General features: G+C 44.7%; 1 protein-coding gene across 1 annotated transcript; it reads right to left on the reverse strand.

The window, feature by feature from the left end:
* Nucleotides 1-249: 249 nt before the first annotated feature.
* On the reverse strand, nt 250-30,086 carry LOC143973513 (high affinity immunoglobulin gamma Fc receptor I-like). The gene is made up of 4 exons (XM_077474431.1): nt 29,984-30,086; nt 20,904-21,161; nt 11,388-11,669; nt 250-5,498 (listed from the first exon to the last, which is right to left on the reverse strand). The coding sequence occupies exons 1-4, from the start codon at nt 30,084-30,086 to the stop codon at nt 5,365-5,367; spliced, it is 777 nt and encodes a 258-aa protein (XP_077330557.1). The 3' UTR covers nt 250-5,364.
* Between the last annotated feature and the right edge of the window lie 42,003 nt (nt 30,087-72,089).

Here is a 72,089-nt window from a genome sequence, read left to right on the forward strand (position 1 = left end):
AGACCACTTCTTGCCAGACTTCTCCAGACAGTAGATGGTTGTACCTGGATTCCATTGGTTTCCACCAGTTCTGTGTGGAAGATGTCCATCAGTACCATCCACACAGAACTGGTGGAAACCAATGGGACCCAGGTACACCCATCTACTGTCTGGAGAAGTCTGGCAAGAAGTGGTCTTCATGGAAGAATTGTGGCTTAAAACCTATACCTCGGATATGGAAAAGAGGCTATGTGACTTAACTTTATCCACTTCGGTTCTCACTCCTGTTCACCCCTTATGGACCAGAGCAATTTTGCTATGAGTCTGTTTATTCAGCAATAATTCTGTCTTTATTTAAGATAACAATATAATACATAAATTGTTTTTTTAAGGACAAACAAGGCTTTCTTTCTGTGAATATTGTCCTGCAACAATTCTTTTTTCTAGCAATCCTTAGACAATTAAACATAATAAAAGTAAAATAAAAGGCACTTTTTTTTTATTTTATTTTTTTGAGCATTGTTAGTTTAAAAATAAATGGTGTTACTGCACATAAAAAGTTTACATTTTACTCTGCAATTTGTCATTTTTAAAACAAGACTAAAATTATGATTTTGGTAAAAAGCATTGCAAGGTTATTTACAAATGAAGTAAAGTTTTTTTTTTTTTTCAATTTTTGTGATACGTGTAAATATATGTAAAAATATTAATGAACAAAGCAAACAAAAACAGAAAGAAAGTTTAAATGTAAGTTAATAAAATAGAAAACATACATTAAAAAATCACCAGAAAAATTATAATATAACAGAGAAGGAGAATAGGGAGTTAATTAGGGCTGATTAGCTTAAACTAAGGGTTAATAAGGGGTTTAATAGAGGAACATTTAATAAAAAAAACCAAAAAACTTTTTTTTAGGCCTCATGTACACTGCTGCTGGTAAATGGATATTTAGGAGCAGTTGAGCATTTTTTTCAGCTGACCCGGCCTGAACTCTCCTCAGTTATCTCATCAGTACATGAACACAGGGTCGTTTATAGTCGTTTCTAGGCAGTTGAGTTTAGAAGCATTTATTGGAAAGCCAAAAAAATGCGACCAGGACAGATGCTCAGAGGCATTTGAAACGCCAAACGCATGTAGCAGCTTGTAAACGCGGTAACTCACGCTTAGCCGTTTTTTGTTTACAGGCGCTTTTAATTTTTGACTATTTGAAAAAAAAGCTTCTAAACACAAACGCGCCAAAACGGGCGTTTTTAAACGTCAGTTATTATCTGCCAAGTTAAATTGTTCAGGAGAGGTTTATAACATCCCGTGTAAATTTATGCCGCGTACACACGATCGCACTATCAGGCAGACTTGGCTACACACGATCACTCCAAAAGTCCGGCGGATTCAAACGTGATGACGTAGAATAAGGAAGTTCATAGCCAGTAGCCAATAGCTGCCCTAGCGTCAGTTTTAGTCTGCTGGACTAGCATATAGATGAACGGATTGTCCGCTAAAAGCCGAGTCCAGCGGACAATTTTGAAGCCTTTGAAGTCTAATTTCTAAGTCCGTCAGACCTATGGGAAGAAAAAGTCCGCTGGAGACCACACACGATCGAATTGTCCGCCGGATAGTCCGATCGTGTGCACGCAGCATAAGCCTTACCTGTTAGGTTGCTTTAACTGACTTCATCTGCAGATTGAAGTTCGTCCCTTTGATCTGTAAATGAATAAACAGAAAAATACAAAATGAAACAATGTTTCATTGTAGCTTTCTGTATTCACTGCTTAAAGTGGAATTTCAGTCATGTTTTCATCTTTCCATCTATTAAATCTTCTGCCCTTGTTGCTTTAACTTTGGATAGTAAAACATTTTTTTCTGTCTGTAAATGCCTTATGCAGCCCACTTCCTGTTTCTTGTCTGGAAAAAAAGCCTAGGCTTATGACATCATACACAGCTCACGCTCTCACTCTCCTGAGAGTTTGCCAGGAAGGAAGGGGGGATGAATCATAAGAGGGCCAATGAGAGCTGCAGAGCTGGAGGTGTGTCTGTGTAAATCCATGAAGTGAACAGGCAGCAGCTTCAGCTGCCCACAGTTAAAATGGTTGCAGCCAGACTCGGTGGAGGGAGATTTCTGCAGCATATTTGGCAAGTACAGAATCACAGTATATATAAAATAATATGCAAAGTGGTCGGAGGGAAGCTTTATAACGACAAATATGTTTTTATTACAAATTATGTGAGCAGACCGCCGTTCCTTTTTAAGCAATGTTGTTGCTAAACATTGCCAGACTTACCTGCTGAGGTTTCCCGATTCTTCACCATCCCCAGTTGGTGAGAATACTGCTCCAGTACTTGCTCCAGTTACTCACTGTGGTCGCTGATAATAAGGTGGATGGTCCCTTAGTGGCGACAGCTTCCCCTCTACCTCCGACCATGACAGGTTCTCCAGCCGGCAAAACCGTCACTTCTGGTTGAACTGCAAGCCGCAATCCCAACCCTGCACTGCTCTCTTGCTTCTGGATAGGCCCTCAGATAGCCTTGCAGTCAGATGAGCCAGGGATAGGTCCAAACAACAGCCTAGCAGCCTGGGCAGCACAACACACGTCCACCCCGACAGCCGTCCAGGTGGCACAGGACACTGATCACCTGACTCCACCCAAAGATATAGGTTCTCCCAGCAGGCCAAGGGATTTAAGAAAACATCTGCCCATTGGCTGAGATATGCCATATACTCTTAATCTGACCTTGCAGTGCCCTTGTCTTATTTAATGCCACCAAGTGCCCGGCCATCTAGTGACAACAGAGAAAAGTGCAGCAATCACAGACTTATGCCCTATACACACGGTCAGATTTTCCGACGGGAAATATTCAATGGGAGCTTGTTGTCAGAAATTTCGACCATGTGTAGGTTCCATCGGACATTTTCTGGATCTGGATCTCAAATTTTCTGACAACAAATTCCGTTAAATTCCAATCGTGTGTACACGATTCCGATGCACAAAGTTCCACGCATGCTCGGAATCAAGCAGAAAAGCCGCACTGGCTATTGAACTTCATTTTTCTCGGCTCGTTGTATGTGTTGTATGTCACCGCGTTCTTGGCGAACGGAATTTCCGTCAAGATTTGTGTGACCATGTGTATGTAAGACAAGTTTGAGCCAACGTCCGTCAGAAATTTGTTGTCGGAATGTGCAATCGTGTGTACGCGGCAATAGAGTGAAATCAATTGATCCTCAACAATTAGGTAGCTATAGGTGGCAGGTGTAAAAATATACTAAAGCGATAATGTGAATAATATTATATATATGTGAACTGATGCGCAAAAATAAATTGTTTTGAATGAATAATTGCGCTAATATTAACCTACTAATATTGCACAGTGTACCACCAAATTAAGTGAATAATATTGAACACATAGTGAACCATACAAAATATAAGAAATATATAAAATATATAAAATTCCTTCTGTGTAATGGTAACAATAGTGCAAACTTTTTCCACAGGTAAAAGAATATCACATTCCACTGTGTACAAACCAAAGTCTCTGCCAATAAATTCACATACGTGGGACTAGATAATCAAGCCTTAATGAGTCTTCTGAGTAACAGATGGTTCATTAGAGATTTCACTGCTAATTCCCATGGATGAACTTGCAGCTTTCAGCAGGACTTCCCCGCAGGATAGATCGCATATGAAATGATCAGTTGCATACAGCATAACGCTGGGAACTCCTCATATGCTGACAGTGCACACAAAACACTGCTGGTAACGTCACAGGCTCCTCCTCCCGACTAGTTGCGTCACTGGACATGTGACTTTTTCCTTTTTCCTGACTTTCCTTCAAGACTTTTTGAGATTTGTTTACAAGTTATAAACATTTTTTTTGCTAGAAAATTACTTAAAACCCCCAAATATTCCACTTTTTTTTCTAGCAGCTTAGAAAATAAAATGGCGGTCGTTGCAATACTTTCTTTCACACCGTATTTGCACAGCGGTCTTACAAGTGCACTTTTTTTTTTTTAAATACACTTTTTTGAATAAAAAAATAAGACAACAGTAAAGTTAGCCCAATTTTTTTTTAGATGTGAAAGATAATGTTATGCCGAGTAAATTGATACCCAACACATCACGCTTCAAAATTGCGCCCACTCGTGGAATGGCGACAAACTTTTACCCTTAAAAATATCTATACTCAACGTTTAAAATTTTTTACAGGTTGCGAGTTACAGAGGAAGTCTAGGGTTAGAATTATTGCATGTGATATATGTGATACCTCACATGTGTGGTTTGAACATCGTTTTCATATGCGGGCGCTACTCACGTATGCGTTCGCTTCTGCACGCGAGATCGGTGGGATGGGGCGCGTTTCAAAAAAATGTTTTTTTTATTATTTATTTTACATTTTATTTTTACACTGTTCTTTTTAAAAAAAAAATTGTGTCACTTTTATTCCTATTACAAGGAATGTAAACCCCTTTTAATAAGAAAAAAAGCATGGTATGACCTCTTAAATATGAGATCTGGGGTCAAAAAGAATATTTACACTATAATGCAATAAAAAAATTAAAAAAATAAAAAATATGACCCTTTAAGAGCCTATGGGTGGATGTGACATTTTGACGTTGCTTCCACCCAGCAATGGTATGGAGACAGGTGGGGGCCATCTTCCCCTCACTCGTCTCCATACCCAGCAAGGGAGAATATCAGATCGCCTCTGCCGCTGGTGACGGCTGCAGTAAGTGGCGGAGGGCAACAGAGAGTGAGGGGGGCCCTCTCCCGCCGCCGATTAAAGTGATCTCTCGGCGAATCTACCACAGAGACCACTATTATTGGAAACTGGACTGCAGGCTGAAGAAGAGGATACCAGGGTTATGTCACCTAGCTGCTGCCATAACAACAATATTCCACTTCAAATTTAGGATGTATATCAGCGCGCGGCGGTCCGGAAGTGTTTAATGTCTGTACCAACTTCCGTTAAAAAATCTACTAATTTATGGCCAGATTTAGATGGCCAGTATTTATTCATTGACCCCCAAGGTCTTGGTTGGTCCTAAGATGTGCCAAAACAAAATCTCAATAATGAGTATTGAGTAGAATAGACAGCCATGCATGAGCGCCTAGAAACAGGGCCAAAGTGATTAACAGCTGAATTGCAATTTTGTGCAAACATTACCCTCCTGTGTGGTTCATGCTTAGGTAAGTACACATTATTTTCAATGCAACCAAAACTGCCTTTCGTAGATCAAAACCAGAAGGTAGGTCTAAATATAAGGTAGGTCTAAGTCAAAACTCCAGTTTTTGGTGTTTCTGCCGAAGAATTCCAGATGTCACTTGGGGGCTTAACACGGGACGGGTCTTAACAGGCAGGTATTAGCCCCGACCCACAACATAGAGTCTCCATTCATGTATTAGACGGTGTAATCACTTCTGTCTTGATGTGATGGATGAGGAAAACACATCCGAGGAACAACACACAACCTGATAGTGCCAGACGTATTATGTTCACTGTTGTATAATCCGTTCTGCGGTTTCCTCCTAAAATTAGAACATGGTACATTAGTATAGTAGGGGAATTACTAAAAACTTTGAAATGTACAACACTTTCAACAGTTTGTATTCACTATATTATAGGTGCGCTCATGTTATTCCTATTCACATACAGTATATGGGATGTGCCACTCTATTACAATTTACTTTAGTAAGGTCTCGGTTCTGGTATTGCCATTACAATATATATCTACGAGAGCTCTGGCTACTTGAAATCTGGGTAAAGGGAAAGATCAATATACTAATTGATTGCATTATTTTATGCTTTATCATAGATCTAGTTTGAACTGGACAGAGTGTTGGTTTTGTGTATATTATTTTACAACAGTGAGCTTATGTGTCGGGTAAAAAAGAAGTAGAACTGGGAGAGAAGTTGGGTCCATTGTGGTCTGCTTCATAACTATTCTACTATTTTTGTACATTTGCATAAACAGTAAAGGTCCTCTATTTCTCAATTGTGGTATGTTATGTGTTTAGCTAGTGAGGGGCATTTTTTGGCACAAATGAGTCAAGGATAATTGAAATGTAGCGCTAAAGAAATTTATAGCCCTTTGCCAAATGTAGGCTGCATAAGGCTTATAATAATATATTTATGTATGCTATATTTCATAATTACTCAACTAAAAGGAAAACAATTTGTTTGGTTTTACAGGTACTATGGGATTTTAGTGAATCCTGCATGTCTGAGGCTCAGGGGCCAGGCAAACCAATGCAGGAGTTCATCAGACAGGATTCATTATAACCATTATGCACTTTCTGATCTTTAAACTTAGGTCAGCTGGTTTCGAAGAACCTCCTCAACATTAGCAATTCAACCCTCGTCTTCGTATTCTGATGTACTCAGGACTGTAGCCCAGGAGAATCAAAGACAGAGGATCACAGTTCAGAGGATCAGAGACATGTTTTTTATTAGAGGGGATCCTACCACCATCAGAAACTGCGATGAAGAGCTTCTTTTCCTAGCATCTCCTCAAAGTTTCAGATTTTGAGCACCCTTTGGGATGATGGCAGTAAATCTGCCATCTCACCCTTGTATTGGGGATCTAATAGAGTGACCACCCAATAGCGGCCTCCTCCTTAGATTACCCAAATCCTGGGGTACTTGTGCAGGCTTTTGAACTTAAAGACCCCATTCACCAAAATGTGCCTGCAGTAGAGGACCTAGTATCCCTCCCAACCTCATCCCACCCACATACAACTTCTGGGATTGGGAAAGGATGAAACCTCTCACTTGAAGTCTGCCCCATTTCCTACTCCACCTCACTGGCAGCACCTCTTCCCTCCTCCCAGTATTCTTCCTCTGCCCCCTGCTGCCTCATTGCATTCCACATGATGATAGAGGGCAGGAATGGCCTTCTGGGCAAAATAATGGCAGCTGGGAAAGTCTTCTGGTAAGAATAATGACAGTTTGGTAGCGGCCACTGTGGTGTAGCACAGGCTAAAAGAGGTAAGTCCTTAATCTGGAATCAAATAAACTGCAGATCCAATAGTTTTGCCCAGCTGGCATTAAGATGCAGGGCATGGGGTTGATTTGGAGAATTTGTTTTCCATATACCTCTAACTTTAGGTCTGCTTTATTTTTTTAAAAATACATTTAATGACAATTATGGCAATAGAGGGATAAATATGTGGCGCTTTGGATCACACTCCTGATTGTCTCTCAGAAAATAAACTCAAATTTTTATTGCAAGATAAGTGCTTACATACTTTTCTGACACTAGCCAATTTCTATCATAAACATACCGTATATACTCGAGTATAAGCCGAGATTTTCAGCCTCTTTTTTGAGGCTGAAAGTGCCCCCTCGGCTTATACTCGAGTCACCGCTGTCTGACTGCTCGATCAGCGTATCGAGCAGACAGACAGCGGCCATTCTAAAATTCAAAAGCCGCGCCTCCGTCTCCGCCTTCGCCTGTGATAGGCGGAACACTGAATTTCCCAGCAGTCAGTGTTCCGCCTATCACGGACATCGTCTCATCCTCGTACTACGGACGAGGATGAGACGATGTCCGTGATAGGCGGAACACAGGCTGCTGGGAAATTCAGTGTTCCGCCTATCACAGGCGAAGGCGGAGGCGGAGGCGCGGCTTTTGAATATTAGAATGGCCGCCGAGAAGAGCGGCGATCCTGGAAGGACGGAGGAGGCTCGGGACGACGGCTCAGGACGGCGGCTCGGGACGGCGGCTCGGGACGGCGGCTCGGGACGGAGGCTCGGGACGGAGGCTCGGGACACAGGCTCGGGACACAGGTAGGCTGGACACACACACAAGGCTGCACGGACACACACACACAGGGATGGATGGATGGACACACACACACACACACACACAGGGATGGATGGACACACACACAGGGATGGATGGATGGACGGACACACACACAGGGATGGATGGATGGACGGACACACACACAGGGATGGATGGATGGACGGACACACACACAGGGATGGACGGACACACACACAGGGATGGACGGACACACAGGGATGGACAGCCATGTCTCACCCTCGGCTTATACACGAGTCAATAAGTTTTCCAGTTTTTTGGGGGTAAATTGGGGGCCTCGGCTTATATTCGGGTCGGCCTATACTCGAGTATATACGGTACTTAAAAGTGTTACTAAACCCAAAACAGTAAAATGAGTCTGTATATGCAGTAAAGCATGCTTGTCATACCTACTGTGGAACCTAAGGGGTTAATCCTCCGGATTGTGTAAAAAGGCTGTTTGGTCCTGTCCGCTCTGATCCTCCCCTTCTTTTACTGTCCCCAATCCATCTGCTGATAGAACAGAGTCTAGGAGGTACTCTGCACATGCTCAGCTTGGTGTGCATTGCTAGAGAGTTTTTTTTCCTGGGAAGCGGCATGTGATCAGCACAGGGCCAATCAGCACTGTCGAGACAGAGGGTCAGGAGTCATGCAGCCTCTTGGGACTGTCAGAGCAGAATAAAAACCTACTCCTACAAGCTTTAACCAGTGCTCAGCCAGACACTGATAGAAGTGACAAGACTGCTATATACTGCTGATGAGAAAAGGTATTTATCAATTTATATTTACTAAAATAATTGCATTTCCATGTTCTGTGTGTAGTGGATGACATTTTGGATAAAATGTAATACGCATGTAAATTTTCTTTTTGCCTCAGAACAATAGGGGTTCTGAGGGTTAATTATGTAGGTTAGGCCTTAACACCAGTCTGGCCAGGCTGTGTTTGGAAGTTCTGCCTGGTCATGTGAGTGGTGAGGTACACATGACAGGCCAGAACCAGGTCTGGTTGGATGTTTAAGTATCAGCCTTCTCGGAACCAATCAGTTGGAGTGCCCGCTGAGGACTCTGAGAAGGGGTACTTAAGCTGTGTGGGTCACGTGTTTAGAGGAGAGAGGAGTTTGTGAGACCCGTGGGGTCTGGTCTGGTTCCAGGACCGGGGTAGGCCCCTGATAGACCCATCTGGTCTGGCGTAGGGATCCGTCTGTTCCCGAGTCTCGGACACGGCTGGTCCGAGGCGCAGTAACTGTGGGAGGATTCAAGGTGACCGGGTGTGCTCTTGGCTTGGAGAGGCACCACAGCTCGTGGAAGTGACTGGGGGAGGACTCTTCGGAGGAGGGTCGGCAAGTGGCCTCCTGGGAAGTGCCTGGTTACTGAGTTGGGAAGGACATTGACAAATTCACGTTTTTCTAGTACCATTGAGGAGATGGGAAACGTTCCAGGTACTGAAGAAAAGGTTCCCGTTCACCCTTAGTTACATTTTGTACACGTTCACGGGACTGTTTCAAGTTTTGAGTCAACGTGCTGACTGCCATGATCTCTGGCTAGAGATTTAGAGGAATTAGGTGGAATTAGAGACTTTGCTAGACCTGCAGTTCAAGGTGCCTGAGTTCTTCACCCATGCCCTCTGTTCCCTAAGAGACTGTGTTGTCTGAAAATTATCGCAAAATAAAACCTTTTAAAGAGGACTTCATCTGTGTCAGTGTGCAAGTCATTGGGTATCAACACTGGGAACCCCTAGACGCGGAAGAGCAGGCCGAGAGAAGGTAACTGGTAAGCCTAACAAGTCAAGGCCGCACAGCAAAGGTTGTGGCCGCTACATGTGTACTTTGGAAGACCAGATATAGTGAGTGCAGGGTCCTGGGTTTACTAACACTTTAAAGTCTACAGTTTTAATATTTTGGGAATAATTGGGATTACAGAGACGTGGTTCAGGGAATATGAGGTTGTAGTTTTTGTGCACTAAGTTTTCACATTTTAATAAAATTAAGACAATGAAGTGTCGTACACTGAAAAAAAAAAATTACCGTATTTATCGGTGTATAACACGCACTTTTTTCCCCTTAAAATCAGGGGGAAATCGTGGGTGCGTGTTATACGCCAATACTCCCCGATTTCCGCACAATTTTTTGGGCTCTGAGCCCTTTTCGCGGCTTTTGGCCGCTCTCGGACCTTCTCTGCGGCTTTCGGCCGCTCTCGGATCTTCTCGGCGGCTTTCAGACGCTCTCGGACCTTCTGAGAGTGGCCGAAAGCTGCCGAGGTCCGAGAGCGGCTGAAAGTCGTCGAGAAGGTCCGAGAGCGCCCAAAAGCCACCGAGAAAGTCCGAGAGCGGCCGAAAACCGCCGAGAAGGTCCGAGAGCGAACGAAAGCTGCAGAGAAGGTCCGAGAGCGGCCGAAAGCCGCCAAGAACTTCCAGGTGGCGCCGAGATACACGGGACATCTCAGCAGCGCCATTTTTAAAAACATAAGCAGACAATGCACTAAGACTGACAAGCTGCATGTCAAGGCTGCAATGACTACAGGCTGCAATGACTACAGGCTGCAATGACGAGGCTGCAATTAGGACAGGCTTCATGACGAGGCTGCAATGAGGACAGGCTGCATGACAAGGCTGCAATGAGGACAGGCTGCATGACAAGGCTGCAATGAGGACAGGCTGCATGACAAGGCTGCAATGCGGACAGGCTGCATGACAAGGTTGCAATGCGGACAGGCTGCATGACAAGGCTGCAAATGACGCTGACGAGGCTTCAGATAGACACTGATAAGGCTGCATTGATGGACATTTAAATGTAAGTTTTTTTTCCTTAAATTTCCCTCCTAAAAGTTTTTTCCACAAAATTCCCTCCTAAACTTGGGGTGCGTGTTATACGCCGGCGCGTGTTATACGCCGATAAATACAGTACATACACAAAATATGTGATGCCAGAATACGTTTTTACTGATGCTGTCGATGAGAATTGTTTTGTTCTGTAACACCACATACAGCTTAAAGGCATCTCCAAAGAATGTAATTGAAAGGATTGGGGTTTTTAACTTGTCCTCCTTAAAATTGCATTAAATTAACACCCCCACACACACACACACACACACACACACACACACACACACACACACACACACACACACACACACACACTATATTATGTGTCTTTTTTCAGCCTATGTATCTATGGTATTTGCAAAATAAAAAATGCCAGATATTAGTATCAAGATTTATAGACTTCACTGGGGATAGCGTCAAGTTTGGGGTTAATGGATTACAAGCAGGAGTCAACCAACCCCTTGCGATTTGAATCCGGGCAGATTCACTTATTTTTGTCTAGCGAGGTATTTGGTGTATTTGTATTATAGTTAAAACATTATGGATTCAGTGTGCGTTTATGCAGAACCTCCAGACTAGAGCTCGTTCTTAAAGATTTCAGCAGTTGTACCATCGGGGCCTTTGCACTTTATCTACAGAATATTGGTGTGTGCAGATCTTTAATAGGGTTTGACCCGGAGACTCGGTTTTATCCCATGGTTCAGCCATGTAATATAACTTTATATCAACATTGTGTATAAGCTCTCTCTTTCATACTGCGACCCCAGTGCCCTAACTATTACACATTATTACCTTGTATCTGGAAATATAATTCTTCACTTCTTTTGATGACACTGTTGGTCGGAGTTCTCACTTCACAGGAATAATTCCCAGAATCCTTTGGCTGAGCAGACTGGACTTCATATCGATGAGATGAACTAAATTTCTGAACCTCTAGTCCATCTCGGTAGAAAGCAAACTGCAGTTCTGTCCCCTGTCTGGGTGGACTGAGACTTGTGTCACATATCAGGGCCATGTTGTCACTTTCTGTCTTTGGATACAGAATGGTGGTAATATTTGGCTTTGAGAACAGGTCTAGGAAAAAAAAAAAAAAAACAATTGTTAGATTTAATAATAACATGGAACACAAACTAAAAGATAAATATGTCCACCTAAACTACTAGCAAGCATGGTTGACTCCTGACATTGGGTCACTTGTGAAGAAAAAGTCATATTTTGCTCTGCTTTGTAAAATAAGTTATTTCACAGGAATAATTCCCCAAATCCTCCAGCTCAATGGATTGGACGCCATTTTAATTGGATGAATTGAATCTTTTAAAATTCTCTGCATTAAGCAAACTGTGGTGTCACTTGAGTCTGCGGGTTCTACTGACATCATATCCAAGATGTAATAGGTCAAATAGAGCGCCAAACAAAAATCCTTGGAAGTCCAGAGTATTTAAATATTTAACTGATTACAACTGGAAGAGCAAAAGGACAGCCAATTTGTTTTAAGGGCCATATACCACTATCTTCATTAGGGGAGAGCTGGACACAAAATACTTCTAAAAAAAACTGATTTGCTGAAGAGGATATTATAAATCACAGTCAGTGTTGATGTTACCAGCAGAAATGGCAAGAACCATATGAGCAATTAAAGATTTTGAACTCTCAAGGATTTTTGTTGGGCACTCTCATTGACTTATTAAATTTGCGGTAAGCTACCAAACACAAGCCATTAGGCTCAAATAATGATTTAGTCTGCCTTTTGATGATCTGTGAAAACTCATGTCCAGAGGCCTACCACCACATCTTCTTCATTACATCCAAGATGGAGGTACCCAACAGCAGTCTCACGGCTTTTGGATGTCACAGGGGAGGCTTTTACAACAAAATCATACCGTATCTCACAAAAGTGAGTACACCCCTCAGATTTTTGTAAATATTTTCTTCTATCTTTTCATGTGACAACACTGAAGAAATGGCACTTTGCTACAATGTAAAGTAGTGAGTGTACAGCTTGTATAACAGTGTAAATTTGCTGTCCCCTCAAAATAACTCAACACACAGCCATTAATGTCTAAACCGCTGGCAACAAAAGTGAGCACCCTTAAGTGAAAATGTTCAAATTAGGCCCAAATTAGCCATTTTTTTCTCCCTGGTGTTATGAGACTCATTAGTGTTACAAGGTCTCAGGTGTGAATGGGGAGCAGGTGTGTTAAATTTGGTGTTATCGCTCTCACTCTCTTATACTGGTCACTGGAATTTCAACGAGGCCCCATTTGTCAAAGAACTCTGAGGAACTACAAAAAAAGAATTGTTGCTCTACATAAAGATGGCCTAGGCTATAAGAAGATTGCCAATACCCTGAAAATTAGCTGCAGCATGGTGGCCAAGACCATACAGAGGTTTAACAAGACAGGTTCCACTCAAAACAGGCCTCACCAAGGTCAACCAAAGAAGTTGAGGTCACGTGCTCAGCATTATATCCAGAGATTGTCTTTGGCAAATAGACGTATGAGTGCTGCCAGCATTGCTGCAGAGGTTGAAGGGGTGGAGGGTCAGCGTTGTCAGTGCTTAGTCTATACGCCCCACACTGCAAATTGGCTGTCATCCCAGAAGGAAGCCTCTTCTGAAGATGATGCACAAGAAAGACTGCAAACAGTTTTCTGAAGACAAGCAGACTAATGCCGCGTACACACGATCAAATTGTATGACGTACTTAGTCCGTTGAAACGCATTTCAACGGACAGTCCGATCGTGTGTGGGCTTCAGTGGACTTTTTCAGCGTGCAATCCGGAGTACTAAGAAGGCCGGTTTGCACACCAATCTTCCCGTCATACTTTGGTTTCAGCGGACAATACGTTCGTCAGTATGCTAGTCCGACGGACTAAGAATGGCGCATGCCCAGAAATGATTTACAGGGCGGAAGCGCGCTGTCTTGTAAAACTAGTGTTCGTATTGAAGCTAGCATATTCGTCATGCTGCTAATTTTGTGATTTTTTAATATAGCACATTCTTTTCTTCTTCATAATGCGAGAAAAGTGAAGTTGCTTTGCTGCTTATATTCACACAGAGTTATCACAAATGTCTTTATTCATCCTCATCTTATGATTAATATTCCAATTCGAGAATAAATAAAAAAAAAAATAACGGACGAATTAAGCTGAAGTCTGAAAAGCGCGAATCGTCTCTAACCAAACTTCCACTAACGCAAAGTCAACAGAAGGAGCCCAAAGGGTGCTTTGCTGTGTCTTGGACTTCCTATTTCTAGTCCCGTCGTACGTGCTGTACGTCATCGCGCAAGCTTTCGTCGGACTGTTTGTGTATCCGTGTGTGGCCAAGTCCGTTCAGTACAAAGTACGCCGGATTGTCCGTAGGATTGTATGATGGACTAAGTACGTCATACAATTCAATCGTGTGTACGCGGCATTAGGACATGGATTACTGGAACCATGTCCTGTGGTCTGATAAGACCAAGATAAACGTATTTGGTTCAGATGGTGACAAGCGTGTGTGGGGGCAACCAGGTGAGGAGGTCAAAGACAAGTGTTTCTTGCCTACAGTCAGGCATGGTGGTGGGAGTGTCATGGTCTGGGGCTGCATGAGTGCTCCAGGCACTGGGGAGCTACAGTTCATTAAGGGAACCATGAATGCCAACATGTACTATGACATACTGAAACAGAGCATGATCCCCTCCATTTGGAGACTGCAGGGCAGTATTCCAACATGATAACAACCCCAAACACACCTCCAAGATGACCACTGCCTTGCTAAAGAAGCTGAGGGTAAAGGTGATGGACTGGCCAAGCATGTCTCCAGACCTAAACCCTATTGAGCATTTGTGGAGCATCCTCAAACAGAACATAGAGGAGCGCAAGGTCTCTAACATCAACCAGCTCCATGATGTCATCATGGAGGAGTGGAAGAGGACTCTAGAGGCAACCTGTGAAGCTCTGGTGAACTCCATGCCCAAGAGAGTTAAGGCAGTGCTGGAAAATAATGGTGGCCACACAAAATATTGACACTTTGGGCCCAATTTGGACATTTTCACTTAGGGATGTACTCACTTTTGTTGCTAGCGGTTTAGACATTAATGGCTGTGTGTTGAGTTATTTTGAGGGGACAGCAAATTCACACTTTTATACAAGCTGTACACTCACTACTTTACATTGTAGACAAGTGTCATTTCTTCAGTGTTGTCACATGAAAAGATAGAATAAAATATTTACAAAAATGTGAGGGGTATATTCACTTTTGTGAGATACAGTATGTCTAAAATATGTTAAATGTACATATAATCTTATGAAAAGATTGTTGTTGACGTAGCCTGGGTCTACCCACCACCTCATGATTCAGCTGACCGTAAAGTTAAAATAGTGAAAGATGGTAAGAGCTGGCTTCAGCTTGGTTCTCCACTGGTATAAGAACCCCAATGCATTTCACCAATGTAGGGCTTAATCATAGTGGTAACCATGACTGCAAACATTCATTATATATAGCATCCTGAGCCACAGAGAAGAAAATTGCTGCCCAAATGGTTTATATTCCAGCCTGGTTGACTTATGTGGTGTGAATCTGTGTAACTCCCTTTTTTAGGTTAGTCAGTGTTTAGTGACGTCTGCATTAGGAACAACTGACAAATAAGTGGCGCTTTGAGCACAGGCATATCTTTTCTCTGTTGTAACACAGGTCACATTACTATAAAGATAAAAACCGCGCTGGTCAACACTGGGTGTAGGATAGATAAAAAAACAATAACAATAAATTCAGGGCAAGTGCTATATGTATATATAATTCTAGGTTGCTGCCCCCCACAAAAAGAAAAACCCCACTAGGGGTTTCTCCCAACAATAAAAAGAATCTTACGACCGGGGTAACTGGCGCTACCTATTTAGCATGAATAAATATTAACTCTCATTAATGAAACAGATGTGTTTTTAGAAAAAGAAAATTAAAAAATGCCAAGAATACAAATAAGAATAATCTATCTCACCATTAGTATTTTGCATATATCCAATCGCACCTCAATGAAGATAAAAACTCCCTTACGGAAGACAGTATGTCCTTTAGGACCCACTTATTTCAGTCCAGAACAGAAAAAAGGAACAGAAAAAAGGAACACACAAGCGGCTTCTCCCAGAAGTTACAAATAATCGCACAGATTCCCTACTGCGACTCCAATGTGACAATAACCAGTGTAATGATTTAGGACCTTGTTCTAAAAAACTCCATATAATCCCAAACAAATCAAAAATAGATCCTGTGAAGAGGAAAATAAAAGAATAGAAAAACTCGTACTGAGTGCGATTTTTCTTTAAAATCGCATTAGTGCTAAAATGTGGTTAGCCCAACGATCTGTCAACTGAATGACAACTATGGAAACTCCAATTGCTAAATGTGAGAAATAAATATAAAAATACAAACTCTAGTAAATATAAACATAAGTGAAAGTGCAATCAAAGTGCAGGAAAAAACTATATGGAAACCCCAAAATATGTGACACAATTCATATCCAAAATCAAAAAGTTTTCCAAACATATGTGTTAACAGAGCATCAGTGAAAAAACATATAATAAAAAATGTGTTATAATGATCCTCAAACAATATAAATTAAAAATATATTAAATAAAGATGAAAATGAGCACACACATACAAAAAAGAGAACAAAAAAAATATATATATGTAAACATACAAAATAAAAAAAATAAATAAAATAAAAAAAATTAAAAAAAAAAATTAAAAAATTAATGTCCAACTGTCCAAAAAGTCTTCAATAGTGCAATCCACCAGTAAATGTTCATATAGTGACTTTTGTGCTCCTTGTGTAATCCTCAAAGTGACTTCCGTGCTCCCCCGCAAGGTACCCCACTCACCAAAAGAATTCACTCCTGCAGGGGTAATTCGCCTTTAGATCCAATCTGCCGATATCCAGCTCCTTGACCCGTTTTTTTAAGATCATTCGTATCCAAAAGAAGATTACATTTGTGCCCTCATAGGAAAAAAATTATAGTCTCCATAGTGTAATCCGTATCAAAACCAATTTATTTCCACGAAAATGGTAAAAAACAACAATAAAAGCAATTTTCATATAAAATAAAAATAAAAATAAAAATCAAAAAATATCAAAAATTATAAATAAAAAACGTTTTTTTGTATGTGTGTGCTCATTTTCATCTTTATTTAATATATTTTTAATTTATATTGTTTGAAGATCATTATAACACATTTTTTATTATATGTTTTTTCACTGATGCTCTGTTAACACATATGTTTGGAAAACTTTTTGATTTTGGATATGAATTGTGTCACATATTTTGGGGTTTCCATATAGTTTTTTCCTGCACTTTGATTGCACTTTCACTTATGTTTATATTTACTAGAGTTTGTATTTTTATATTTATTTCTCACATTTAGCAATTGGAGTTTCCATAGTCGTCATTCAGTTTACAGATCGTTGGGCTAACCACATTTTAGCACTAATGCGATTTTAAAGAAAAATCGCACTCAGTACGAGTTTTTCTATTCTTTTATTTTCCTCTTCACAGGATCTATTTTTGATTTGTTTGGGATTATATGGAGTTTTTTAGAACAAGGTCCTAAATCATTACACTGGTTATTGTCACATTGGAGTCGCAGTAGGGAATCTGTGCGATTATTTGTAACTTCTGGGAGAAGCCGCTTGTGTGTTCCTTTTTTCTGTTCCTTTTTTCTGTTCTGGACTGAAATAAGTGGGTCCTAAAGGACATACTGTCTTCCGTAAGGGAGTTTTTATCTTCATTGAGGTGCGATTGGATATATGCAAAATACTAATGGTGAGATAGATTATTCTTATTTGTATTCTTGGCATTTTTTAATTTTCTTTTTCTAAAAACACATCTGTTTCATTAATGAGAGTTAATATTTATTCATGCTAAATAGGTAGCGCCAGTTACCCCGGTCGTAAGATTCTTTTTACAGGTCACATTACGCCATTCATTTCCATCCTTGCATTTTATGTGACTTGACCCTTTCCTCTCCTGACCTCTCTGTGTATGACCTGTACTGTATTAGTCTGGGCACAGTGGTACATATTGGGGTAATTGTCAGTCAATTGTCAGTCAAATGTCAGTATCAAAGCGTGGAAAAATGGCCTTGTAATGAAGTGGGTGTGACATGCTGGTACAGAAGTGGTTAAAGACAGACTGGGGAAGGGTTGGAGCCCCTGTTTGGTTTTCTGATTTGCCTGGGAGACTAACACAGTGTGTGTGTGTGTGGGGGGGGGGGGGGGGGGGGAGGTGACTGGAGTGAATTCTTTATACCTTTAGTAATCTAATCTTTAGTAACTCTAATACCTTTAGGAATGTTTTCAACTTTCCATCTATTAAATCTTCTGCCCTTGTTGTTTTAACTTTGGATAGTAATGCCTCATACACACGGCTGGACATTCCGACCACAAAATCCATCAGATTTTTTCAGATGGATTTTGGCCAAAACTTGTCTTGCATACACACAGTCACACAAAGTTGTCAGAAATTCCAATAGTTTGGAATGAGATGACAATTGTAATGTACGACGGGACTAAGTAGAGGCCAGTAGTCAATAGCTTTTGTCTCCAAATTTTTTCCGAGCATGCGTGGCACTTTGTGCGTCGGAATTCTCTACACACAATCGGAAAAAGTCAGATCGCATTTTGTTGTCGGAAAATTTTAGATCCAGCTCTCAAACTTTTTCAGGTGGAAATTCCGACAGAAAAAGTCCGATAGAGTCCACACACGATTGGATTTTCCATCCCTATGGGAAAAACGGATGTAAACGGATGATTATCTCTACTCTAACTGGCGGTTGTAAAAAAACTCAACAGATGAAAAACTGATGTAAACTTCATCCATTATTCCTCTTTGAAAAAATGTGACTAAACTGATGGAAGGAAGACATGCAGGTAGGTTAAGGTAGGTTAATTGGCTTCTGTCCCAAATTGGCCCTAGTATATGAAAGGGGGTCTTGGATTGTGAGTTCCTTGAGGGTAGGGACCAATGTGAGTGTGCAATGTACAGGGATAGGGACAATTGTAGACACTCAAGTTGGACTGGTGTCTTTATTCAACCTTAATAACTATGTAACTATGTAAGAATTAGGCTCTGCTGAGATGAGAATCCCTTCTATCCTTGTCCCTTGGATTGTTGGGGGTAGGATAGGTAGACCTAGTTATTAAAGAGGAACTTTGCCCCCCAACCAACTGTGTGTGGGCTAAACTTCTCAAAAAAGGTATTTCCCGTTCAAAAAATAATAATATTTTTGAAATAAAAAAGGAGTGAAATGGGAGTCCACTTCACCTTCTGACTCTGATCTCAATCCATATAAACTGGATTTTTATTAGGGTTTAAGGCATTCAATGGCCTTCTGTCTGGATGAGTCTCTGGGCTCACCCTCAATCAAGCATTAATGATTTGAAAGCAGTATGTATGGTACACAAGAGCTTTTTTTTCAGCAGAAATGTGGGGGGATGCAGTTCCGGCACCTCCAGCGCTAAATGTATGTAAAGGCAAGGGGTGCTGGGGTGTGCTTCAAGGTCTATTACTGGCTGCTGGGGGATCTATTGTTGCCGAGGGTGGGTCTTATGTTGCTGAGGGGTCAGTTGTTGCTAGGGGGATCTTCTGTTTAGAGGGGTCTATTGTTGGAAAATTTGTTGTTGCTGCCGGGGGTCTATTGTTGCTGGGGGGGGTATGTTATTGAAAGAGGTCCATTGTTGCTTGGGGGATCTGTTGTTGATGGTGGTGTATTGTTGCTGACTGCAGGGGATCTTTTTTACTGCTTTACTTTTTATCATTGACAAAGTCTATACAAATTGCTTAGCACTAATGCTACTTGTTCTGTATTCTCTAAAAGGGGCAGTACTGGGAGGTAGGTAGGAGTTGGAACCAAGGTACAGTGCTTTAAGGTGGGTAGGGGACCGAGACAAGGGGAGACTCTCAAAGGGGGAGTTCTTGAAACCTATTCTCTGAGAAAAATAAAGCCCTGATGATACATCTCACTTTGTTCTAGAATTTGAATTTTTTTTTATTCCCTGATATTAAAGAGACCCTGTCATCAACGTTTTTTTTTTTTAAATCAGAACAAGGAATGTTACTTACATTTGATGAGAAGTGTCCCTTGTGCTGGTGCCGACTGTCTTTGTTGAGATCTTCTGACCTCTTTGGGAGGATGGGCGGATGAAAAACAAGTTCTCCTCCTCCATTCATAGAGTGCTTTTCATCGATGGAAGCTATAGTACAGCTTCAATGATTGATGGAGGGGCAGAAACACGGGAGGGGGGGGCATATTTGACACTTCAGCTGCTGTATTGACCCCCACAGCATTGGAATAGATTCGTTGCAGGGGTATGGGGGAGGTCAGAGGACTGAAGATTTCAACTTAGTGGGCGGCACAGTGGTGTAGTGGTTAGCACTCTCACCTAGCAGTAAGAAGGTCACTGGTTCAAATCCCAACCATGACACTACCTGCCTGGAGTTTGCATGTTCTCCCTGTGCCTGCGTGGGTTTCCTCCGGGTACTCCAGTTTCCTCCCACAATCCAAAGACATGCAGGTAGGTTAATTGGCTTCTGTCCAAAATTGTCCCTAGTATATGAATGGGAACCTTGGATTGTGGGCTCCTTGAGGATAGGGACCAATGTGGGTGTAGCAATGTACAGGGATAGGGAAAATTGTAGACACTTACTCAGGTTGAACTGGATGGACTGGTGTCTTTATTCAACCTAACTAACTATGAAACTAACACAGCCAGCACCAGCATAAGGAACATTTCTCCTTGAATATAAAATTGCAAAAAAAAGTGTTATTTTTTTAAAAAAATGCTTGCTTTCAGGGTTTTTCCTTTCCATAAACAATTTGTTATATATTTGCAATATGCCTTTGAACTTTCTCCAGAAAGGCCAATTCCCTAGCACAGCCCCTTCCCTCCTTGCACATCACAGCCGTCTACTCTTCTAGGAGTGTTTAATGACTGTCTGTGTTGGCCCAGCTCCACAGCCCCTCTCCTCACTTCATTACATAACAGTTCATGTAGCTGCTCATGGCTACTGTCTACATATATACATGCAGATTATATATATATATATATATATATATATATATATATATATATATATATATATGGAATGAGTTGCCGCAGGATAGCCAAATTCTTATCTCTCCGTGGTCCTGGTTGTCATTTACAACACAACTGACCTGTAGAAGCTGTGATGTTTGTGAAGAAGGAGGTCCAACTCACACCGGTATGGGAACAGATGACCGGAGCCATGGTTATTCTTTATTGGTTACAGAGAACACCATAGACACACAATGAGTTACCTCTGACATGTAGGGACACTTCATCTGTGTGTGTTACATATTCATCCCGGGATAATTCTGTCACACAACTGTATCTTCCAGACCAGTCATAGTTTCCATCAAGAAAGAGGATAGAGTCATCACTGAATGGTCCATATATGAGATCATTATCCCTGAAGAATATTTTCCAACGTACAGAATATTCAGGACGGCTGTGACACTTTATATTTATATTTCTTCCCCGATACACAAAGATTGGAGCCTGCACGATAAGAGGACCTACAATACAAAATGGTTATTAAATGATTATGATAAACAATCCTAAAGAAAAAACTGAATATACATATTGTAGTAACTCATACTATATCTGTCATTTAGCTTTCAGATTACAGTCAATGGTTAAATGAGATCCTAAGTGGATGACATTCACTTTGCTAAAGCACTATGAAGTAGTTCCCATATTTTTTCGCTAAGAAGATACTGTTTTCAGCTTTTCTCTTTCCTTATTTGTATCCAAGGACGTGGATAAGGGGGTACCACTGGTCCTCCTGTACGGGGGCCCAGACCATCAGGGGGCCCAGGCAGCAGGGTGAATTGGATGTGATCGCCTCCATTACTAGTAAAACAAAAATGATCAATAAAAATGCCATAAAGCTATCACCTATTTTGTAGATGCTATAACTTTTGTGCAAACCAATCAATAAACTCTTACTGCAATTTTTTTTATCAAAAATATGTAGAATACATAGCAGCCTAAAATGAGGAAAAAAATGTTTTGTTATATATTTTTGGGGGATATTTATTATAGAAAAAAGTAAAAAATAATGCTTTTTTTTTTCAAAATTGTCGCTCTTTTTTTGTTTATAGTGCAAAAAATAAAAACCGCAAAGGTGACCAAATAGCACCAAAAGAAATCTCTATTTGTGGGAAAAAATGGACGCAAATTTAAAGGTACAGCATTGCATGACCGCACAATTACCAGTTAAAGTGACGCAGCGCCAAATTATAAAAAGTGCTCTGGTCAGGAAGGAGGTAAAACCTTCCGGGGCTGAAATAGTTAAGACCGGGCCTATTTTTTAGATTTGTTGTGTACATTGTTAAAAATCTTTTTTTTTTTGCTAGAAAATTACTTAGAACCCCCAAACATTATATATATTTTTTTCTAACACCCTAGAGAATACTTTCTGTTTGCACAGCAGTCTTATGCTGCGTACACACGATCGAACCACAGTACGTCAGACAATTCAATCGTGTGTTGGCTCCAGCGGACTTTTTCATCGTAAAAGTCCGGTGGACTTAAAAAGTAGTTTTGACTCAAAATATGTCCGCCGGAACTTGGCTTTCAGGGAACAATCCGTTCGTCAGTATGCTAGTCCAGCGGACTAAGAATGACGCATGCTCTGAAGCAATTAGAGAAGGAAGCTATTGGCTACTGGCTATTGAACTTCCTTTTTCTAGTCCCATCGTACGTGCTGTACGTCATCCCGTTAGAAATCGCCAGACTTTCAGAGTGTCCGTGTGTGGCCAAGTCCGTTCGTTATAAAGTCTGGCGGATTGTTTGCCGGATTGTTTGTCGGACCAATTCCGCCAGACAATTCGATCGTGTGTACACGGAATTACAAGTCTTTTGGAAAAAAATACACTTTTTTGAATTAAAAAATAAGGCAACAGTAAGGTTAGCTCAATTTTTTTTTATATTGTGAAAGATGATGTTACACAGAGTAAATTGATACCCAACATGTCACGTTTCAAAATTGCACCCGCTCGTGGAATGGCGACAAACTTTTACCCTTGAAAATCTCCATATGCAACATTTAAAAAATTCTACAGGTTACCAGTTTTGAATTACAGAGGAGGTCTAGGGCTAGAATTATTGCTCTCATTCTAATGTTTGCGGCGATACCTCACGTGTGTGGTTTGAACACCGTTTTTATATTCAGGCGCTACTCAAGTATGTGTTCGCTTCTGCACGTGAGCTCGGCGGGATGGTGCGTGTTTTTTTTCTTATTTATTTTACTTTTTATTTTTAATTTTACACTGTTCTTTCAAAAAAAATTGTTTCACTCATATTCCTTTCACAAGAAATGTAAACATCCCTTGTAATAGGAAAGAAGCATGACAAGACCTCTTAAATATGATATATGGGGTCAAAAAGACCTCAGATCTGATATTTACACTAAAATGCAAAAAAAAAAAAAAAAAACTATTGTATGGAGCCGAGCAAGGGCCATCTTCCCCTCACTCAGCTCCATACCACAGAGGGGAGAGGACGCAATGGCCTCCACAGCTGCTGTAAGTGGCGGAGGGCACCGGAGATCTACGGGAGGGGGGGCCCTCTCCCACCACTGATAAAAGTGATAGTGTGGCCAATCCGCCACAGAGACCACTTTTATCTGAAAGTGGACCGCCCACTGAAGAAGTGGATACCGGGTTTATTGCAGCTAGCTGCTGCCATATTAAAAACTACTTACAATCATGTGAAGAAAAATTGCTTTGTGAAAGCCTTCCAATGATTGTAATCGTCTAAGTCTAAATATCGACTGTCTCCAGTGCAACAGAAGACATCAGGACTGCTGCTGACTGACGCGTTTCGGAGGCATACCTTCTTCCTCAGAGCCTACTAGGCATCCCTTCGAAACTCGTCAGTAAGCCCCTGGGGCAGAGAAGCCTGAGGAGTCCTTTTCTTGATAACATCCCTTACTAAGCTTAGAGTGAGATTCTGGGTCAGAGTCTGGATAGAGTCAGGAGAATAAGAGTGAGGAAGCTCCACTATTTTGGGACCGAAATGAGTACACAGTGTAGAAGTGACTGTGGGTTGTCTCTTCTTACCAATCTATACAGGGCAGTCATAAGCTGTGCAAGACAGCCAGGAGCATGCCATATTGTTGAATTGTGCCTAGTGCAGCCAGGAGCGGAGTCAGGAGTTGCACAATTTCAGCCAGCAAAGAGACAGTACAGTGCAGTTTAAGTTTGTGCAGTACAGTCAGCATCTTGTACAGAGCAACCAGAAGCCTAGTTTTCCTCCAGTTGTACAGTTTTAGAGTATCCCACTGCTCCCTGAACCCTATCCAAGTTATTGCTACAATATAGTCAAAGAAGGAAACCCTGATATTTTCTAGTATCAGAGTGTGAAGTTGCAGTTTGCTTGGCTAAATATAAAAATAAAGCCGCGCTTATGGAATGGGTCTTGCTCAGCAGGAATATGTATAAGTATTAATCTATACCTGGGACCTTGTACTTTATGTAATTTTTTATTGGTTTAAATTCTTTTATCTGATTTTAACCTTATTAATTTAGAAAGTTTAATGAGAGTCCTCTTCGTTTTTTGAGGTTGCTGCCTCCCTGATGTACACAGGCTGCACTAAACAACCTGCGTTAATGGAATGATTCTTAATTATAGGTAATTGGCGCTACCTCCAACTAATTATTTTCAATAAAACTATTAAATTTCTCAAAAACCTTTATATCAATCACCTTGACCTGTCCCCAAGGACTGCGTGAATTAAACCCGTATTTAATGTTATATCTCAGCTACATCCAATTTGTGCAACACCTAGGACTCCACAAAGGGTGATTCCACACCACTTTATATCGCCTCTACTAAGTGAACTAGTGCCACTAATTTTTTGTGTTATTTTACATATAATTAAATTAATAGCCAAGAAATTCTAATCAAAACCATATATAGAAAGTGATAACTTATATTATATGACTAATCAAACCTCTAATGTCAAAACCAAGAAGCCCAATACCAAAATCAAAAAACCAAAAAATAATAATAAAAAATAAAAATTGTAAAAATTAAAAGACCCAAAGCACAAAAAGACAAAAAAACACAAAAAAACTTCCAGCTGACTTGCAGTATAAAGGCCCCTCCCTAATATAGGGAAAAAAACTGCCTGCGATTTTCATACAAATCACTTGTGTTGATTAATAGATTCACTAAATCCCCCTATATTAGTTCATGTGAAAGGAAAAAAGGAAAGATTTCCTCACACATTACCAGAAAAATGAATATATAAAAAATATATATAAAAAACGTGAGAGATATGTTTACATCCAATACAATGTTGACACTAATCCTAAAAGCTTATGAAGATGTGAACAATGCAAACAATATATATAGAGGATAAACAATATATATATATATATATCATAGAAATATCATAAAAAATAAAAATAAAAAATAAAAAATAAAATATAAAAAATAAAATAAAAATATTTCAGTCCACAGTGAGTCTTCTATCAGATATATCAGTGTACAATTGTGCCTCTTCAGAATACAGGAAAGGTGACTTTCGTGAGAGTGCCTGCGCTTTTATTGGTGACTTTCGTGCTTGTTCCCCCTCAAGGGTCCCCACTCACCAGATCCATTCACCCCCTAAGGGGTTATGCGCCTTTAATCTGTATCCCGTATGTCCGGAGACTCCACAATCCACTTGTGTCTTCAGTAGGTCCTTCTCAGGGTTTTTATTGAAGGTATAGGTGAGTCCTTGTATCCACTAATGGTTCCTTTTCCTCTTCACAGACTAACTTTGTCTGTATGTCCCGGGCAGAGAGCTCTAGTCAGCTGGAAGTTTTTTTGTGTTTTTTTGTCTTTTTGTGCTTTGGGTCTTTTAATTTTTAAAATTTTTATTTTTTATTATTATTTTTTGGTTTTTTGATTTTGGTATTGAATGAATGAATGAATGAAATACTTATATAGCGCACAATGCGAACTGAATCGCCTTTAGGCGCTGTTGGGCTTCTTGGTTTTGACATTAGAGGTTTGATTAGTCATATAATATAAGTTATCACTTTCTATATATGGTTTTGATTAGAATTTCTTGGCTATTAATTTAATTATATGTAAAATAACACAAAAAATTAGTGGCACTAGTTCACTTAGTAGAGGCGATATAAAGTGGTGTGGAATCACCCTTTGTGGAGTCCTAGGTGTTGCACAAATGGGATGTAGCTGAGATATAACATTAAATACGGGTTTAATTCACGCAGTCCTTGGGGACAGGTCAAGGTGATTGATATAAAGGTTTTTGAGAAATTTAATAGTTTTATTGAAAATAATTAGTTGGAGGTAGCGCCAATTACCTATAATTAAGAATCAGTTTGCTTGGCTGCTACACTAGCGGGAATAGAACCTGGGACTTTAAATTATCATCCTTGGTTGAGAGTAACGCCACAGTAGTTATAGACTTGGACAGTCTATGGGTATGCAAATGAAGACCATGCAGGTGTATATAGCATAGAGGTTCTACTCATGAGGTCCTGGCTCATAGTCAGTCCATAGATAAAGCCCCAGAAGTAATCCAGCCTGCAGTCCAGGAGCGCTTAAGGGACAGGGAACCCCCCTGAAGGTCACAGATCCATCTGCCTTCTGGGAAAAGACAATCCCCTCAGGTCTTAAGACTATTTAATAGCAGCCCAGGGATTGGCTATGCCCTGCTGAATTTTTAGGCTATATATTTAAATTCTTCTGCCTTAAGCTTTAGAAACTTCTCCTAGAGGCAGGGGGAAGCAATCAAACTCTCAGCCTGTGAAGCTCTGAACAGACCAAACTAAACAATCACTGATCCTGTGATTACAGCACGAGCCAAAAACTACATTTAACTAGCAGCCTTGCTAGAAGATTGCTACACTTAAATTCTGAATAATGCTAAATAACGTAACTAATTATTTAAATAGAAAAATGGGTGGCCCTGTCCTGCTCTGTTTGTATATAGAGTACTCGCGTCCTTGCTCATGAGCTATAAAGACTATGAAGTAATTAACGTGTAAAAAGTTAGCTGTACACCAACCCATCATAAGGGAAAGGTGCCCAATTAACCTTTGCCAGTTGAGGTGAAGGTACCTAACCCTTATCAGTTTCATAAGATGCTATGTTGTGAAGTTGTAATAAGCAGATGTCAAAGTTAAGAGTAGGTTCACACTTGTTTGGGCTGTGTGTTTGCACAGCACGTCACAGGTGCAGCAGCCAATTTCATTTAATTTTGAGAGGAAAAAAGTCCCTGACCTATCTTAAAAATACACCTCACATGAGCCTAGCCTAAGGAAATATATATTATGTTAGTATTCCCAATAAGTCAAGTAGTGATGGCCAAAAGGTTCGCCCGGCGGTCGTTTCGCTGTGAATTTCGGCTGTTCGCGATTCGCCCAGTCGGCGGACTATCGCCGAACTTTGACCTATGATGTCACATCCATCATGGGGTACAGGACAGCCACTTGAGACATTACAGCACATGGACACTTGGACATTCCCCCCAACTTATAAATACACCCGATCCGGCGGCCATTTTACATTCTTTCTTCTGCCACTATAGGGAGAGGTTGCTGTGTGGATCAGGGAGAGATTGCAGTGACCCAAATCGCTAGCTATTTGGTACACAAAAGTTCTTTTCAGGACTGGTATAGGTGTTAAGTGTATATAGGTTTGCTGTGCTACTGATTGTTGCAGCAGCCTGAGCGTCTTTTGTCAGTTTAGAGAAAGGGACAGGACGGTGTGTCTGCTGTAGGGACAGTCAGTTTAGTCATTAGCTGTTACTATCAGGTCCACAAAAGTGCTATTCCGGTTATTGTTCCAGTAGCCTCTGTTTTGTCAGTTTATACAGGCAGGAAGCAGTGTGTGAGGCAGTGAGGGTCAGTTAAATCAGTAGCTGTTACTATATTAGGTCCACAAAGGTTCTTTTCAGGACTGGTATCAGTGGTATGGTAATAGGCTTGTACATGTATAATATTCTTTCTTCCAAATATAAAAAGAATATTATACTTGACTGCTGCCCTTCTGCTGCAGTCTGCTAATCAGTCCCAACCTACTTGTTCCACAAAGGTCCTTTGTAAGGACTGGTAATAACCTGGTGTAGGGTGCTATAGTACATAGGGTTGAGTGAGGTACAGTCTGCTATTCTATAAGGACTGGTATAGGTCCACAATACATAGGGTTGAGGTGCACTACTGCTGACCGCTGCCCTATACTGCAGCAGTCCTTCATCGGTATAGGGACTGACGTACAGTCTGCTAATCAGTCACAACCTACTTGTTTGACAAAGGTCCTTATAAGGACTGGTAAGGTATAGAGTACTACAGTACATAGGGTTGAGTGAGGTACAGTCTGCAATTCTATAAGGACTGGTATAGGTCCACAATACATAGGGTTGAGGTGCACTACTGCTGACCGCTGCCCTATACTGCAGTAGTCCTTCATCGGTATAGGGACTGACGTACAGTCTGCTAATCAGTCATACACAACCTACTTGTTCCACAAAGGTCCTTATAAGGACTGGTAACTTAGTCTGTCTAGGGTTCTACAGTACATAGGGTTGAGTGAGGTACAGTCTGCCATTCTATAAGGACTGGTATAGGTCCACAATACATAGGGTTGAGGTGCACTACTGCTGACCGCTGCCCTATACTGCAGCAGTCCTTCATCGGTATAGGGACTGAGAGTTTTGTCACAGGGTCATTTAAAAAATGACAGGCAGAGGAAGAGGCAGGCCCTTCCGCAGGGGTGGTAGGGGTAGGGCAAGAGCAACAGGCTTGAGCCAAAGTGGGAAGTTGCAGAAGGTGCGTTCAATTACTTTAAAGGACGCACCAGACTTGGTTGAGTGGCTTACTCAGCCTTACTCTTCCGCACCCTCCTCATCCTCTTGATCTGCACCCTCTTCTTCACTCTCTGCTATGTGCACCCCCAAAGACACTACCACCAACACCACCACCACCACCACCACATACCTTCCGCTTGAGTCACAGGAATTATTTTCCGATCCATATCAAGACATTTCTGATGCGCAGCCACTCTTGGTATTGGATCAGGAAGAGGAGGTAGCAACAACTGCTACTCAGCAGTCTGACGACAGTACCCAGATCAGCCCAAGGAGGAGGTTGGTCCCCGGTGTTGCTGCCTACTCCGAGATCTCTACTTATAGTGGTGGGGAAGGTGAAGTCGATGATGACGTGTCTAGTGATGTCACGTGGGTGCCCACAAGAGAGGAAGAGGAGGGGAGTTCAGAGGGAGATATGGACCAGCAGATAGGGAGGAGAAGCAGGAATAACTTACATTGCACAGGAGGGACAAAGCAGACTGCAAATGTATCAGGAGCGAGTCATCGACCATGTACGGTCACATCTGGCGCTCCCAGGACACCGGCACATGGCTCCGCAGTGTGGGCTTTTTTTAACGTGTCCGCTGCTGACAATAGCGTTGCCATCTGCAATCTTTGCAGTCAACGCATTAGTCGCGGTAAGCCCAACACTCACCTAGAGACGACCGCCTTAAGAAGGCACATGAGCAGCCATCAGCGAGCCCAGTGGGAACAACGGAACACACAAAGCCACACTCCAGGATCTCACCATCCAGCCTCGTCTTCTACTTCTCCTTCTTCTCTCTCCTCACAATTGTCCTCCACTCCACCTTCCATCACGCCAAGCTCACGTTTTTCTGCAAAAAGGCAGGCTTCCGTGGGCCTAATGTTCGAGCGTAAAAAAATAATGACGCCGGATAACCCTCTTGCCCAACGGTTGACGGCTGGCTTGTCAGAACTCATATAAATTCTATATAAAAGTGTAGCGCTTTAGAAACCAGGCATGTTATACCATCCTTACATAAAATGATATATACTTATATGTGAAAACTTGTGCATATATATTCAATAAATATTAACAACGTAAAATAGTGCGATGACAAAGTCTTACTGTAAATCACATATAAATATTAATTGCTGTATATATATAGCTATAAAGTGATTTTAATAAAGAAAAAATTTCAAGCAAAAGAGAAGTCCAAAAAAGAGAAAAATCCAAAAACAATACAGATGCAGAGTCTCTTGTATATAATGTCTGTGTATAGTCCACAAGGGACTCCACTGCAGCCTTGTTTTTTACTAAAAAGCGCTTAACCTATTGTACACATGTGAGTTTACTACTTTTTTATTAAATTTCTTTTATAAAACGGAATTACACTATTTTGGTCCCTGTTCTCCTTTATATGTGTTCAACTACTCTTACGGATGTGTATGGTTGGAGATAATTTACTTCCCAGTACACAAACGGAATAGTTACATTTGAAATCCCCTTGGAAAATGCACTGCTGAAGGAATCTGCATACAAACGTTTGAGCTTTTGTGATCCTCCAAATGTAAATTTGTGTGGATCCAATAAATTCGGTAAGCGTCCATTTCGCTTGGTGAAGGGAATACCACGTGGTGCCTGCATGACTTATATATAGAGAAGGTGTATGTTTTTTTCTGCACACTTGTGGACTATACACAGACATTATATACAAGAGACTCTGCATCTGTATTGTTTTTGGATTTTTCTCTTTTTTGGACTTCTCTTTTGCTTGAATTTTTTTCTTTATTAACCACTTGCTTACTGGGCACTTAAACACCCTTCCTGCCCAGACCAATTTTCAGCTTTCGGTGCTCTCACAATTTGAATGACAATTACTCAGTCATGCAACATTGTACCCAAATGAATTTTTTGTCCTTTTTTTCCCACAAATAGAGCTTTCTTTTGGTGGTATTTATCACCTCTGGGGTTTTTATTTTTTGCGCTATAAATGAAAAAAGACCCAAAATTTTGAAAAAAAATGCATATTTCTTTGTTTCTGTGACAGAATTATGCAAATTATTAATTTTTCTTCATACATTTTGGCCACAATTTATACTGCTACATATCTTTGGTAAAAATAACCCAAATTAGTGGATATTATTTGGTCTTTGTGAAAGTTAGAGAGGCTACAAGTTGTGGTGTGAATCGCACAAAATTGATCACATCTGATGTACTGGTGGCCTATCTCGCTTCTTGTGACCCGAACAAGTCAGGAAAGTACAAATACCCCCCAAATGACCCCTTTTTGGAAAGTAGACATTCCAAGGTATTTAGTAAGAGGCATAGTGAGCTTTTTGATGTTGTCATTTTTTCCCCACAATTCTTTGCAAAATTAAGATTTTTTCATTTTAATTTTTTTCTCCACAAAATTGTCATTGTAATAGGTTATTTCTCTCACGTGGCATGTGTATACCACAAATGACACCCCCCAAAAAATTCTGCTACTCCTCCTGAGTATTACAATACCACATGTGTGGGACTTTTTCACAGTCTGGCCACATAGAGAGGCCCAACATGCAGGTAGCGCCATCATGTGTTCTAGGAGCATAAATTACACATCTAACTTGTTGACTATTTATTACACTTTTGAAGAACCAGGACAATGATATGTGACACTGATGACAGATGGCACTGATACATGGCAAGGATGACACTTATACGTGGCACTGATGACACGTGGCACTGATGACAGATGGCACTAATATGTGGCACTGATGACAGATGGCACTAATATGTGGCACTGATGACACGTGGCACTTATACGTGGCACTGATGACAGATGGCACTAATACGTGCCACTGATGACAGATGGCACTAATACATGGCACCGATTAAGCGTGACACTGATGACAGATGGCACTGATAAGTGGCATTGATGACACGTGACACTGACAACAGATGACACGTGACACTGACAGGTGGCACTGATGACAAATGGCACTGATACATGGCACTGATGACAGATGGCACTAATACGTGGCACTGATGACAGATGGCACTATGTAGCACTGATGACACGTGGCACTGATGACAGATGGCACTTATACGTGGCACTGATGACAGATGGCACTGGGGACAAATGGCACTGACAACAGGTGGCACTGGGGGCAGGTGGCACTGGGGGCAGGTAGCACTGGGGGCAGGTAGCACTGGGAGCAGGTAGCACTGGGGTGGATGGCACTGGGGGCAGGTAGCACTGGGGTGGATGGCACTGGGGGTGGATGGCACTGCTGGGGGAGGATGGCACTTTTTTATTTTATTTATTTATTTATTTATTTTTTTACTCAAGGCAGAACGGCCGTTCATCTCTCCCCTCTCACACTGTCTGTGTGAGGAGGGAGAGCGGCACTGAGAGATGATCTCATATGTTTACATATGAGATCATCTCCCATTGGACATGCCGATCATGCTGTAAACGGCCGCTGTGATTGGCCGTTTACAGCGATCTGTGTTTGCCTGTCCCCGGGGGACACGGTGAACACAGAACTTCCGCGATGCGCGGCAATGCGGCGGCGCGCATTGCGGAAGTAAACATCAGGACGTCCAGGGACGACCACCTGGACGAACGCGCCTGCTCTACGGCCGTCATTCGGCTATAGGGCGGGCGCGAGGTGGTTAAAATCACTTCATAGCTATATATATACAGCAATTAATATTTATATGTGATTTACAGTAAGACTTTATATGTCATCGCACTATTTAACATTGTTAATATTTATTGAATATATATGCACAAGTTTTCACATATAAGTATATATCATTTTATGTAAGGATGGTATAACATGCCTGGTTTCTAAAGCGCTACACTTTTATATAGAATTTATAACGTTGCACTTTTTATCCTTGTGGTGTGTTAGCAGCTTATTTTTGTTTTTTTGCTCTGTATTTATTTATAAGAATAGCGCAGTGTTTTGTTGGATAGTTTGTCAGAACTCATAGCCCGCCAACTACTGCCATATAAACTGGTGGACTCTGAGGCCTTTCGCAAATTTGTGGCCATTGGAACACCACAATGGAAGGTCCCAGGTAGAGATGAGCCGAACACCCCCCGGTTCGGTTCGCACCAGAACTTGCGAACGACCCCCGCGTTCGTTACGAACGTTTGAACCCCATTGAAGTCTATGGGACTCGAACGTTCGAAATGGAAAGTGCTAATTTTAACGGCTAATATGCAAGATACTGTCCTAAAAAGGGTTTGGGGACCTGCCTCCTGCCTCAGGGGACATGGGTCACTGCAAAAAAAAGTTTTAAAAACGGCCGTTTTGGTGGGAGCACTGATTTTAATGACGATTAAAGTGAAAAAAAAAAGTGAAATATTCCTTTAAATATGGTGCCTGGGGGTGTCTGTAGTATGCCTGTGAAGTGCCACTTGTTTCCCGTGTTTAGAACAGTCCCTGCACAAAATGACATTAAACGGAAATAACACCATTTAAAACTGCTTGCGGTTTTAATGTTATATCTGGTTCCTGCAATATGGTTGAAAATCATTGAGAAAAATGGCATGGGTAGCCCTCCCTGCCCATTACCAGCCTATTTGGGTCTTGTACGCATATTAAGGGGAACCCCGTACCCATATTAAAAAAAGGAAATGCGTGTGGCCCCCAGGCCCTATATACTCAGAACAGCAGTATACAGGCGGTGCAAACAAGACAGGGACTGTGTAGGTTTGTTGTGTTAAGTTGAATCTGTTTATAATTTTCAACCGGTACATTTTTAAAGTGTAGCTCCAGTCAAAAAAACTATTTTTAAGCTTTTTGGAAAACATAGGGAAGGGTTATCACCCCTGTATAATTTGTTTTGTCGTCCATCTTTTTTCATCTCACTTGCTGCTGTCTCCTTGCGTTTGCAGTAGTAGTTTGTAAGTTGGATGTTTGAAAGTAGGGGCCTGCCCTATATTATAGCGGTATGTACTGGGTACAGAGCACGCAGACAGCACGCACTATCTCCTAACACTACTGACTGCAAGCTCTATTATTAACCACTTGACCACTGGGCACTTAAACACCCTTAATAACCAGACCAATTTTCAGCTTTCGGTGCCCTCACATTTTGAATGACAATTACTCAGTCATGCAACACTGGACCTATAGGAAATGTTTGTCCTTTTTTCACACAAATAGAGCTTTCTTTTGGTGGTATTTAATCACCTCTCAGTTTTTTATTTTTTGTGCTATAAAAGAAAAAAGACCGAAAATTCTGCGAAAAAATGAATTTTTCTTCGTTTCTGTTATAAAATTTAGCAGATTAGTCATTTTTTCTTCATAAATTTTGGCCAAAATTCATACTACTACATATCTTTGGTAAAAATAAGTACAAATTGGTGGATATTATTTGGTCTTTGTGAAAGTTATAGAGTCCACAAGCTATGGTGCCAATATCTGAAAATTGATCACACCTGAAGTACTGACGGCCTATTTCCTTTTTTTTTTTTTTTTCTCCACAAAATTGTCATATTATCAGGTTATTTCACACACACAGCATATGCATACCACAAATTACACCCCAAAAAAACATTCTGCTATTACTCCCGAGTACGGCGATACCACATGTGTGAGACTTTTACACAGCGTGGCCACATACAGAGGCCCAACATGCAGGGAGCGCCATCAGGCGTTCTGGAGCACCCAGGCCAATTCTGACATTTCTCTCCTACATGTAAAAATCATCATTTATTTGCTAGAAAATTACAGAGAACCCCAAAACATTATATATATATATATTTTTTTTTAGCAAAGACCCTGGAGAATACAATGGTGGTCGTTGCAAATTTTTATCTCACACGGTATTTGCACAGCAATTTTTCAAACGCGTTTTTTTGGGGGAAAAAACAGTTTTGTGCTTAAAAAACAAACAAAAAAAACAGTAAAGTTAGCCCAATGTTTGCATAAAGTGAAAGATGAAGTTATGCTGAGTAAATAGATATCAAACATGTCACTCTTCAAAATTGCACATGCCCGTGGAATGGCGCCAAACGTCGCTACTTAAAAAATCCCCATAGGCGACGCTTTAAAATTTTTTTTACTGGTTACATGTTTTGAGTTGCAGAGGAGGTCTAGGACTAGAATTATTGCTCTCGCTCTAACGTTCTCGGCGATACCTCACATGTGTGGTTTGAACACCGTTTTCATATGTGGGCGGGGCTTACGCATGCGTTCGCTTCTGCATGCGAACACATGGGGACATGGGCGCTTTAAAAAAAAAAAATTTTTTTTATTGTTCATTTTACTTTATTTATTTTAGTTTGACATTTTTTTCCCCAAAAATATATTTTTGATCACTTTTATTCCTATTACAAGGAATGTAAACATCCGTTGTAATAAGAATATGGGGTGACAGGTCCTCTTTACAGTGAAATCTGGGGGTCAATATGACCCCACATCTCACCTCTAGGCTGGGAAGCCTGAAATAAAAAATAAAAAAAAGATTCTGGCTTTGATCGTACTGGCGAGTTGGTAGAAGCACCGGAGGGCGGTGAGGGGTGGGGGGCGTCTATGGCTGGGTATTTCAGGGTATCACCGAGTATGGCTGGGTATCTCCGAGTATGGCTGGGTATGGCAATTTATGGCAGGGTATTGCAGAGTATTGGCGGGGTATTGGTGGGGTACTACAGAGTAATAGCAGGGTACTGCAGAGTATTGTGGGGTACTCCAGAGTAATGGCAGGGTACTGCAGAGTAATGGGGGTTACTGCAGAGTAATGGGGGGTACTGTAGAGTAATGGCAGGGTACTGCAGAGTAATGGCAGGGTATTGCAGAGTAATGGCGGGGTACTGCAGAGTAATGGCGGGTACTGCAGAGTATTGTAATGGCGGGGTACTGCAGAGTAATGGCGGGTACTGCAGAGTATTGGGGGGTACTGCAGAGTATTGGGGGGTACTGCAGAGTAATGGGGGGTACTGCAGAGTAATGGCAGGGTACTGCAGAGTAATGGGGGTTACTGCAGAGTAATGGCAGGGTACTGCAGAGTTATGGCAGGGTACTGCACTGCAGAGTAATGGCGGGGTACTGCAGAGTAATGGCGGGGTACTGCAGAGTAATGGCAGGGTACTGCAGAGTATGCACTGGTATTGCAGAGTATTGGCAGGGAATTGAGGGGTTAAATTCGGTGAGCAGCGATGTGGGCACTGCAGATGCAGCCCACATCGCTGCTGACACCGATCTCTTTCCCCTCCGCTGTACCGATCGGTACAGAGAGGGGAGGGAGGAACCGGCGTCATAACATGACGCCGGTTTGTTTACAAGTGATCACTACGTCATTTGACGGAGCGATCACGTGGTAAACGGCCGCGACGAGCGGCCGTTTACCGTGATCCGTGATGCGCCAGGTCCTGTGGACCCGGCAGTCACGGATGCTCTCGAGTGCGCGCCCCAGGGGGCGCGCGAGAGCAGAATTCTGGGAGGCTGTTAATTAACGGCCTCTCAGAGTTAAACAACCGCCCTGAAGCCGTTAATCGGCAATGGGCAGTTGTTAAGTGGTTAAAGCTAGATCACTAGCTATATAGGTGAGGTGAATATAGTGGTGTATACTGCGGTCAGGGCACAGACAACAACCACTACACAGCAGCAAGATAGGAAATCAGCCAAAAACGATTGGTGTGTACTGTGTTGAAGGTACACAGAACACCCACTGCTTCAGATGCTAACACACAACACGAGGCCGCCTCAAAGGCGGCCTTATATAGTGTGGGGCGTGCACTACACAGCCTGAGCTATGATTGGCCACAGGCAGGATGCCTGTGGCCAATCATGGCTCTCCTCGCTGCTGGCGCTGCGATTGGCCAAGCATGCGGGGTCACAGTGCATGCTTGGCCAATCATGAGACAGCAATGCACTGCGCCACCGCAGTGCATTGTGGTCCGCGCGCGCGCCACTCGAATTTTGACACGAACGGCCAAAACGTTCGGAATTCGCCGAACGGCCGAACAGCCAATGTTCGAGTCGAACGTACGTTTGACTCGAACACGAAGCTCATCCCTAGTCCCAGGAAGGAAGTATTTCTCACAGAAGGGCATCCCAGAGCTATATGGCCATGTTTAGCGGCAAGTGAATGTATTTCTGGCACACAGTGTCGGTGCCAAGATACATCTGACCACAGACACGTGGTCTAGCAAACACGGGCAGAGAAGGTATATCACTTTTACTGCCCACTGGGTGAACCTTCTGACGGCCGTCAAGCATGTAACCCGTAGCACCCGTGTAGATTTGTTTTTACCACCACGGATTGCATGCAGGCCTGACTCTTCTTCTCCTCCTCCTCCTACTCCATCCTCCTCCCTCTCCTCCCCGGCTGACTCCTCCTTTTCCGTTGCTAGCGTCTCTTCCGCTGCGCCGCTCAAGCTCCCCAGAACCTATTCGACATGCCAGGTGAGACGTTGCCATGCCGTGCTGCGTCTGTTGTGCCTGGAAGCCAAGAGCCACACTGGCCCGGCACTCCTTTCAGCTTTGCGTTTACAGGCAGATCAGTGGCTAACACCGCTCAATTTGACAGTTGGTAAAGTGGTGTGTGACAATGGTGCCAATCTGCTTAGCGCATTAAAACAGGGCAAAATCACGCACATGCCATGCATGGCACACGTCTTAAACTTGGTCGTGCAGCGATTCCTTGTCAAATACCCTGGGGTCCAGGACATCTTGCGGCAGGCAAGAAAAATCTCGGCCCATTTCAGAAGATCTTACACGGCCATGGCTCGCCTTGCTGACATTCAGCGGCGACACAATCTGCCAGTCAGACATCTTATTTGCAATTGCCCGACGCAATGGAACTCAACCTTCTATATGCTTGATAGGCTGCTCCAGCAGAAACGTGCAGTTAATGTCTACCTGTATGAACTCTGTGGCAGAACAGGTTCTGGGGAGCTGGGGTTTTTTTCACTGCGCCAGTGGCTGCTCATGCGCGACGCATGGAGACTTCTGCGCCCATTTGAGGAGATCACCAAGCTGGTCAGTTGCAGCCATGGCGCCATCAGTGACATGGTAACTTATGCCTTCTTTATGGAGTGTGCATTGCGTCGTGTCATTGATCAAGCTGTGGAGGAGCAGGAGCGGGAATTTGAGGAAGTCGCAATGCTGGATGAATTCCCAGGGGGGGCTACTCTATCTGAGACAAGTCAACAACAGGAGTCTGAAGAGGAGTCAGAGGAGGATGGTGCCGGGGCGGATGAGGAGGAGCAAGAAGAGCATGCTTTAAACCTTTCTGGGATCCCTGTTGTGCGTGGATGGGGAGAGGAGAATGAAGAGGACGACATTATCCTGGATGACGAGCAGGAGCCAGGCCACCCCACCGCTTCCATTTTAGTGCAAATGGGGGCCTTCATGCTCCAGTGTTTTAATAGGGACCCCCGTATAAAAAGCATAAGGGTCAAGGACCAGTACTGGGTGGCAACGTACTTAGACCCCCGGTCCAAACACAAAATGGCGGAAATGCCAAAAATGCCGTCACAGAGGGCTGGCAGAATGGAGCACTTCCAGGCCTTGCTTCTAGAAATGCTGCATTCTGCTTTTGCGTGCGCTGGCAGAGGAGCAATTCCCACTCCCAGAGAAGGAGTTGCGGGTACCAATCCAACAGCGCCTGCAAGAAGAGGCCGGTTTAAAGATGTTTTGGTGACTTCGGATATGAGATCATTCCGGTCATCCGGATCCAGCATCAGGGAACGCCTAGACTGACAGGTGTCCGACTACATCGGGTTAACGGCTGATGTGGACGCTCTGAGAAGTGATGAACCCCTGGACTACTGGGTGGGCAGGCTTGACCTCTGGCCACAGCTTGCACAATTTGCAATGAAAATGTTGGCTTGCCCCTCGTCCAGTGTCCTGTCTGAAAGGACGTTCAGCGCAGCAGGGGGGATCGTGACCGATAAGCTCACTCGCCTAGCTCACGACAGTGTTGACTACCTCACATTTATAAAAATGAATGAGGCATGAATCTCGGAGGAATTCAACACATGTGACCAGTAGACCATGTATATGCATAACTCTATAAATCATTTATATAATATAGCACACGGACCTTTTTTCTACCTTTGGCTCACTTGTACATAAAAAGCACACCGTACTATATGCCCGTACCCTCCTGTTTGAAGAGGTTCAGCGGTGTCATATTTTTGGGTCCCACAGCGAGTTGCTGGTATCAGTGCTGGTGTCAGTGATCTCTATCTCGGTGCTGGTGTCAGTGATCTCTATCTCGGTGCTGGTGTCAGTGCTCTCTATCACGGTGCTGGTGTCAGTGCTCTCTATCACGGTGCTGGTGTGGTATCAGTGCTCTCTATCTTGGTGCTGGTGTCAGTGCTCTCTAACACGGTGCTGGTGTGGTGCCAGTGCTCTCTATCTTGGTGTTGGTGTCAGTGTTCTCTATCACAGTGCTGGTGTGGTGTCAGTGATCTCTATCTCGGTGCTGGTGTCAGTGTTCTCTATCTCGGTGCTGGTGTCAGTGCTCTCTATTACGGTGCTGGTGTGGTGTCAGAGCTCTCTATCACGGTGCTGGTGTCATTGCTCTCTATCACGGTGCTGGTGTGGTGTCAGTCCAGTGGAGCTCTGCATAGGTGGGGGTAAGGGCAGGTTGGCACACTGGGACACTGGCACAAGACTGCACTGCCCTGACTGTGGCACTGATCATCTCCTGCACCCCCTTCATAGCCTGGCCTGACCTTGCCTCTCCTCCATGGCCTTCATGCTCTCCTGAATTGTCAAAATTTCACAGATAAAAAAAGGAATGCTTGTCGTTGTCGATCCCAGATTAACTTAATACTTCTGGTATGTCAGTATCCATATTGTGGGACTATGTGTGCACAGCTAGTAAGTATTTTGTGGCTGAAAATATGACCTGGAGGTTTTTAAGGTTCGCCTGGCATTAAAGTCAATGTGGTCCGCCGCGAACTTTGCAGTTCGCAAACTTTTGGGCATGTTCGCGGATCGCGTTCGCAAAGCGTCCCATCGGAAGTTCGTCCATCACTATTCATGACTGTTATCTGAACTCCATATGCTACAGAAATAAAGATGGTTGAAGACATTTATCTTCTCTCTCATTTGAATATTTCTTCGACACCAGTCTTTCTACAACTCCGGGCCTACTCCTAAAATGCTTGGAGAGCTTTCAGTATAAATGCAATATTCTTTTAAAATGTCACTTTTTTTTTTTTTCAAATAGCTGTTTATTCACTTGTAAAAAGACTGAAAATATGCAAGTTAGGTCCTGACCTAAGGTAAGGGTAATTCCTTTCCCGGCTCTCTGTTTTTTGGTGGGTATCCCACCGATCCTGTGATATAAAGGAGGGACAGTGGTCCAGAGACGTGGGAATGGGGGGGGCTAGAAAGAGTAGAAGAGTCCCCAAAGATACCAGTCTATATATGGACTATAACCTTGCAGGTATGCCAGGGCAGCACATATCCTGAGTTAAGCGTAGGGATGTAGGAAAAATCCTGTTCTTGTATGCTGGACTTTGAGATGTTAATTTTGCACTTATTTAAAGTGGAGGTCCTGCCAATTTTTTTTTTTTTTTCAAAATTCTGCAGCTACAAATACTGCAGCTGCTGACTTTTAAAATATGGACTCTTAACTGTCCAGGGCCCCCGTGATGTCGGCACCTGAAGCAGATCTGTCCCTCGGCTCTCGGATGGAGGCACCGCCATCTTCAGTAAGGGAATCAGGAAGGGAAGCCTTGCGGCCTTCACAGCCTGGTTCCCTACTGCACATGCGCAAGTCGCGCTGCACGATCCCACAGGTCCCTGCTGTCTTCTGAGACCTCCCCCAGAAGACAGCGGGGGGGGGGCAGAGGAGGCACTCAAATAGCAAATAAAGTACCCCCAAATATGGCATAGATAGCCACCCCCAAAAAAAGGTGCCAAATGTGACACTGGAGGGGGGAAGGATTCTGAAAAGCAGAAGTTTCATTTTTCAGTGGAACTCCGCTTAGTGTAAAGCATCTGAAACCATGTTCCCGTCTGGGAACAATATCCCAAAAGCTGAAGCTGATAAGTCTGACAAAGGGAAACATTAGACATTGGCACAAGTAAACACTATGAAATAAACAAGTAAGCTATGAACAGGGAAGCAGGGTTGCCATAGAAACGTTGGATTGAGAAAGAGGCTTGGTTAACAGTACAGGAAGTGCTCAATGTAAGGGCGGGAATACACTCCACTGTGGACTCAGAAAACAATACTTAAGATGGCGCTGCCTAACCCCTGGAAAGAAGTTTTTTAAAGTTTATTTAAACAGTAAGTAATATGCGATTTGGGCTGGATTACAGTGGCTATAGTCTGATAATGACTTATTATAATAGACTAAATGAAAAGAAGTATCAGAGTGGGAGAGTTTACTTCCTCTTTAATTCCAATACTTTATTACAGCCAATTATAGAAGAAACTCTGCAATCCCGATGAAAGGAATGACTCAATCCTGAAACATGTCAGGTTGAAGAGGATATATACATACGCATACGCACAACCCAAAAACTCCCCACGCTTAAAATAATTTCACTGAATACAAAGGGCCTCAACATAGCCGAAAAATGTAGTCAAGTGCTTGACATGATGTATAAACTAAAGGCAAATGTAGTATTTCTACAAGAAACGCACTTTCGCACAAACAAAATCCCCAAACTTACGAACCATATGTTTCCAACTGTGTATCATGCGACCAACCCACTCGCAAAAACCAAAGGGGTCTCAATTTTACTCTCGAAAAACCTTGATTGGCAACTAGTAGATTCTCTCTTAGAACCAGAAGGCAGATACATATTTTTAAAGGGCCGACTCCGAGGATGACCCGTGACTTTGGCTAACATATACAGCCCCAATACGGCACAGGTTTCCTTTTTCAGATCAATCTCAAAATTACTCGCAGAATTCAATTCTGGTTTAACCATCCTGGGAGGGGATTTCAACGTAGCCCTTTTCCCCATTCTAGATACCTCCTCAGGTACAGCCTCACTACCGTATAAAGCCATTCGGCAAATTAGGCTACAAATACAAGATCTTCTCTTACATGATACATGGCGTACCCTTCACCCTGACGACAGAGATTTTACCTTCTTTTCTGCCCCACATAATAAATATTCTAGAATAGACTACTTGTTCCTATCCCAGAAAGACATTCCCTTCCTATCGTCCGCCACCATTGAACCAATGTTACTCTCGGATCACCACCCAATCACAATGACCTTGACATTTCCCGACAAGCACATCCCCAAAAACATCTGGCGACTAGATTCTTCACTGCTCACCTCAGAAGAGGTTGCTAACGACATCCGTAGTTGCATACAGGCATTTTTTCGTGAAAATGACACACCTGACACAGCCCCAATCACTCAATCGGAAGTCCATAAATGCGTTCTCCTTGGGAAACTCATTGCCCTTAAAGCAGCCCGTCAGAAAGCCCACCAACAGATAATTACGCACATCCTTGACAAAATCAAACAACTCGAACTTGCACATAAACTCTCACGAGCACAACAAACTTATCAAGAACTTACTACCCACAGGAAATTGCTGTGGGAAGAACTAAACCGTAAAACACAACGCAAATCCACCCTACACCAAAAGCTCTACTATGAATTTGGCAATAAGTGTAGTAAATACCTGGCCAAAGCCCTCCAAACCAGGAAAGTGCGCACACATATCCACACCATCAAAAATTCTCAAGGGAAAGCGCATGTCTCCCCGGTCGATATAGCGGCACAATTTGAAACCTATTACACCAACTTATATAATCTCCCTAAACATAACACAAACCATGATGTACCTGAGAGTCAGACCTCTTCAATCCAGTCTTTCCTCAACAAATTTTGCACCAAACGTATAGATAGAGAGGATGCCACCCAGTTAGAAAACCCTATTTCGGAAGAAGAACTTAAAGTGGCAATTAAACAGCTTGAAAATGGTAAAAGTCCAGGCCCCGATGGGCTTACGGCTGCCTATTTCAAAACCTTTACAGACGTACTAGCCCCGCATATGATTAAGACCTTTAACTCTTTAACATCATCCACTCTCCCCTTTCACAGGCTACTAGAAGCCCACATCACAGTGATCCCAAAAGAAGAAAAATACCCTACAGTAGTGACTAATTATAGGCCAATATCCCTATTAAATGTCGACATAAAGATATACGACAAAATTTTAGCTTCCCGTCTGTTAATCTTTCTGCCGTCCTTGATAGGGACAGACCAAGTAGGCTTTATACCTGGAAGAGAGGCCAGGGATAATACCATAAAAGCTTTGAATATTCACCATTGGATTACGACTCGCAAACAAGAGGGGTTCTTTCGATCGCTAGTTGCAGAGAAGGTGTTCGACAGGCTGGCGTGGGACTACCTATCATGAACTAGATGTGACCAGAACTGTGTGACTGCGACAGAGTGAACCAGACATAAATAGGTGAAGGTAAATTTATTAAAGTAAACGCATATAAATGTGAACACACCACCAATACAAACTGAGTGAACAAACCAAACAACCAAACAGTGAAGATAAACAAATAAACCAGCATATGTAATAAAAGGGAGTACCAGAATTGTAGTCAAGCCAGGCCAGGGTCATAAATAGGAGGTCAGCAGATGGGGGGACAAGGAGAAAGGGAACAGGTTCAGGAGGCAGGAAACAGGTATCAGGTATCAGGTATCAGGTATCAGGTCAGGGCACAAGGACAATACCAAGGCAAGGTGTGTGTGCACTTGCCGGGTATTTATAATGGCTGCTGTCAGTCATGTGACGCCTGACTGCAGAAGGCAATACCTGCTTCACACTGCCAGGATCCCTCCGCTGGTGGACACCAGTACTGCGGACCAAAGATTACATAATTCCAGCAGGAGACACCTGCTGGTGGATGGCAGTACTGCATGCCAAATGATTGATATTACCAGCGGAGGGAACCTTTCCTTACAGTACCCCCCCTCAAAGGAGCGACCTCCGGACCCTCCAACTAGCAGTTGCTGGGGAAAGTCCATTGCGTCAAGCTGGGCTATGAGCAAAGTCACATCAGGTTGGGTAACGGGCACTTCAAGCATGGCAGCAGACAAAAGCACATCGGACCGGGAAGCTGGCACATCGGGCTGGAAGGCAGGCAGCGGCACGTCAGGCTGAAAGGCAGGCAGCGGCACGTCAAGCTGGAAGGCAGGCAGCGGCACGTCAGGCTGGAAGGCAGGCAGCGGCACGTCAGGCTGGAAGGCAGGCAGCGGCACGTCAGGCTGGAAGGCAGGCAGCGGCTCGTCAGGCTGGAAGGCAGGCAGCGGCACGTCAGGCTGGAAGGCAGGCACTGGGACGTCAGGCTGGAAGGTAGGCACTGGGACGTCAGGCACATCAGGATGGACAGCAGGCAATGGGACGTCAGGCACATCAGACTGGAAGGCATCGGACTGCAAGGCCAGGACATTAGACTGGAAGGCATCGGACTGCAAGGCCGTGACATCAGACTGCAAGGCATCAGACTGCAAGGCCGGGACATCAGACTGCAAGGCATCAGACTGCAAGGCCGGGACATCAGACTGCAAGGCATCAGACTGCAAGGTCGGGACATCAGACTGCAAGGCATCAGACTGCAAGGCCGGGACATCAGACTGCAAGGTATCAGACTGCAAGGCCGGGACATCAGACTGCAAGGCCGGGACATCAGACTGCAAGGCCGGGACATCAGACTGCAAGGCCGGGACATCAGACTGCAAGGCATCAGACTGCAAGGCCGGGACATCAGACTGCAAGGCATCAGACTGCAAGGCCGGGACATCAGACTGCAAGGCATCAGACTGCAAGGCCGGGACATCAGACTGCAAGGCATCAGACTGCAAGGCCGGGACATCAGACTGCAAGGCATCAGACTGCAAGGCCGGGACATCAGACTGCAAGGCATCAGACTGCAAGGCCCGGGACATCAGACTGCAAGGCCGGGACATCAGACTGCAAGGCCGGGACATCAGACTGCAAGGCCGGGACATCAGACTGCAAGGCCGGGACATCAGACTGCAAGGCCGGGACATCAGACTGCAAGGCCGGGACATCAGACTGCAAGGCCGGGACATCAGACTGCAAGGCATCAGACTGCAAGGCCCGGGACATCAGACTGCAAGGCTGGGACATCAGACTGCAAGGCCGGGACATCAGACTGCAAGGCATCGGACTGCAAGGCCGGGACATCAGACTGCAAGGCATCGGACTGCAAGGCCGGGACATCAGACTGCAAGGCATCGGACTGCAAGGCCGGGACATCAGACTGGAAGGCATCGGACTGCAAGGCCGGGACATCAGACTGGAAGGCATCGGACTGCAAGGCTGGGACATCAGACTGGAAGGCATCGGACTGCAAGGCCGGGACATCAGACTGGAAGGCATCGGACTGCAAGGCCGGGACATCAGACTGGAAGACCGGGACATCAGACTGGAAGGCATCAGACTGGAAGGCCGGGACATCAGACTGGAAGGCATTAGACTGGAAGGCCGGGACATCAGACTGGAAGGCATCAGACTGGAAGGCCGGGACATCAGACAGGAAGGCATCAGACTGGGAGGCCGGGACATCAGACTGGAAGGCATCAGACTGGAATGCCAGGACATCAGACTGGAAGGCCGGGACATCAGGCTGAAAAGCGCCAGGCTGGAAGGCCGGGACATCAGGCTAGAAGGCGTCAGGCTGGAAGGCCGGGACATCAGGCTGGAAGGCGTCAGGCTGGAAGGCCGGGACATCAGGCTGGAAAGCGTCAGGCTGGAAGTCCGGGACATCAGGCTGGAAGGCCGGGACATCAGGCTGGAAGGCGTCGGGCTGGAACTCTGGCTCTGCCACTCCGGGCTGGAACTCTGGCTCTGCCACTCCGGGCTGGAACTCTGGCTCTGCCACTCCGGGCTGGAACTCTGGCTCTGCCACTCCGGGCTGGAACTCTGGCTCTGCCACTCCGGGCTGGAACTATGGCTCTGGCACTCCGGGCTGGAACTCTGGCTCTGGCACTCCGGGCTGGGACAGATTGGTAGGTGTGGAGGCAGGTTGGGTTAATGGTAAGACCATTTTGGTTGGGAAAAACTTTCGTTTTTTCTTTGGCTTAGCCACCGAAGCTCTGTAGGTGACTGCAGGACTGTAGGTAAGGGGTGCAGCAGACTGGAAAGGAGGATTGTGATATGGCAGAGAAGAGGTACCAGTAGCTGGGGGAAGAACTTGTGGGTTTGTAGGCAGCGGAGAGGAGGCAGGTGGGTTGAATGCAGGATAAGTACAGGGAGCAGAGACTGGATATGAGTATTTGGTTGGGAGCAGCGTGTACTAGACATGTGCAAAAGGAAAAAATTTGTTTTGTTTAGTTTCGTTTTAATTCGTTAATTCATTAATTTCGTTTAGTTATATTCGTTAACTTCCTTAAATTCGTTTTCGGATTTCGTTTAGTTTTCCACCGAATTCGAAAATATTTCAACCAAATTCTAAAATATTTCTACCGAATTCGAAATGATTTCAACATGATTCGACATTTGCCCCTAAAGTCGGGTCACAAAATATTTTCGAATGCGGTTGAAATAATGTTGAAACATGTTGAAATCATTTTGAATGCAGTTGAAATAATGTTGAATCATGTTGAAATAATTGCGAATGCATTCGAAATTATTTCAACATGATTCGACATTATTTCAACCACATTCAAAAATATTTTGTGACCCGACTTTAGGGCCATATATCTCGGGGTCACTTGGTGCTAGAGACTTCAAATTTTGATATGTTGTAGTGCTAGTAATATTGTGTTTGCATACCAAATTTGGGATTTCTAGCTATAAGTGACCCCGAGATATGTGGCCCCAAAATCGGGTCGCAAAATGTCATTCTCTGCTCTAATAACTAATAACATTTTGCAACCCGATTTTGGGGCCACATATCTCGGGGTTACTTATAGCTAGAACCCCCAAATTTGGTATGCAAACACAATAATACTAGCACTACAACATATCCAAATTTAAAGTGTCTAGCACCAAGTGACCCTGAGATACATGGCCCTAAAGTTGAAAAGAAGAAGAACAGGGTGGGACTTTAAATGAGATGTGCAGTCGACAGTGGTGGATGTAAAAAATTGCATATTTAATATAAATCATTATTACAAATTCATACAGTGAAATGAATGATAAAACAGCAAATTTCATATATATACAAGTAGGGACATGAATTTACATGACAGTATATAGCCCTTATGCTACATTGACTGAGAAACTCCCCATTTGTTTGAATTTACTGAAACCGTTACAAATGTCCGCATGAATGATGATAACAGTGATTAGATGGCTTAGGCGTAGCATGTACTGAGGCTCTCTCCATATGAAGTAGAAATCAATAAGAACAATAAATAAATTCATGCATTGCATATACTAAAGGCTCTACGCGTTTCGTGGAGTGTGTAAATCCACTCATCAGGAGCAGCAATGTCTTGATCTAAAAAAGAGAAACAATACAGAATGTCTGGGTCACAACAATTTGGGGAAGGAAGGGATATAATAAAAAAAACTTTTATGATATAAACAATACTCACAGCCGCCATAAGGGGCCCCGTCACAGCTCCCGGACTAGACACCCCTAGGGGAGCTTCCAGTTCCCAGTATAGCATCCCCTTATGGCGGCTGTGAGTATTGTTTATATCATAAAAGTTTTTTTATTATATCCCTTCCTTCCCCAAATTGTTGTGACCCAGACATTCTGTATTGTTTCTCTTTTTTAGATCAAGACATTGCTGCTCCTGATGAGTGGATTTACACACTCCACGAAACGCGTAGAGCCTTTAGTATATGCAATGCATGAATTTATTTATTGTTCTTATTGATTTCTACTTCATATGGAGAGAGCCTCAGTACATGCTACGCCTAAGCCATCTAATCACTGTTATCATCATTCATGCGGACATTTGTAACGGTTTCAGTAAATTCAAACAAATGGGGAGTTTCTCAGTCAATGTAGCATAAGGGCTATATACTGTCATGTAAATTCATGTCCCTACTTGTATATATATGAAATTTGCTGTTTTATCATTCATTTCACTGTATGAATTTGTAATAATGATTTATATTAAATATGCAATTTTTTACATCCACCACTGTCGACTGCACATCTCATTTAAAGTCCCACCCTGTTCTTCTTCTTTTCTACATAACCGGGATGGAGGTATCACCTCATTTAAAGTCCCAACCCCTCCTTTCTATGAATGGCCCTAAAGTTGGGTCACAAAATATTTTCGAATGTGGTTGAAATAATGTCAAATGCAGTTGAAATAATTTCGAATGCAGTTGAAATAATTTCGAATGCGGTTGAAATAATTTTGAATCATGTCGAATTCATTTGAATTCATTCGTTATATTTCTTTCGTATTCGTTGTAATTTGTTATTTTTTTTATTCGGACATTCGGATGCATCCGAATGTCCGAAAGATGCAAAATTCGGCCGAATTTCTATTAGTTACGAAACGAATTGCACAAGCCTAGCGTGTACTGGGCTGCAACTGAGGCTGACATGGCTGATGGGGAAACATACATTTGGGTAGGCTCATATCTGATGGCAGAGGTGGATTGTTTGGCTGGGGCTGATTGCACCATGTCAGACCATGCTGAAAGTATAGGTTGTACAAACTGAAGTTTTAAGTCTCCCTGTCCAACAAAAGACTGAGCATATACAATGCACTCAGCAATCACCTGTGGGGAACAGGCTGAGTAGTGTTCACAAAATCAGCAGGATCATCTTCAAAAAGCCATACTAAAGATACAACCTGATTCATATTAAAAGGAGGAGTGAAATTATCACGGCCATCTGGGATACAGGGCAGGGCCAGCTCAGTACAGATCTTGATCAAAGGCTGCACCTCCCCAAACAATATATAACCCTGATCGACCAGGGAGTGAGCCAAATGGATAGCTGCAAACAACTGGTCACTAGACCATCCTTTCAAAGCCTGGCGGCAATAATCACTACTCTCAGATGCCAGCAAAGAAAAATAAATTACCTCACCAGCATTCATTTTTGCAACCAAACTGAAGCAAATGGTTCCCCTGTGCAGCCACTTCTGGTCAGGAATAGCCTTGGTATTCTATCATGAACTAGATGTGACCAGAACTGTGTGACTGCGACAGAGTGAACCAGACATAAATAGGTGAAGGTAAATTTATTAAAGTAAATGCATAAAAATGTGAACACACCACCAATACAAACTGAGTGAACAAACTAGGGTTGCCACCTTTTCTTCAAGCCAAACCCGAACACTTTAGCGGTGCATGGCAAATTTTTTTGTGCTATACTCTATAGGACTTTAAAGACCAGGAGAAGAGCAATAATGCCTCACACTTAGCACTCCGCGGCAAACAGTTTGTGTGGCCAATTTTAACAGGTGGCAATGGATTGGTGTCCGACTATCTTGGTAACTTACGAAGCCACAGTTCCATCTGAATAATGTGACTGGGTCTTAGGCAGAAATTCAGACACGATTGAAAACCTGAGCTATTCAAGTGGACCCCACACAGGTAGCAATCCTAGGCGACATAATACAGGGGTCAGTATCAACCCCCCCCCCCCCCTTTTCAATACAGGGGTCAGTGTTAACCCCCATAACACAGGGTCAGTGTCACACACTTAATATAGGGGTCAGTATTACACCCTCCATAATAGAGGGACCCCCATAGAGGAACCCATTAGATCAGAATCCCTTTATATCAGTCCTCCCCTTAGAGACCCAAAAAAAATTACATTGAAAAAAAAAATGCAGCACAACCTCAATAATTGTGAATGATGGTGGAAACCCCCAAGGATAATCCAAGTATTAATACACTCCAATCTAAAAAAAAAAAACATACGTATTGTTCATTTCCACACACATACAATAGTGTATGAATAATGGTGTAAATCCATTCCACAATGTGTTGTGCTAATATCCAATTTATAAACACCTATTGAGTTAGATACGTTGGATATTAGCACAACACCTTGTGGAATGGATTTACACCACTATTCATACACTATTGTATGTGTGTGGAAATGAACAATATGTATGTTTAAATAAGATTGGAGTGTATTAATACTTGGATTATCCAGGGGGGTTTCCATCATCATTCACAATTTATTTTTTCACATTTGAATTGATATAATTATAAGGGGAGGTTGCACTGCATGTTTTATTTTTATTTTTTTTAGATCAGATTCCCTTTAGAGATCAGTCTCAGAGGAGAGGGGGGTCTGAGAGAGAAGAGAGGGGGGTCTGAGAGAGAAGAGAGGGGGGTCTGGCAGAGAAGAGAGGGGGGTCTGGCAGAGAAGAGAGGGGGGTCTGGCAGAGAAGAGAGGGGGGTCTGGCAGAGAAGAGAGGGGGGTCTGGCAGAGAAGAGAGGGGGGTCTGGCAGAGAAGAGAGGGGGTCTGACAGAGAGGAGACTAGTCTCTAAAAAGGGGGTTAATATAAGGACACTGATCCTTATATCATAATGTGGGTCTCTAAAGGGGGTGCTTATATAAAGAGAGTTCCCCTTATCTAATAGAGGTCTCCAAGTAGGGGGAGGGGGTGCTGATATAATAGGGGGTCTCTAAGTGATCAACAGCAGTCAGAACCCCCCTCCCCACAGACTCCCCCCATTAGCTCAGATTCCCCTTCCCTTATATCGGTCCCCCCTAGATAGATTAGGGATCCCCACATCAATGTCCCCTGCCCTGAAAGACCCCCATTAGACTGCCTTACCGAGAGCTGCTTCGAGCCAGGAAGTGCGGGAGCTGGAGCATTCACTCACAGGCTGCTGTTAAATGATTAGGGCACCCATCACCTGAGGAGGGAAAGAGGTGGGGGGAGGGAGGTAAAAAAGGGGCAGGAGAGAGATAGAGATACAGGAGAGAGGGGGGGGTCTGGCAGAGAGGAGAGAGAGACAGGAGAGGGGAAGGGGGGTCTGGCAGAAAGGAGAGGGGGGTCTGGCAGAGAAGAGAGGGGGGTCTGGCAGAGAAGAGAGGGGGGTCTGGCAGAGAAGAGAGGGGGGTCTGGCAGAGAAGAGAGGGGGGACTGGCAGAGAGGAGAGGGGGGGACTGGCAGAGAGGAGAGGGGGGACTGGCAGAGAGGAGAGGGGGGACTGGCAGAGAGGAGAGGGGGGGACTGGCAGAGAGGAGAGGGGGGACTGGCAGAGAGAGAGAGACAGGAGAAGGGGGTCTGGCAGAGAGGGGAGGGGGGACTGGCAGAGAGGAGAGGGGGGACTGGCAGAGAGGAGAGAGAGACAGGAGAGGGGAAGGGGGGTCTGGCAGAGAGGAGAGGGGGTCTGGCAGAGAGAGAAACAGAAGAGGGGGGTCTGGCAGAGAGAGAGACAGGAGAGGGGGTCTGGCAGAGAGGAGAGGGGGTCTGGCAGAGAGAGAGAGGGGGGGTCTGGCAGAGAGAGAGAGGGGGGGTCTGGCAGAGAGAGAGAGGGGGGGTCTGGCAGAGAGAGAGAGGGGGGTCTGGCAGAGAGAGAGGGGGGGGGGTCTGGCAGAGAGGAGAGGCGGGACTGGCAGAGAGAGAGACAGGAGAGGGGGGTCTGGCAGAGAGGAGGGGGGGGCCTGGCAGAGAGAGAGACAGGAGTGGGGGGTCTGGCAGAGAGGGGAGGAGGGTCTGGCAGAGAGGAGAGGGGGACTGGCAGAGAGGAGAGGGGGGTCTGGCAGAGAGGAGAGGGGGGTCTGGCAGAGAGAGAGAAAGGAGAGGGTTGTCTGGCAGAGAGGAGAGGGGGGTCTGGCAGAGAGGAGAGGGGGGTCTGGCAGAGAGGAGAGGGGGGACTGGCAGAGAGGAGAGGCGGGACTGGCAGAGAGGAGAGGCGGGACTGGCAGAGAGAGAGACAGGAGAGGGGGGACTGGCAGAGAGAGAGAGACAGGAGAGGGGGGGCCTGGCAGAGAGGAGAGGGGGGCCTGGCAGAGAGAGAGACAGGAGAGGGGGGACTGGCAGAGAGAGAGAGAGACAGGAGAGGGGGGGCCTGGCAGAGAGGGGAGGGGAGTCTGGCAGAGAAGAGAGGGGGGTCTGGCAGAGAAGAGAGGGGGGTCTGGCAGAGAAGAGAGGGGGGTCTGGCAGAGAAGAGAGGGGGGTCTGGCAGAGAGGGGAAGGGGGGTCTGGCAGAGAGGGGAAGGGGGGTCTGGCAGAGAGGGGAGGGGGGTCTGGCAGAGAGGGGGGGGGGTCTGGCAGAGAGGAGAGGGGGTGTGGCAGAGAGGGGAGGGGGGGTGTGGCAGAGAGGGGAGGGGGGTCTGGCAGAGAGGGGGGTCTGGCAGAGAGGAGAGGGGGGGGGGGTCTGGCAGAGAGGAGAGGGGGGATCTGTCAGAGAGGAGAGGGGGGGTCTGTCAGAGAGGAGAGGGGGGGGTCTGGCAAAGATGAGAGGGGGGGTCTGGCAGAGATGAGAGGGGGGGTCTGGCAGAGAGGAGAGGGGGGGGCGGCTGGCAGAGAGGAGAGGGGGGTCTGGCAAAGATGAGAGGGGGGTCTGGCAGAGATGAGAGGGGGGGGTCTGGCAGAGATGAGAGGGGGGGCGGCTGGCAGAGAGGGGGGGTCTGGCAGAGAGGAGAGGGGGGGGGTCTGGCAGATAGAGAGCCAGGAGGGGGGGGCGGCTGACAGAGCGGATGAGAGAGACGGACAGGAGACAGACACACAGCGTGGGTTAGGACTCCGGAGCATGCAGGGCTGTCACGATGATCCAGAAACAGTGCAGCCCTGCATCCACATGTGACCAGCAGCTACAGCTTGAGACAAATTCTTCGGGGACCTTCATGTTCCCCATCCGGTCTGTCCCACACATGACCTGCAGCCTGCTCGGCCAATCACAGAACACCCGCTGCTGCCCTTTGCTGAGCTGGACTCAGACTCGGAGCGCACCGATGTTCAGGCAGTGTGAACTGAACATTGATAGCATTGATGTTTGTTGCGGCCGCGCCGGCCAGAGCCAGAGATCCGGCTGCCACAGGACAGTTGATGTGTGCCCGGGTTTCCGACGGGTGGAAACCCGGGCACATGTGTCAAAACCCGGACTGTCCGGGTCAAAACCGGACAGGTGGCAACCCTAGAACAAACCAAACAACCAAACAGTGAAGATAAACAAATAAACCAGCATATGTAACAAAAGGGAGTACCAGAATCATAGTGAAGCCAGGCCAGGGTCATAAATAGGAGGTCAGCAGATGGGGGGACAAGGAGAAAGGGAACAGGTTCAGGAGGCAGGAAACAGGGATCAGGTATCAGGTCAGGGCACAAGGACAATACCAAGGCAAGGTGGGTGTGCACTTGCCGGGTATTTATAATGGTTGCTGTCAGTCATGTGACACCTGACTGCAGAAGGCAATACCTGCTCCACATTGCCAGGATCCCTCCGCTGGTGGACACCAGTACTGCGGACCAAAGATTACATAATTCCAGCAGGAGACACCTGCTGGTGGATCACAGTACTGTATGCCAAATGATTGATATTACCAGCGGAGGGAACCTTTCCTGACACTACCTGAGCGCAGTCCTTAGGCATATCGGGCTACAAGATCGTATGTTTAATGCCATTATGTCCCTTTATACAACCCCAACCGCTAGAGTACGTGTGAACGGCCACCGGTCGAACGCCTTCTCTATCACTAATGGGACAAGACAAGGATGCCCACTATCCCCAATCCTCTTCATCCTTACCCTCGAACCCTTATTTCAATGTCTCAGAGACAACAACAGTATCAAAGGCTTTCTCATCGGCTATCGTAGCTATAAGATGGCTACATTCGCCGATGACATATTGCTATTCCTGAAGGAACCACACATTTCGATCCCAAATCTACTAAAAGATTTGAATCACTTCCTTAATATTTCCAATTTTAAGATTAATTATGCAAAATCCCAGGCCCTGAATATCTCTCTCTCACAAGAAATGGTAAGACAATGCAAAAACAACTTCCCCTTTCAATGGAAACAGGACCACGTTAAATATCTTGGAATATATCTAACGGCAAGCCTCTCAAATATCTTCTCAAAAAATTTTCAACCCATCCTCAAAACCATTACCGATGATCTCACTAAATGGAACAACCCCCATTTTTCCTGGTTTGGAAGGGCAGCAATTCTAAAGATGAATATCCTCCCCCGTATTTTATATATCTTACAAACCATACCCATCAAACTTCCCCCAACCTTATTTCAACTTTACCAAAGAATGACAACTAGGTTCCTGTGGAGACAGAAGAGACCTAGGATAGCGTACGAACAACTGACGAAAACCTAAAACGAAGGGAGGCATCGGTCTGCCAGACTTAAAGAAATATTACTGGGCATGCCACCTTTCCAGAATTATTGACTGGTCAGTACATGGCCCCTACAAAGATTGGGTGACTCTAGAGCATACATTCTCCCCCCTACCCCTGCGATCCCTTCCTTGGATCGCACCTGAACACATTCCGAAGCACCTAATTGAACACCCTCTAATTGCCCCGACGCTTCGCTGTTTCAGGGAAACGTGCCGAAAGTTACACATTTCTTCCAATCCTGGGCCCCTTACACCTGTAAAATTTAATCCAGCGTTCTCACCTGGCATGGCTGCCAACTTCCTTACAGAAACCTGGCAACACACAGAGGCGCTAGCCCACCATTTTTTCAACTTGGGTTCATTCTTAGAACGTTCTTCTCTGCCAATCAACACAGATAATAATGCCCTTCCACTTTGGACATATTTCCAGATCAGACATTTTCTTAAGAGTACTGATCGCGTAGCCTCTGTCTCTCGAGTACTGACACCATTCGAGCAGCTATGTTCCCAATCTGCTATCTATGATTTCCAATATATGCCACATACTCTCCTCTGATAGTCTAATGAAATCGAACAAAGCCTGTCTAAGCTGGGAACAGGACCTGCACATAGAAATGACAGAAGCGCAATGGGAACACATTTCCCAGATAACACATAAAGGCTCCCTAAATGTCTCAATCCAAGAAAACAACTATAAACTACTAATGCGCTGGTACAGAACCCCAGCAATTCTCAACAAATATAACCCTGCCCTTTCGGAGAAATTCTGGAGATGTGCCAGAACTACAGGTACTTTAGAACACATCTGGTGGTCCTGTACTCTTATCCAACCATTCTGGACTCAAGTAAGGGAACTGACGTCCGCAATCTCTTCATACACTCTAGAACACACCCCAGCACAACTTCTTTTACACCATTCGGATATACCAACACACCACTATCGTAAAACACTGATTCCTCCACTATTGAACACAGCCAAACTATGTATCCCGCTGCATTGGGGGACAATGCAAACCCCAACCATCCCTGAATGGCTCAAACGTGTGGGGAAAATTGCAGAAGTGGAGGAATTAATCTCCATAGCCAAGGACTGTCCAACTAAATTTTCCCGCACATGGGCCTGTTGGACCCATTTCCGTACTGCTGACCGATACAAACTACTGACAAGCCAAACCACTTCCAATGACACATCCCAAAATGATGACGACCCCCAGTGATTTCCTCACCTTATCTAGAAAGTATCCACAGCAAAACATGAGATAAGTGACCTCCCTCACCTAAACAAGGGGAGACAGAGGGAGGACCCTTGTCAAATTATCTATAAGAACATCCAAGTATATTCAGACTAGATTCCTCTACCTACGTTATCTCAATCCCCCGGGATTGGTGGCGGAGACTGTGAGGTACCCCAAACCTCAACCAGCCCCCCCTGATTATTCCCCCCCCCCTTTTTTTTCTCTCTTTACTCTTCCCCCTCTCTCCTTCTCTCCCCCCTCTGTATCTCCTCCCCCTCTGGGTTTACACCACAAACTATCTCCCCCATCTGACAAAACTCCCTGCTCCCAAGCACAGTCATGTAACCGACTTTGACTACTTAGCCCTTAGATACAACTACCTAGTCAAAGTTGGCTAATACTCTCAGATCCAGCAATTGTCCAATCAGATCCACGCAACGAAAATGCTGACTATCTACAAGCAGTTCTATGAAACTGATGGACCTAAGTGTTTACTAGACCATCGACAATTACACTTCAGGCCTTTGACGTGTTTGACTAGCAATAACATAAACTAGATAATATCCTACTTCTGATATTGCTGATTATTTCAACCCATCGCTTCTGTGATATCTTTGTATTGCTTTTGTCTATATAACTAAGATGTCGTAAACCTTATTTCATGTTTTTTTTTTATTATTTGATCTCTCAATAAAATATTATGGAAAAAAAAATAAAAAATTTCACAATTGTTGTACCTTTTGTCTATGGTTTTTATAAGTTGTAATAAAGTATTGGAATTAATTTATCCTAAGTGATGACTCCTTATTTGCCCCTAAAGTCTCACTATTTCTGGGGGTACTTTATTTGCTATTTGAGCCCTCACCCTGTACACAAGTACGGAAGACTTATGTAAATTGCACGCATGGATTCTGCTCTAACTGCATAGCGGGACCCCATACTGTTACAGGGCGTGAAATAGCTTTGTGACGCTGGACAGGTGCATATGTACAAGGCTCGGTGTGTGCCTGCTAAATGCAAGTTACAGAGAAGGTGTACATTTACAGGGGGACCCAAGAGTTAAATGGAGAACAGTTATGGTGTTATGGTATCTCTAAAAGTAGAGGCCTGCCTTAAGGTCAAATATTCCCCAACATCAGCCTCAGCCTGTCTCAGGGCATTGATGAAAATGGCACAGAAGTAATGGTACCCAATAAACAAGGCAAGCGACCTTGTTATGGTGCCTAGAGTAGCCCAGAAGAGCCCACCCCTGTGGTAGAACCAACCCCTGTGGTAGGTGTGACCCTTGCTTGGAGCTCAACGAGGAGAACATGGAAGACGTAACGACAACCCCATCACACCAACCCTCCCCCACAGACTGGTATATTGTAAGCTTTTTACCTTTGTGTAAATGCTTATGATGTTCTCTACTTACAATGTAACTTATAGAACATTAAATAAAATGTGTATAATAATAATAATGATTGTTTTTAATATTTTATGGCTACAGTATAGAATGAATGTGTAATACATTTCTTTTAATGAAATAAAGCGCTTTAAGGAAATGAACTGATCGGCTCACCATCGCTGACTTCCAGCCTGAATGGTAAACTATGAACGTGACTTGTCTGGCACTGGTAGATCCCGCTGTGTCCAACCTGGGCAGATGTGATTGTGTAGATCTGTCCGTCTGCCACTAACGTATTATTCTGAAACCAGTGATAAGTCCAGTCATTACCTCCATGGCAGGTCATTGTTATATTGTCTCCGGTAAGTAACTTGTTCCAGTCTGGTGTGAAGGTCACTGGAATAGTCCCAGCATTTTCTAGAAGACGTTATACAGAAATATAAACAAACAATACCAATTTATGAATTATTGATTAATGTTAAACTGATAATACAAGAAACATTTCTACAAGATAAGTTGCCAAAACAAGCATTCAGTGATGCATGCAAGTCATTCAGTGGTAGGGTAAGGTTATTTTTGCTAAAGTTATATATTGGAGATAATCAGAGCCCGATTCCCTAACTTCCTCCGTCTTCACAAGTACAATTCTATAGTTCTACTTTCATCTCCTCCCTTCTCAGAACATCCCCTCTAAGGCTGGGTTCACACTTGTTGCGGCCGCGGTTTACAGCAGGGGGTCCGGTGTGTCCTTGTACACCGATTCAGGTGCAAATCAACCTGATTCGGAGCAAAAGACACACAGATGAGGACTTCTTCTTTAATGTGCAATGAAGGTACATTAATGGTATATTGGTACATAGGAGAGCTGGATTTCAGAAAAAAAAAGGGTGTACTTCGCCTTTAAGCCGGCCATAGACCGTTTGAATCTTGGTTGGTTCAGCAGGGGCTGGCCGAGATTTGAACCATGTATAGGCAGGGCAATACAACTAGACTGAAGTCTCCCCCTTCTCTCTCTTGCCTCTGAGTGAGTACACTAAGGCAAATCAGGGTTCTCAGAGCACCCCTTACATCAGAGTTCCCCTTCACATCAGAGGCCACAGTGTTTCCCCTTACATCAGAGTTCTTAGTGTTCCCCGTTAAATCAGGGTTCCCAGAGCATCCCATATGTTAGAGTCCCCAGAGATCTCCCTTATATCAGAGTCTGCAGAGTCCCCCCTGACAGTGAATGGGAACTCTGCAAGTTCAGACTTAAAGGGGAACTCTGTGGACTCTGATATAAAGGGGGACTCTTGTTATTAACTTCATATGACTGGAAATGTTATTTAGTAGCAAAACATATATATAGTTTATACTATAAAAAAAATTGCTGTTCACCGCTAAAGTGTTCGGGTTTGACTTGAAGAAAAGGTGGCAACCCTAAGTGGCAGGCAGCTCATGTGGGAGCCCTGACCAATCCCCAATTGGGCCTCTTATATAAGCTAGGTGATATGCCACTGGGGGGGACATGTCAGCTGAGTGAAGTGAGGAATGGAATGCTAGGCAGCAGCAGGAGGACACACCCATCTAGGGGGGTGAACAGGAAGAGGCCCAGATAGAGCTGTGAAGGCACTTTGCTTCTACACGGTCATTGGCAATGTCTTTATCACCACACGGTCGGTGGTAAAGGACTCCTGGAGCAGGGGGGCAGGTGAAGCTGTCGGAACGCATGGTCCAATCAAGTTCCTCATCAAGGACTCAGGGCAGTGGAAGGTCGGTGAGTGTTACCACAGTGGAGGGCTGGATGTGCCAGGAAGTCTGTGAGGGAACTTTGCTTCTACGCGGTCATTAGCAAAGTCTTCATCGGTCACACGATGAATGATGAGGAGTTCTGTTTCAGAAAAGAGACTGTGGGGATTTGTGTCAAGTCGATGGGGCCTGAGGGCACAGAATTTGCAAGTTGGGCAGACTGGGAGCAGTAGTCCACCACTTAAAGACATGCTTTTAAACTACTAGGCCTCCGGGGAGAGCTACTGCGGGCCTTAGGCCCAGTAGCAGCGAGCAACCAGAGCCTGATTAGGAACTTATTCAGAGTAGGTCCTTAGCTCTCAAAAGAAAAAGATGTGACATGACTTTAACTCACATTACGCTTGTGCGGGAGGAAACAAGTCTGTTCAGGAGGAAACGAGTTTGTGCAGGAGGTCAAAGAGTTCTAAGATCATCATTTTTACATAGTCAAAAGTGATGTCATCATCCTTCACATGGTGATGGATGGGGAATTCATATAAGGAATAGTATGCGGAGGTTGAGCAGAGGAGGAGCAACAGTCTGCATGGAGATGCAGGAGGAGATTCATACTCAGTATAAATGCACATCCAATCTTCTAACTGTCTGTACTGCTTAAATCTTAAAATATGATGGCTATTATATATTCTATGGGCATCCCATAAATAACAAAAACAAAACCAGCAAATGACTGCTCATTGTCTCTGTAAGTGATGTATGAAGTCTGGCAGCTGGGTGAATTGGTGGATTGTTTGTTACTAGCGGCAACTACATTGCTACATTAGCATTTTGCAAATTACAAATCTAAATTAATGCAGCAGGATTTACTTGTATAGGAAATTGTGGTTGCAGCACTGTAAGTATAATTGATAGTAGTCAGGACTTGTCTCGAGCAACTGTAGGTGGCTTTCAGGTCTGTATATTTTAATTGTAAAGTATCATTGGTGATGGAGTTCGAGATTGTCTGATTGTTCCTGTAGAATATTGTCTCTGTTGCCAGTGATCCAGATGGACTGGAACATCGGAGAGATATGTTGTCACCTTCATATACATGGAGAGGAGCCTGAAGGATGACCCGACCTGAAACACAACATGAGATTTGTTATATCTGAGGATGTGATGACCCAACATTGAGGGAAACATATCATTTTGTGTTGGGAGAAACTACAACTTCTGTTGAATTGGATGCGCCTGTCAAGACATTAAAGAGGAGGCCAGCTTAAAAAATTTTTTTAAAAGTCAGCAGCTGCAAACACTATAGCTGCTGACTTTTAATAAGCCGACTTACCTGTCCAGGGCGCCCGCGATGTCGACCGCCCAAGGCTGACCCGTCCCTTGGGTCTCGGGTCCCGGTGCCGCCATTCCAACTAAGGGAAACAGGCAGTGTAGCCTTGCGGCTTCACTGCCCGTTTCCTACCGCGCATGCGCAAGTCGTGCAGTGCTTTGTGAATGGGGCGCGCTGTGTTCTGGGACACACAGTTCCCAGAACACACAGCGCCCCATTACCCAGAAGACACCGCACGGAGAAGAGAAGACAGAACATCACCGCGGAGTAGGAAGAGGCAGATTTGGACGATATGCCTAGCAACAGGCATTTCTGGTAAGTTTAAAAAAAATAAAAATTTAATTTTTTTTTGGATTTTTTGCTAAATTTTAATGTACATTTGTTTTTCAGGGTGGCCCTCCACTTTAATTACTTGCTTACTGGGCACTTAAACCACCCCCCCCTCCTGCCCAGATAAATTTTCAGCTTTCAGCGCCGATGCACTTTGAATCACGATTGCGCGGTCCTACAACACTGTACCCAAATGACATTTTTATCATTTTTTTCCCACAAATAGAGCTTTCTTTTGGTGGTATTTAATTACAGCTGGGAGTTTTATTTTTTGCTAAACAAACAAAAAAAATGCAAAAAATAAATAAAAATCATGTTTAATAGGCTGATGAGGCGGCACTGGTGGGCACTGATAGGCTGCACTGGTGGGCACTGATAAGCACAGTTAAGGCGGCACCGATAGGCACAGATAAGGCAGTACTGATGGGCACAGATAAGGCGGCACTGATGGGCAAAGATGAGTACAGATAAGATGGCACTGATGGGTGGCACTGATGGGTGGCACAGATGGGTGGCACTAATGGGCACTTATGGGCACGGGTAGATGACACTGATGGGCACTGATATGTGGCACTGAGGTGCAGAACTGTCGTTGAGGCAGATTGTGGGCACTGATAGGTGGCACTGAGGGCACTGATGGGTGGCACTGTGGGCACTGATGGGTGGCACTGATGGGTGGCACTGTTGCCTATTCTTAGGTGGCACTGGCAGGGGGCAGGTGGGACTGATGAAATGGCGCCAGCTCACCGTGATCGGGACAGAAGTCCCTCTCACGGCCGCTGGTGAACGGCTTGCTTTTTTCTCCTTGCGCTATCAGCGCGAGGAGGAAAAATAGGCGATTACCGGCTCTGTTGTCATCACATGATCAGCTGTCATTGGCTGACAGCTGATCATGTGGTAAGGGGTCGGGATCGTCGGTAGACGTAGTCCCGGCAAAGCAGGTCCGCGCTGTAGCCATCATTCGGCTATAGCGCGGATCTCTAGTGGTTAATGACAATAGTGTATGATCTCCAATATAACAAATATGAAAATATAAGTGTAATGTACATTTGATTTTCAGGAGGATGTGCCACAGCAATCTGACAATCCAGGGAAGTCGTATTTATACCTATAGCATACCTCCCAACTTTTTGAAATGGGAATGAGGGACACCTACCAGCAAAAGTATGCAGGCATAGAACACACCCCTTGCCACACCCCCTTAAAGGACAATTGTATAAAAAAACAAGATTGGTTAAACCCACAAGTGCTTTTTTACCACTACTATTCCTTTATATTGGCTTTTGGAATTTACATATGCAGCAATTTAGAAATCAGATGAAAGGTTTAGCTCAGGAAAACACTTTTTGAAAGATAAAAAGTGCATTTTAGAAAAATCTATATGAATCAGACCAAAATGAGGGACAAATGAGGAGGAAAGATGGACATTGCTCAAAATTATGGACAGTTCCTTTGAAATCAGGGACAGTTGGGAGCTATGCCCATAGTCTGTACAGGAGTGGACTGACAACTCATGGGTAGTGATGGACGAACTTCCGACGGGACGTTCCGCGAACGCGGCCGATAGTTTGCGAACTGGAACGTTCGCGGTGGGCCCCATTGACTGGGGCGGGGAGTCGAATGGGAGGCGAACTTCGCAAACCTACAGGTCAAATTTGCAGCCACAAAAGAATTAATAGCTGTGCAAACATAGTCCCACCACATGGCCAATGACATAACACATGTATGAGGTGAATCTGGGATCGACAACTACAAGCATTCTTTTTTATATGGGAAATTGTTGTGACAATTCAGGACTGTGGAGCGCATGAAGGCAATGGAGGAGAGGGAAGGTCAGGGTAGGCAAAAAAGAGTGTGCAGGAGATGATCACCAGCAGCGTGACATACAGCAATGACACCTGCACCGTGATAGAGTCATCTGACACCAGCACCGTGATAGAGAGCACTGACATCAGCAGCATGACATACAGCAATGACACCTGCACCGTGATAGAGTGATCTGACAACAGCACCGTTATAAAAAGCACTGACATCAGCAGTGTGACATAAAGCACTAACACCAGCACCATTATATACAGCACTGACAGCAGCACCGTGATAGAGAGTACTGACATCAGCAGCGTGACATACAGCAATGACACCTGCACCGTGATAGAGTCATCTGACACCAGCACCGTGATAGAGAGCACTGACATCAGCAGTGTGACATAAAGCACTAACACCAGCACCGTGATATACAGCACTGACAGCAGCACCGTGATAGAGAGCACTGACATCAGCAGCGTGACATAAAGCACTAACACCAGCACCGTGATATATAGCACTGACAGCAGCACCTTGATAGAGAGCACTGACATCAGTAGCGTGACATACAGCAATGACACCTGCACCGTGATAGAGTCATCTGACACCAGCACCGTGATAGAGAGCACTGACATCAGCAGCGTGACATAAAGCACTAACATCAGCACCGTGATATACAGCACTGACAGCAGCACCGTGATAGAGAGCACTGACATCAGCAGCGTGACATACAGCAATGACACCTGCACCGTGATAGAGTCATCTGACACCAGCACCGTGATAGAGAGCACTGACATCAGCAGCGTGACATAAGGGACTAACACCAGCACCGTGATATACAGCACTGACAGCAGCACCGTGATAGAGAGCACTGACATCAGCAGCGTGACATACAGCAATGACACCTGCACCGTGATAGAGTGATCTGACAACAGCACCGTGATAGAGAGCACTGACATCAGCAGCGTGACATAAAGCACTAACACCAGCACCGTGATATATAGCACTGACAGCAGCACCTTGATAGAGAGCACTGACATCAGTAGCGTGACATACAGCAATGACACCTGCACCGTGATAGAGTTATCTGACACCAGCACCGTGATAGAGAGCACTGACATCAGCAGCGTGACATAAAGCACTAACACCAGCACTGTGTGATACAGCACTGACAGCAGTACTGTGATAGAGAGCACTGACATCAGCAGCGTGACGTACAGCAATGACACCTGCACCGTGATAGAGTCATCTGACACCAGCACCGTGATAGAGAGCACTGACATCAGCAGCGTGACATAAAGCACTAACACCAGCACCGTGATATACAGCACTGACAGCAGCACCGTGATAGAGAGTACTGACATCAGCACCGTGATATACAGCACTGACACCTGCACCGTAAGCAGCCCCAGGAGGAAGTCAGCATAGCACAGGGATGGTGGGAGCCCCTCATAATGAGCATAGCATAGGGATGGTGGGAGCCCCTCATAATGAGCATAGCACAGGGATGGTGGGAGCCCCTCATAATGAGCATAGCACAGGGATGGTGGGAGCCCCTCATAATATGCACAGCAGAGGTACAGCCCCAGGAGGAAGTCAGCACAGCACGGGGATGGTGGGAGCCCATCATAATAAGCAGCACCAGGAGGATGTCAGCATAGCAAAGGGATGGTGGGAGCCCCTCATAAGAAGCAGCCCCAGGAGGATATCAGCATAGCACAGGGATGGTGGGAGCCCCTCATAATAAGCAGCCCCAGGAGGAAGTCAGCACAGCACAGGGATGGTGGGAGCCCCTCATAATAAGTAACCCCAGTAGAAATATGACACCGCTCAACCTCTTCAAACAGGAGGGTACGGGCATATAGTACAGTATGCTTTTTTTGGACAAGGAAGTGAGCCAAATGAAGAAAGAAGGTCTCTGTGCTCGATTAAAATTGTTTATAGACATATACATGGTCTACTGGTCACATGTGTTGAATTCCTCCGAGATCCATGCCTCATTCATTTTTAGAAATGTGAGGTAGTTAACACTGTCGTGAGCTAGGCGAGTACGCTTATCGGTCACGATCCCCCCTGCTGCGATGAACGTCCTTTCGGACAGGACACTGGACGAGGGGCAAGCCAACAGTTCAATTGCAAATTGGGCAAGCTCTGGCCAGAGGTCAAGCCTGCCCACCCAGTAGTCCAGGGGTTCATCACTCCTCAGAGCGTCCACATCGGCCGTTAACCCGATGTAGTCGGACACCTGACGGTCTAGGCGTTCCCTGATGCTGGATCCGGATGACACCTGTCGATGGGTCAGCTGAAAGAATGACCTCATATCTGAAGTCACCAACACATCTTCAAACCGGCCTCTTCTTGCAGGCGCTGTTGGATTGGTACCCGCAACTCCTTCTCTGGGAGTGGGAATTGCTCCTCTGCCAGCGCACGCAAAAGCAGAATGCAGCATTTCTCGAAGCAAGGCCTGGAAGTGCTGTATTCTGACAGCCCTCTGTGACGGCGGTAGCATTTCCGCCATTTTGTGTTTGTACCGGGGTCTAAGTACGTTGCCACCCAGTACTGGTCCTTGACCCTTATGCTTTTTATACGGGGGTCCCTATTAAAACACTGGAGCATGAAGGCCCCCATTTGCACTAAACTGGAAGTGGTGTGGTGGCCTGGCTCCTGCTCGTCATCCAGGATAATGTCGTCCTCTTCATTCTCCTCTCCCCATCCACGCACAACAACAGGGTTCCCAGAAAGGTTTAAAGCATGCTCTTCTTGCTCCTCCTCATCTGCCCCGACAACATCCTCCTCTGACTCCTCTTCAGACTCCTGTTGTTGACTTGTTTCAGATAGAGTAGCCCCCCCTGAGAATTCATCCAGCATTGAGACTTCCTCATCTTCCCGCTCCTGCTCCTCCACAGCTTGATCAATGACACGACGCAATGCACGCTCCATAAAGAAGGCATAAGGCACCATGTCACTGATGGCGCCATGGCTGCGACTGACCAGTTTGGTGATCTCCTCAAATGGCCGCAGAAGTCTGCATGCGTCGCGCATTAGCAGCCACTGGCGCGGTGAAAAAAAACCCAGCTCCCCAGAACCTGTTCTGCCGCAGAGTTCATACAGGTAGACGTTAACTGCACGTTTCTGCTGGAGCAGCCTATCAAGCATATAGAAGGTTGAGTTCCATCGTGTCGGGCAATCGCAAACAAGGCGTCTGACCGGCAGATTGTGTCGCTGCTGAATGTCAGCAAGGCGAGCCATGGCCGTATAAGATCTTCTGAAATGGGCCGAGATTTTCCTTGCCTGTCGCAAGATGTCCTGGACCCCAGGGTATTTGACAACGAATCGCTGCAGGACCAAGTTTAAGACGTGTGCCATGCATGGCATGTGCGTGATTTTGCCCTGTTTCAATGCGCTAAGCAGATTGGCACCGTTGTCACACACCACTTTACCAACTGTCAAATTGAGCGTGTTAGCCACTGATCTGCCTGTGAACGCAAAGCTGAAAGGAGTGCCGGGACAGTGTGGCTCTTGGCTTCCAGGCACAACAGACGCAGCACCGGCATGGCAACGTCTCACCTGGCATGTCGAATAGGTTCTTGGGCGGCGCAGCGGAAGAGGCGCTAGCAGCGGAAAAGGAGAAGTCAGCAGAGGAGGAGAGGGAGGAGGATGGAGTAGGAGGAGGAGGAGAAGAAGAGCCAGGCCTGCATGCAATCCGTGGTGGTAAAACCAAATCTACACAGGTGCCACGGGTTACATGCTTGACGGCCGTCAGAAGGTTCACCCAGTGGGCAGTAAAAGTGATATACCTTCCCTGCCCGTGTTTGCTAGACCACGTGTCTGTGGTCAGATGTATCTTGGCACCGACACTGTGTGCCAGAGATACATTCACTTGCCGCTGAACATGGCCATATAGCTCTGGGATGCCCTTCTCTGAGAAATACTTCCTTCCTGGGACCTTCCATTGTGGTGTTCCAATGGCCACAAATTTTCAAAAGGCCTCCGAGTCCACCAGTTTATATGGCAGTATTTGGCAGGCTATGAGTTCTGACAAACCAGCCGTCAACCGTTGGGCAAGAGGGTTATCCGGCGTCATCATTTTTTTACGCTCGAACATTAGGCCCACGGAAGCCTGCCTTTTTGCAGAAAAATGTGAGCTTGGCGTGATGGAAGGTGGAGTGGAGGACAATTGTGAGGAGAGAGGAGAAGGAGAGGTAGAAGACGAGGCTGGACGGTGAGAGCCTGGAGTGTGGCTTTGTGTGTTCCGTTGCTCCCACTGGGCTTGGTGATGGCTGCTCATGTGCCTTCTTCGTCCCTAGGTGAGTGTTGGGCTTACCGCGACTAATGCGTTGACTGCAAATATTGCAGATGGCAACACTATTGTCAGCAGCGGACACGTTAAAAAAAGCCCACACTGCGGAGCCATGTGCCGGTGTCCTGGGAGCACCAGATGTGACCGTACATGGTCGATGACTCGCTCCTGATACATTTTCAGTCTGCTTTGTCCCACCTGTGCAATGTAAGTTATTCCTGCTTCTCCTCCCTATCTGCTGGTCCATATCTCCCTCTGAACTCCCCTCCTCTTCCTCTCTTGTGGGCACCCACGTGACATCACTAGACACATCATCATCGACGTCACCTTCCCCACCGCTATAAGTAGAGATCTCGGAGTAGGCAGCAACACCGGGGACCAACCTCCTCCTTGGGCTGATCTGGGTACTGTCGTCAGACTGCTGAGTAGCGGTTGTTGCTACCTCCTCTTCCTGATCCAATACCAAGAGTGGCTGCGCATCAGAAATGTCTTGATATGGATCGGAAAATAATTCCTGTGACTCAAGCGGAAGGTATGTGGTGGTTGGTGGTAGTGTCTTTGGGGGTGCACATAGCAGAGAGTGAAGAGGGTGCAGATCGAGAGGATGATGAGGGTGCAGAAGAGTAAGCCTGAGCGAGCCATTCAACCAAGTCTGGTGCGTCCTTTAAAGTAATTGAATGCACCTTCTGCAACTTCCCACTTTGGCTCAAGCCTGTTGCTCCTGCCCTATCCCTACCACCCCTGCGGAAGGGCTTGCCTCTTCCTCTGCCTGTCATTCTTTAAATGACCCTGTGACAAAACTCTCAGTCCCTATACTGATGAAGGACTGCTGCAGTATAGGGCAGCGGTCAGCAGTAGTGCACCTCAACCCTATGTATTGTGGACCTATATCAGTCCTTACAGAATAGCAGAGTGTACCTCACTCAACCCTATGTACTGTAGCACCCTACACCAGGTTACCAGTCCTTATAAGGACCTTTGTGGAACAAGTAGGTTGTGTGTGACTGATTAGCAGACTGTACGTCAGTCCCTATACTGATGAAGGACTGCTGCAGTATAGGGCAGCGGTCAGCAGTAGTGCACCTCAACCCTATGTATTGTGGACCTATATCAGTCCTTACAGAATAGCAGAGTGTACCTCACTCAACCCTATGTACTGTAGCACCCTACACCAGGTTACCAGTCCTTATAAGGACCTTTGTGGAACAAGTAGGTTGTGTGTGACTGATTAGCAGACTGTACGTCAGTCCCTATACTGATGAAGGACTGCTGCAGTATAGGGCAGCGGTCAGCAGTAGTGCACCTCAACCCTATGTATTGTGGACCTATACCAGTCCTTACAGAATAGCAGACTGTACCTCACTCAACCCTATGTACTGTAGCACCCTACACCAGGTTACAAGTCCTTATAAGGACCTTTGTGGAACAAGTAGGTTGTGTGTGACTGATTAGCAGACTGTACGTCAGTCCCTATACTGATGAAGGACTGCTGCAGTATAGGGCAGCGGTCAGCAGTAGTGCACCTCAACCCTATGTATTGTGGACCTATACCAGTCCTTACAGAATAGCAGACTGTACCTCACTCAACCCTATGTACTGTAGCACCCTACACCAGGTTACCAGTCCTTATAAGGACCTTTGTGGAACAAGTAGGTTGTGTGTGACTGATTAGCAGACTGCAGCAGTCAAGTATAATATTCTTTCTATATTTGGAAGAAAGAATATTATACGTGTACAAGCCTATTACCATACCACTGATACCAGTCCTGAAAAGAACCTTTGTGGACCTAATATAGTAACATCTACTGATTAAACTGACCCTCACTGCCTCACACACAGCTTCCTGCCTGTCCCTATTGTGACATTGGGGTGTTTAGCTCAATTGGTAGATGCATTTTTTAGTCCACATCAGTCAGGCGTGTATGGTTAAGGGCCTGGTAGCCCACGTTTATTAGAAGAAAACAAAATATTAGTCCATCCAGTAATCCTACGCAGGGGTCCAAGCTTAAATTAAATACAGCAAAATCCAAACGAAAATGCTAGCCCACCTGGCTACTCTTCAGCAGTAGTGCTGCTATAGGTACTTGCCCCGTCCAACAAACTGCTTGGACGCACACAGCGTCAAACCCTTTGACACACAGCACACGGCTCCTTGGACGCACACAGCTTCAAGTCCTTCACACAGCTTTGGACATGCCCAGCTTCAAGCAGCAAGCTGCTCACACACCACCATCCTACACACACTCTACTCCCAACAGCCCTTCGTTATATATGGCATGTGTGCAGCTGGGCACACACCCTGCTCGTTATCCTTAAGACCCGGACACAGGGCTGGAGATCCCGTCCCACCCATGACTCTCAGGGATCTCCAGACTACAGAATCCCATCCAAAACTAGCAAAACCTGGAGAAAACTGACAGAGCAGTTTTCTCCATTTAAAAGCTACACTCTGTAGTCTTGCAGTCCGCAGATATGCAAACTCTGTGTCTGTGTCTCGTTTTCCTCCAATTTCATAAGGGCAGAGCCTCGCTCTGTCACACTATATAAACTGACAAAACAGAGGCTGCTGGAACAATAACTGGAATAGCACTTTTGTGGACCTGATAGTAACAGCTAATGACTAAACTGACTGTCCCTACAGCACACACCATCCTGTCCCTTTCTCTAAACTCACAAAAGACACTCAGGCTGCTGCAACAATCAGTAGCACAGCAAACCTATATCCTGAACTACACCTAAGGCCGCGTACACACGCGGGGACTGTTCGCTCAACTTTGTCCGTCAAACAGTTTCAGCGAACAGTCCGCTCAAAATTAGCATGGACGGACATGGCCACACACGACGAACGAACAGTTTGCTGAAACCGTGCGCGATGATGTGAACGGCACGTACGACGGGACGAAAAATACGACGTCCTATACACTGCAATGCAACCTTCCGCCGTGTAAATCCTTTCTGAGCATGCGCGGAACTTTGTTTGACGAACAAGCCTACACACGAGGGGACTGTTCGCTGAAACAAGGTTTCAGCGGACAGTTTTTCGGAAATTCCGAAAAACCTTGTTCAGCAGACTGTTCGCTGAAACTGTCCGCTGAAAGCCCACACACGGGCGGACTGTCCGCTGAAACACTGTTCAGCGGACAAAGTTGAGCGAACAGTCCCCGCGTGTGTACGCGGCCTAACACCTATACCAGTCCTGAAAATAACTTTTGTGTACCAAATAGCTAGCGATTTGGGTCACTGCAATCTCTCCCTGCTCCACACAGCAACCTCTCCCTATAGTGACAGAAGAAAGAATGTAAAATGGCCGCCGGATTGGGTCTATTTATAAGTTAGGGGGAATGTCCAAGTGTCCATGTGCTGTAATGTCTCAAGTGGCTGTCCTGTACCCCATGATGGATGTGTCATCATAGGTCAAAGTTCTTTTACACAGTAAACACGGAAGTCCGCCGGGCGAACGGCGGCAATAGTCCGCCGATCGGGCGGACCGCGAACAGCCGAAATTCACCGCGAAACGACCGCCGGGTGAACCGTTCGGCCATCACTATTAGTAAGCAGCATTTAAAGTAGGAGTAAACTCCCATAGTTGATTTTTACCTATAGGTAAGTCTATGAAGCTTACTTATAGGACAAGTACATATTTTCTAAACGTGCACCATTTAGGTTAGGAGATATTTAGTTTAGAAACAGCCGGTGACATGACTGACACGTGTATCCTGAAGGAGCCACAGCCCTGTATAGTTTCTTCAGAGCCCTGTGCCGTAAACAGTGACTTCGGAGCGTATATGCATGAGTGACGTCACCGCGGCTCAGCCATTCATACCGCCAAAACCCACAAACCCGGGAGGAAGTCCAGGTGAAGACGGACGCACCTTTAGTGTTGACAGCGCACCCAGGAGGGCTTTTTTTTCCCCGGTAAGTCTGTCATAATGTGCTAGTATGCAATGTATACTAGCATTAAGGTAAAAAATGAATGCATATAATGCATTAAAGTGAAAAAACACGAAGGTTTACAACCCCTTTAATTGTGCTATGCTTAATGGGTCAGTGTCATTCTTTAGATCTAGTTTTTTCTGGACCAGTTATTTCCACACATGGGGAAGAAACAAGTGTTACCGTGGTAAACTGGTAAACTGTTTTGCATAACCACTTGAAGACCAGGCCTTTTTCTGGCACTTGTTGCTTACAAGTTAAAATCAGTATTTTTTGCTAGAAAATTACTTAGAACCCACAAACAATATATATATATATATATATATATATATATTTTTTAGCAGAGACCCTAGAGAATAAAATGTCGGTCGTTGCAATATTTTATATCGCACCATAGTTATGTGTCAGGTATGGGCGGCACTGATGGGCACTGGTAGATGACACTGATGGGCACTGATAGGTGGCACTGAGGTGCAGCACTGTTATTGACGCAGATTGTGGGCACTGATGGGTGGCACTGTGGACACTGATGGGTGGCACTGTTGCCTATTCTTAGGTGGCACTGGCAGGGGGCAGGTGGGCACTGATGAGCTGGCGCCAGCTCGCCGTGATCGGGACTGCCCGAAGTCCCTCTCACGGCCGCCGGTGATCGGCTTTTTTTTTTCTCCTCACGCTGTCAGCGCAATATTTTATATCACACCATAGTTATGTGTCAGGTACTCTTTATGGAGAGATCTGGTGTAAATAGAACCTAAATCCCTCCTTTACACTTAAAAGCATTCAAAACACCAAGTGACATTTTTTACATCTGCTATTTTTAAGGCTCCAGTAATCTGGAAGTAACGTCATGACATCGCTTCTGGGTTACTAGATCCAAGAGCCAAGCTAAGCCGATTTTGGCTTTTTTCAGATCTCCCGCCAGCCAGCAGACGTGCTGGCTGGTCACTCTGTCCTCCCAGTGGGACTGGAGAGCCCGGATGGATCGGTGGAAGGCTCCCCTGCATGCCACTTGTGATAACAATTGAGCGGCTTCTTAGCCGCGTTGGTTGTTATCAAAAGAAAGCTGACCATCCACAACCACAGTAAAGCGAAATGACATACAAGTACGTGATTTTGTGGCAAGTAGATTATGAACTGCAGCGGGGCTTGTTGGTAGACACGTGTGATTAGTTTCGTACGAATCGAAAATTCATACAAATTTCCATAAATCCGTACATTCGGGAGGATCCACAATACGAATTGCTATGCTTCCGAATTTTGTATGAAATACGAAATTTTGTTTACAAATTTCGGATCCAAATTCTGTTACAATGGAAACGTGACTGGGGTTTTGTTGACCAATCAGAGGTATTCTGCTGCTGAGTAAGGGTTGGGAAAATGACCTTTTTTAATATGGGAGTGGGAGACCGGTACTGGTAGTCGATGGGAGATTCAGAATCGTACAAAATAAGAATGTTCATTAATTACGATTATTCGTTACGATGAAGTTAAAAAACCCAGGAAGTCATCACAGCACAGGGATGGTGGGAGCCCCTCACTGAGCACAGCACAGGGATGGTGGGGGCCCCTCATAATGAGCACAGCACAGGGATGATGGGGGCCCCTCATAATGAGCACAGCACAGGGATGGTGGGAGCCCCTCATAATGAGCACAGCACAGGGATGGGGAAGTCCCTCATAATGATAAATTCATCATAACGAACGTTCATATTTGTTACGCAAAGTTAATGAACCTAACGAAAAATCGTATTTCGTACGAATTCAAATTGAATTTCGGACACAAATTACTAATAATTCATTTGTTATTCTCACACACCTGATGGGCTCCATTCGCATTCTCTGTGCCCCAAGTCCACCCTATTTTGAAGCCGAGTAGAGCCAGAGCTCTAATCAGTGCTTCAAAAAAAACATCCATCCCGCATTGGAATTCATGCATTCGGCATCCTGAAAGGGGCCCGATGTATGAATGAGGGGTATGAACTGATGAACTGTATCTGTGCCTGTTGGGATACAGAATTGTATTTTGTGCAACAGCTACTGTACATTAGTATTTAGTGCTTATACAGTATATTGTTCAACCAGCAGATGGCAGTGTTTATAAGTTTGTAGCTGCATCTATAGTATGCTATATGTCTTTTCCCCTGAATACAGTTCCTTTTCCTTTCTGCAATTAAGCAGCAAAGCACATGTGGATTGTGCACCATCTGTTCTGTAGAGCTACAGTATATATTATATATATACTATATACGATCAGAATTCTCATCGGAAAAAGCTCTGATGGTTTTCCCGTCGGAATTCTGATGGAATTTCGCTTAAACTGTCTTGCCTACACACGGTCACACCAAATTCCGACGGTCAATAACACCACGACATACAACACATTCGATGGCACTATAA

The sequence above is a fragment of the Lithobates pipiens genome, unplaced genomic scaffold, assembly GCF_037356315.1.
Source record: "Lithobates pipiens isolate NorthernLeopardFrog02 unplaced genomic scaffold, aLitPip1_a1.2 Scaffold_83, whole genome shotgun sequence".
Classification (NCBI taxonomy): domain Eukaryota; kingdom Metazoa; phylum Chordata; class Amphibia; order Anura; family Ranidae; genus Lithobates; species Lithobates pipiens.

What these genes read in the sequence shown, in the direction of transcription:
- LOC143973513 (XM_077474431.1), bottom strand. Translation starts at nt 30,086, where the DNA reads ATGCAGGCACCACGTGGTATTCCCTTCACCAAGCGAAATGGACGCTTA. An exon ending in AGGATCACAAAAGCTCAAAC is followed by an intron (nt 21,162 to 29,983) that starts GTTTGTATGCAG and finishes TTTGTATTGTAG; the next exon opens with GTCCTCTTATCGTGCAGGCT. An exon ending in AGTGTCCCTACATGTCAGAG is followed by an intron (nt 11,670 to 20,903) that starts GTAACTCATTGT and finishes TTTTTTTCCTAG; the next exon opens with ACCTGTTCTCAAAGCCAAAT.